General features: G+C 38.8%; 2 protein-coding genes across 6 annotated transcripts; both read left to right on the plus strand.

Moving 5' to 3' along the window:
- The first annotated feature begins 10,507 nt into the window (after positions 1-10,507).
- On the plus strand, positions 10,508-26,734 carry slc17a8 (solute carrier family 17 member 8). 2 transcript variants are annotated; one of them, XM_067419731.1, is made up of 12 exons: positions 10,508-10,612; positions 15,364-15,619; positions 16,604-16,722; positions 18,137-18,251; positions 18,423-18,510; positions 19,794-19,880; positions 20,390-20,532; positions 20,626-20,775; positions 20,889-21,021; positions 22,309-22,419; positions 22,661-22,788; positions 24,909-26,734. In XM_067419731.1, exons 2-12 carry the CDS (start codon positions 15,503-15,505, stop codon positions 25,251-25,253), a joined length of 1,536 nt encoding a protein of 511 aa, XP_067275832.1. In that variant the 5' UTR covers positions 10,508-10,612; positions 15,364-15,502; the 3' UTR covers positions 25,254-26,734. The 2 variants fall into 2 exon arrangements, with proteins under 2 accessions (XP_067275832.1, XP_067275831.1); XM_067419730.1 differs by lacking the exon at positions 10,508-10,612 and adding an exon at positions 11,710-12,240.
- A 4,594-nt stretch (positions 26,735-31,328) lies between these two features.
- Positions 31,329-55,413, plus strand: nr1h4 (nuclear receptor subfamily 1, group H, member 4). Of its 4 annotated transcripts, XM_067420321.1 has the most exons (11): positions 31,374-31,485; positions 33,734-33,793; positions 33,923-34,097; positions 37,301-37,678; positions 41,402-41,542; positions 41,984-42,120; positions 43,491-43,589; positions 43,820-43,919; positions 44,119-44,265; positions 50,093-50,206; positions 54,796-55,413. In XM_067420321.1, exons 3-11 carry the CDS (start codon positions 34,001-34,003, stop codon positions 55,032-55,034), a joined length of 1,452 nt encoding a protein of 483 aa, XP_067276422.1. In that variant the 5' UTR covers positions 31,374-31,485; positions 33,734-33,793; positions 33,923-34,000; the 3' UTR covers positions 55,035-55,413. The 4 variants fall into 4 exon arrangements, with proteins under 4 accessions (XP_067276419.1, XP_067276420.1, XP_067276422.1 ...); XM_067420318.1 differs by lacking the exon at positions 33,734-33,793 and having other exon boundaries at positions 31,329-31,485; XM_067420319.1 differs by lacking the exon at positions 33,734-33,793 and having other exon boundaries at positions 31,347-31,485; positions 33,926-34,097.
- Positions 55,414-69,596: the final 14,183 nt, after the last annotated feature.

The following is a 69,596-nucleotide window of genomic DNA, read 5'->3' on the forward strand; positions in this document are numbered from 1 at the left end:
TTTTAAAAGTTACAACAGGCAAATGTCACCCATTCGGTGGAATGGCCCTTGCAGCAAATTCATATTTCTTGCTAGCATGCTAGAAATATATGCTAACTACTTAAAGTGCAAATAACAACATTGGTATTTTTTAAGGATGTGTATGAATTCTACTGATCATAGTGAGCCGGGATTTTTTTTTTTTAAAAAACCTTTTCAATAAAACATTGTTCATAAACTAATTTAATAAAAGGCTAGCCTTACTAATTAAATATCTATAGGCATAATATATATATATTTGAAGACACCCTATCTAATGCTTTCAAATGTTTATATACATTTTCATACATTTTGTTTATATGCAAGAATAGTCTCTTGTGTGTGTGTGTGTGGGGGGGGGGTTGTCACGTGAAAAAAAAAAGTTCATTATGCGGCATCTGTTCTTATATCGATTAATCACCATTGTGGTCTGAACTTTAGAAGATAATATAATACATGCAACTCATTGAAGTGTCTGCATTTTTTTTAAATTACGAACTCTGAAAGAAAAAAGAAACACTAGCGCCATCTAGTGGACAAGATTTGCACATCATAAACTTTTTTATTTTATTCTGCTGGTTCCTGGAGATAAGGATCTCAAAATCTGACACTGAAGCCACAAACAACATATATAACCACGAGCGCTTAAATAATAATTTCCAAGCCTAGAACAGTAAAGAAAGTGTATAGCCTAGAACAGTAAAGCTCTATGTATATTTCATCAGCTAACTTTTATGCTTTTTTGTCCTTAAATATGTTTTTTAAAGACCTTATAATAATGAACAGCCTGAAGAATCATATTAATGGATCTGTAAAATGAGTCACAAAAGCATACGTAAAGATAGTGTACTTTTGAGATATTTGCATAGTTCAAAATTATTATATATTTTTTCTTTTTGTGTAATGCATTAAACTGGAAACAAAAGAATATGAGTAACCAAACAGTTGGTGGGCCTCATTGACTTCCATTGTATAAAGGAAAATGTTTTAACTCCTGTGAACCACCAGATGTCACTATGTTATTTAAAATCAAAGTGTCATGCAAGAGTATCACTAAAGGCAAATATTAATAAATAACATGCTAAATAATAAATAACTTTAGTAAAAGTATATCGGTCAGTGGCGTGGAACTTTTTTGCCATGTTAGGTTATTAAAAAAATCAACATTAAATAAAATTTCCTAAAACATTTCCTATGATGATTAGGATATTTTGCAAATATAAAAAGTACAAATGTCTTGGTTGTGTAAGTATTCAAAGAGAATACTTAGAGAAAGAAAATAATCTTTTTAAAATGATTTATCATTATGGGACAGTTGTGGCCTAATGGTTAGAGAGTCAGACTTAAGCTGAAGGTCATGGTTCTATTCTCAATACTGGCAAGAAATGACTGAGGTGCCCTTGAGAAAGACATCTAACCCCCAATTGCTCCCTGGGTGCCACAGCAAAAATGTGTGTGTATGGGTGTTCACTACTCACTAGTTCTACTCCACTACACTATTAATACCTGGATGGGTTAAATGCAGAAAACTAATTCAGAGTATGTTTTTCCATACTTGGCCTTCACTTCACTTTTATAATTTATTTGGTGTAATGGTATTAGGCCTAGACATCTAAAGACCTTCTCCACAAAGCTGTGGTATTTTCACACACCTGTTTAACCTCAGTCTATGACTACTAAAGGTCCCTGGGCGGTGGAAAACATATTGTCTGATACCTGTTCCCAAAAAGACATACCCCTCTGAGTACAATGATTACAGACCTGTAGCACTCACCTCACATGTTATGAAGACATTTGAGAGACAGGTCCTCTCGTCTATAAAGATTATCATGTCTACTCACATGGATCCTCTACAGCGCATATTAGCCCTATATGACTGTAGATGATGTCCTTATTTACATGTTACAGAGGACCTACACACACTTGGACACCCCTGATGCATCTGTGAGGTTTACATTTTTTGATTTCTCAAGCACCTTCAATACAATCCAGCCTCGTCTGCTATGTGAGAAGATGAGGAGAATGCAGGTGGAGCCTTTATTGGTCCTGTGGTCATGGATTACCTATCATGCAGACCACAATATGTCCGTCCTGTCTCCATTCCTGTTTACCATCTACACCGTGAACTTCCAGTATAATTCTGGCAGCTGCTTCCTCCAGAAGTTTTCCGACAATACGGCAGTTGTCGGATTACTTAAGGGAGGTGAGGAAGAGGAGTACAGGAGAACAATTAAGGACTTTGTGGCTTGGAGTGAACTCAACCTTCTACACCTTAACATCTTAAAAACCAAGGAGATGATTGTGGATTTTAGGAGAAAGAGGACACGTGGAGGAAGTGGAGATGATTTTGAGCCATAGATACCTTGGAGTACAGAGGGACAACAAACTGGACTGGAAGAGCCACATGGAGATGGTGTACAAAAAAGGTCAAAGCCAAAAAAAAATTGTAGATTTTTGTTGGTTTAACTTAAAAAAGTAAGTAACCTGGTTGCCTTAAAATTTTGTGTTTATGAACTTAAAAATTTGAGTTGATACAATGAAGGAAATTTGTTCAATAAATAGAAACGCAAAATATTTTGGTATCTGAACCACGTAAAAAAGGTGATAAATCATGAAAATAGCACTATTTGGCATGTTTCACTGCATCATCAGAAATAAAACACACACAATTACCCAATATGCTTACAAAATCTTTTAATAATATTTTAATAAAGGTTGTCGAATCTCCAAAAATGTTCATTGTATTAACTCAAAATTTAAATTTCAATGAACTCAAAATTTTAAGGCAACCAGGCAACCAGGCAAACTTTTTTTCTAAATAATTTTTTACAGTGAACAGTATTTTTTAAGGAGACTCAGGTCTTTTAACATCTTGCGTCTACTACTACACACGGTCAGTGGTGGCCAGTGCATTGTTCTTTGCCGTGGTGTGCTGGGGAAAGGGTGCACGGCACGTACGGGAGATCGAAACAGACTCAATGAGCTTATCAAGAAAGCTGGCTCCATTGCAGGGACTGAATTCGATACTGTACAGGTCGTGGCGGAGCGAATAATACTCTCTAAGCTGAGATCGATAATTGCTAACTCCTCGCATCCACTACACACTCTTGGAGTGCCTAACACCAGCACATTCGGTCATAGACTGATTGCACTAAAATGTCTGAGCGTAGCAGGAAATCCTTTTTCGGCTGCTATTTAATGTGCTATGAATATAATAGGATTGATTATTGGAATGACATATATAGGGTATATTAGTGTTCATTTTTAATGCATGTAAAATGTATTTTTGTCTCATTGGGATGAAAGACAATAATTCCCAGAATGCTTCGCTGCCCTGTGAGGTCACTCCCAAAGCCACCGCTACTGAATCACTGATCACTTTCCCACCACCGCGTTCATCTTCATAAAATCAGTTCAGTTAGAGAACAGACACTACAATTAAAAACTGAAGGTGTCTGTTCAACATATTGTGATTTAGCCGCTGAGTGAGTGTCACAAACACAGCAGGTGTAAGAGCTGAGGTAAACACGCTCGCGCTCACGGCAGTAGTTCTCAGCGCATGTTCAGTCTGACGCGGTTTCAGTTCATGCCTTTGGAATCTTAACTTTCATAGGAATTAACTTGAGAAGTTAAAACACTCACTTTGCTCCGCCGGCCGCACCGTTTACATGAATGCCTGCAGCTGAGAGCTGAGCTGAGTGTGATATGGGTTGCTAGGCAACATGGGGGAGGCTGCATGATTTTGGGATGTTCCGCTTCTCGGTTGCTGAGTCTCGGCTGCGCCGCTGTTCCGTCTTGCATTGCGGCCATGGAATGGCTTGGACTTCTGCACCGACCCCGGTGTGTCCACAGTAGTGCCCGGTAAACTTTGTTTGCCTCCTGCGTGGTGCTGTGGCGATCCCCATCGTCTGAATCGTCATGAAGACCCATCATGTGGTCCTGAGCTGTCATGCCTCGACGACGTCATCAGGACACTGCCGAATTGGGAATATGTAGCAATAGAGCCTCTAGCACTGGGAGAAATGTAATACATTGAGTGGACCACAGTGTGCTGCGGAGCTTACAGACCTCCACCATCAGCTCTGTTTTCTGTTCACCATCAGCTCTGTTTTCTGTTCACCATCAGCTTTGTTTTCTGTTCACCATCAGCTCTGCTTTCTGTTCACCATCAGCTCTGTTTTCTGTTCACCATCAGCTCTGTTTTCTGTTCACCATCAGCTCTGTTTTCTGATCACCATCAGCTTTGTTTTCTGTTCACCATCAGCTCTGTTTTCTGTTCACCATCAGCTCTGTTTTCTGATCACCATCAGCTTTGTTTTCTGTTCACCATCAGCTCTGTTTCTGTTCACCATCAGCTCTGTTTTCTGATCACCATCAGCTCTGTTTTCTGTTCACCATCAGCTCTGTTTTCTGTTCACCATCAGCTCTGTTTCTGTTCACCATCAGCTGTTTTCTGATCACCATCAGCTCTGTTTTCTGTTCACCATCAGCTCTGTTTTCTGTTCACCTTCAGCTCTGTTTTCTGTTCACCATCAGCTCTGTTTTCTGTTCACCATCAGCTCTGTTTTCTGTTCACCATCAGCTCTGTTTTCTGATCACCATCAGCTCTGTTTTCTGATCACCATCAGCTCTGTTTTCTGTTCACCATCAGCTCTGTTTTCTGATCACCATCAGCTCTGTTTTCTGTTCACCATCAGCTCTGTTTCTGTTCACCATCAGCTCTGTTTTCTGATCACCATCAGCTCTGTTTTCTGTTCACCATCAGCTCTGTTTTCTGATCACCATCAGCTCTGTTTTCTGTTCACCATCAGCTCTGTTTTCTGATCACCATCAGCTCTGTTTTCTGTTCACCATCAGCTCTGTTTCTGTTCACCATCAGCTCTGTTTTCTGATCACCATCAGCTCTGTTTTCTGTTCACCATCAGCTCTGTTTTCTGATCACCATCAGCTCTGTTTTCTGATCACCATCAGCTCTGTTTTCTGATCACCATCAGCTCTGTTTTCTGTTCACCATCAGCTCTGTTTTCTGATCACCATCAGCTCTGTTTTCTGTTCACCATCAGCTCTGTTTCTGTTCACCATCAGCTCTGTTTTCTGATCACCATCAGCTCTGTTTTCTGTTCACCATCAGCTCTGTTTTCTGTTCACCATCAGCTCTGTTTTCTGTTCACCATCAGCTCTGTTCCCTTTCGGGGAACTCGAGCTGCGTCGAAACGCTGTGAGAACGCCTCTGCGTTAATGCGTCGTGAAGCGCCTGTAGAACCATTCCATCGGAAAAAAGATTGATCGTCGCCGACGTGATGACGTCGCCGACGTGATGACGTCATCAACCGGAGACTATAAAAGGTCCGCGATCACAAACAGGAACTAGCTTCTGAGCCTTCAGCAAGCGATCTGTGTGAACCTGTCTGTCTATTTGGTGTTTTTGTCTGTCTATACCCAGAGATTTTCCACCCTTTTGTTAAATATTGCAGTATATATATTAACAAACAAAGAGAAAATAAAATAGATAGAGTAAAATGGCGAGTGAAAGCAGCTTTAAGAGGTGTGTTCATCCCTGCCCACGCTACATCACGAGCGGGGATACACACTCTCTTTGTGTAGCCTGCTTGGGAGCGCAGCATGCCCAGGCAGCCCTCGAGGGGGCTGCTTGCGAGCACTGTGAGCGTATGCCACTGAGAACGCTGCGCTCCCGCCGGGCACTCTTCGAGGAGGGTGCCTCGGCTCGTGTTCCCCGCGGCTCTGGTCCCGCTGCTGCCGAGGCAGAGCGGTGGCTTCAGTCGTGGGGTTCACACATGGACTTTACAGAGGGGTTTGAGACGGGCCCAGCCTTATCTCAGCCCTCACCTGTATCGTCCAGTGTCTCGTCTCGGGGTTTGGAAGCCCGCTCTGCGGTCTCTTCCTCCCTGGGCGGGGCACCGGTGCTCCAACTATCCAGCTCTGAGGAGGTGGACGTTGAGAGCATCGCGACTGAAGACTCGCCACTTCAGTCACCCGCTAGTGAGTTGAGGTTCTCACGAGAGCTGTGGCCAGGTTAAATATAAAAATAAGAAATGACTGGCTGGCTGAAATATCTGAATCCCATCGAAATCAGAGAGAACGAAATTAGATGAGCGATTCCTGCCCTCTCGTGCAAAGCATCAACGTCCTGCCATTCTTCCCTGACCTGCACACCGAGGTGTCTAGGTCATGGAGGAAACAAGCGGTATCATATAGAGTGTTCAGCCCACATACATCTGCATATAGTAATATATTTGGGCTGAGACACTATGGTTATGGGGCGATGCCGAAGATCGAAGAGACGCTTGCGAGCTATCTCTCGCCTTCAGCTGCATCGTCCCTGGCATTTCCCCTCCGAAGGAAATCAGTGCTTACCTCAGCACACGGTACCCGTCTTCCTTCGGTGCCCACAGGGGGCCGCGCTGCTAACCCCGCCGCAATGTCAGGGCGCAGAGGGTCTCCGCGGGCCACCTGAGGGTGGTCCGCTCCCCCTTCGGGGGGCTCCCGAGCAGTCAAGTCAGTCGTTCCCTGCCGGTCCGCCGCTTCAGGGCACTGTGCTTGTTGCTCAAAATACACCAGAGGCCAGCCTCGAGAGGCTGGTTCCCTTAGTAGATTTTCTAGACGAGTGGAAACGTCTATCAAATATATCTCAGTGGGTCCTGCAGATAATAGAAAAGGGGTACGCCATTCAGTTCAGAAGTCGGCCACCTCCTTTCTGCGGTGTCCTACCTACAGAGGTGGGCCCGGAGCAGGCTCTGGTAATGGCACAGGAAGTAGAGACACGCCTGCAAAAAGGGGCTATAGAGAGGGTTCCCCCTCCCAGCAGGGAGTCTGGCTTTTACAGCCGTTACTTCATCGTGCCGAAGAAGGATGGGGGCTTACGCCCGATATTAGATCTGCGGCTATTGAATCGCTCGGTGGCCAAGCTCAAATTCAAGATGCTTACACTCAGACAGATTGTAGCGCAGGTCAAATCGGAGGATTGGTTTGTCACCATAGACCTCAAAGATGCGTATTTTCATGTCTCCATCCTTCCACATCACAGGAAGTTCCTGAGGTTTGCCTTCGGGGGAGAGGCATACCAATATCGTGTACTTCCCTTCGGTCTAGCACTGTCACCCCGCACGTTCACCAAGTGTGTGGATGCAGCTCTGGCGCCGCTGCGTCTACAGGGCATCCGCATACTGAACTATATCGACGACTGGCTGATTCTAGCGAATACAGAGCAGATGGCGGTTCAGCATCGAGATGCTGTTCTCGCCCATATGTCGAAGCTGGGGTTGAGGCTGAACGCCAAGAAGAGTGTGCTTTCTCCGGCTCAGAGAACCACTTTTCTAGGTGTGAACTGGGACTCGGTAATTATGCGGGCGCAATTATCGCCAACACGCATAGCATCGATCCTGGCAGCCGCCAAAGAACAGAAGCTAGGCCGAGCCGTCACTGTGAAACGGTTCCAGAAACTGTTAGGTCTCATGGCAGCAGCGTCCAACGTGATACCTTTTGGCCTACTGTACATGAGGCCACTGCAGTGGTGGTGGTTTAAAACAAAAGGGTTCTCCCCGAGGGGAAATCCGCTCCGCACGATCAAAGTCACGCGGCGATGCCTACGTGCTCTGGTCATGTGGAAAAGCCCGGGGTTTTTATCTCAGGGTCCCGTGTTGGGGGCTCATGTTCGTCGCGTAACGCTAACGACAGATGCCTCTCTCACGGGCTGGGGGGGGCGACCATGAGTGGTCGCTCATCCCAGGGTCTATGGCAGGAACATCAGCGGCACTGGCACGTAAATCGGCTAGAGATGCTCGCAGTGTTTCTTGCATTGAAACAGTTCCTGCCCGACCTCAAGGGGCCACCATGTGCAGACAACACATCGGTGGTCGTCTATATAAATCACCAGGGGGGTCTGAGGTCCCGTCCGTTGGACAATTGGCACATCGGATCCTCCTGTGGGCCCAAGGGAAATTGCTGTCAGTCAGAGCAGTATATATCCCGGGGGTCCTGAATCAGGAAGCAGACAGCCTGTCGAGGCAGGGGCCGAGGCCCGGGGAATGGAGACTCCACCCAGAAGTGGTGGAGCTCCTATGGAAGGTATATGGGAGCTATTTGCTTCGGCGGAGAGTTCTCACTGCCCGCAGTGGTTTCTCTGACCCATCCAGCCCCGCTGGGGTTGGATGCCATGGTACAGGGGTGGCCGAGGCTACCTCTGTACGCCTTCCCCCCGATTGTCTTGCTTCCAGGAGTTCTGGAGAGGGTACGCCAGGACGGGGCCCAGGTACTCCTAGTGGCTCCGTACTGGCCGACCCGAGTATGGTTTTCGGACCTGATATCTTTCCTGGAAGGCTCTCCGATGGAGATTCCGACCAGGAGGGATCTTCTCTCTCAGGCGGGCGGGAGATTCCTGCACCCACGCCCAGAGATGTGGAAACTGTGGGCCTGGCCTCTGAGGGGGCTAGGCTCATAGAGGAAGGTCTCTCGGCCGAGGTCGTAGAGACCATCCTTCACTCCAGAGCTCCGTCCACGAGGAAACTGTACGCTCTGAAAGGGAAACTTTTCTCAGCATGGTGCAGAGAACGCCAGTGGGACCCAGTTAACTGCCCGGTTGGTACAGTGCTGGAGTTTCTGCAGGCAAGGTTCTCGGCAGGGTTGACCCCCTCCACAATAGAGGCGTACGTGGCGGCCTTGGGTGCCGTCCACGTCCCTTTGGGTGGAGTGTCTTGGGAAGACACCCTCTGATTACACGTTTCCTCCGTGGCACTTTAAGGTTGAGGCCTGTTATGCACTCGAGGGTCCCAGCATGGGACTTAGCCTGTGTTTTGCGGGGCTTGTCCGAGCCTCCGTTTGAACCCTTGTAGGAGGTGTCGGATAAGTTCCTCACCTCAGGACTATATTCCTTTTGGCTATTTCATCTCTCAAAAGAATAAGAGATATTCAGTCCCTGTCTGTAGGGCCCTCATGTCTAGAGTTTGCGCCGGGGATTGCTCATCCCAGGCCGGGTTATGTCCCCAAGGTTCCTACGAGCCCACGGGGCCCCTTTACTCTTCAAGCATTCTGTCCTCCTCCTTTCACGACGTCAGACCAGGAAGATTAATCTGCTGTGCCCTGTTAGAGCACTAGATACTATGTCCACAGAGCTGCCCTGTGGAGGAAAACTGATCAGCTGTTTGTCTGTTTCGGGCCCCCTAAGAAGGGGCCCCAGTATCTAAGCAGAGGATGAGCAAGTGAGTGGTCGAGGCCATCTCACTTGCTTATGAGGCGGCCGGGCAGCAGTCTCCACTGGCTGTCCGGACGCATTCAACCAGGGGTATGGCTGCTTCTTAAGCACTTTTGTCGGGGGCTTCCCTCCACGATATTTGTAAACGCGGCCGGATGGTCGTCTCCTTTAACTTTCGTCAGGTTCTATGAACTAGACCTGGCATCTACAGTTGGGGCACAGGTACTCTCGTAACCGTGTGCGCTTCGGCTTCACACATACGAGACACTTGGTCCTATGGCGATGTGGGTATAAGCGTTCTCACAGCGTTTCGACGCAGCTCGAGTTCCCCGAAAGGGAACGTCTCAGGTTACGTATGTAACCCTAGTTCCCTGAGGGAACGAGACGCTGCGTCGCTCTGCCATACTCCAGGCGTGTCCGTGATCACTTACTTCAGGCTTTATCAGAAGCTAGTTCCTGTTTGTGATCGCGGACCTTTTATAGTCTCCGGTTGATGACGTCATCACGTCGGCGACGTCATCACGTCGGCGACGAACGATCTTTTTTCCGATGGAATGGTTCTACAGGCGCTTCACGACGCATTAACGCAGAGGCGTTCTCACAGCGTTTCGACGCAGCGTCTCGTTCCCTCAGGGAACTAGGGTTACATACGTAACCTGAGACGTTTTCTGATCACCATCAGCTCTGTTTTCTGTTCACCATCAGCCCTGTTTTCTGTTCACCATCAGCTCTGTTTTCTGTTCACCATCAGCTCTGTTTTCTGTTCACCATCAGCTCTGTTTTCTGTTCACCATCAGCTCTGTTTTCTGATCACCATCAGCTCTGTTTCTGTTCAGTTGTCTGTGTTGGTTGATTTTTTTTTATTATTTTTAAAAATTATTCTATACTTTTACTTGTTATTCTTTTTTTTGTTTTGTTATTTGTTCCCTTTGCATTATAAATAAAATCTATTATTATTATTATTATTATTATTATTATTATTATTATTATTATTATTATTATTATTATTATTATTATTATTATTATTATTATTATCCCACTCCCCATGCGCAGGTTGAAAACATGTGGAAATAGCTCCCTCTGGTGGCTGTAGTCTTTAGCCCATAGAGCTTTAGGCCTCTGGCCAAAGATTTTACAGATGACGCAAATTGACATTTGCATCACCAGTTTATTTAGGGTTTTTTTTGCACACAAAAACTATTCTCGTCACTTCATAAAATTATTGTAGAATCACTATAGTGACATTGTAACGACGTCTTACCTTATGGGTCTTCTTGAGAGAGGAAATGTCATTGTGGCCAATGGAGCCCTCGGATTTCAACAAAAATATCTTAATTTGTTTTCCGAAGATGAACGGAGGTTTTATGGTTATGGAACGGCATGAGGGTGAGTAATTAATGGCATAATTTTCATTTTTGGGTGAACTATCCTAAGTACACGATTAGATAATACCAATTTAGGTCAACCAACCAATGCTTAATTTTGTTCAGTCTGTGGTGTAAAAGGTCGTATTAGCAAAACACATAAGGAAAACATGGTCAGGTCAAAGTGTCACATCAAACATAGTTGTTGGATATAATGTCACAGAGAGTTTTATTTTGCTATTCTCACTCACATAAATGAACTATACTGTCCTGAACCCACTAGTAAAAATTCTAAAGACTAGTGTCTGAATAATTTTTGGTTTGACTATACATACACAGTTAGCATATGCAGTATAAGTGGCAGGTTTTTTCTCCTCTATAAGTTTGCAGTATTAAAATTGCAGATGTTAGACCACAGTTCATTCCTTCAGACCAACACTTTAACATTGATGATTTTTATTTACATTTTATATAGGTAAAGAATTTTCATCTGCAAATTTTGAATACCCGTTAGTTTTGAGTGTAGCCTATGTATATAAAAAATAATAAGTTCCTGTTTCTCACAATTATTTATGACTTCAGGGCTTTTGCACTGAATGACAGACCTTTAGTGAGAGGTTTTATTTATGACGAATGGACTATTGAGGCACCTACAAGCATCAGTGAAACAGAGCCTGGGAGCCTAGCACAACACCACGCAGACTACCAATGAATTTTTTAGACCTCAATATCTGAATTTTTAAAGCACACTGCATTTTTGATGATTATTGCATATAAGAGGCTTTAACGGGAAAAAGGTGCAGCGCTTCACTTACTAAAGCAATAGAATTATGTTGCGAATGAATGTGCCATATCAGCCACAGCGCAATGGCACTCACAGTTTGAACCTTCATGTCAGTGTTTGGTTGTTGACGTTGATACGTTTGACCCATGAACCCTTGGCACGGTTTCTCGGGATAAGGGTTAGACTGGGACTGTTGGACACAGGGTCTTGTTACACCTGCTCATATCATACAACCTCGAGCCTGCGATCCTTGACTGCGCTATCAATATTTAATGAGTTCTGCTAGTCACTCTTTTCGACCTGCTTTTGTATAGCCAAGACCAAAAAGGGAGGGGTTGGAAAAGAGGCAGGTGTTCGGCATCTTCTGTCACTGTCTGTGCTGGGACCGAGGAGAATGCAGGAGTTTCCATTGTTGATGTATGTCAGCATGACTTTCACAATGCTGATACACTGAACCGAAGACACCTGGATTCATCCCGTTTCTCTTCTTGTGCCTTGTTTCTGGATGTTCTGTGCCTATCCGCATGACAAGGATTGTACCCAGACCATCAAAAATCAAAGTCCCTCCTCTTCTTTCTCTCTGTGTCCCTCCTTGTCGTCCCTGGCTCAGCATCTCTCCTCCTCCCCTCCAGCACACCTAGACCATCTCAGTCCAGCTCAGGAGAGGATGCGCACCAGCGCCTAGAGGATATCCTGCTCTTTTTTTCTGCAAGAGCAGAAGAGTGAGAAGACAAGTGTTTGCGGGACAGAAGTGCAAGGGAAGGAGAGATGCCACTGGGGGGGTTTGCGGGTCTAAAGGAGAAGCTCAGACCGGGGAAGGAGGAGTTGAAGAACAATGTGGGCGACTCTCTGGGGAACCTGCAGAAGTAAGTGTGATGGCAGTTGACTTAGAATCCAAGCGGTGAAAGAAAGATGTGAGAAGATTGCCTGTGTTGTATATATGGTATGCTTTTGGTATTTAATGAAACTGGAAGGGGTATTGCCCACATGAAAAAATACTATAGTATATTATAGCAAATAAAATTACTCTAATAAATACTTTAGTGTTTAGATACTACAGTAAATTGTAGTATATTATAGTATATACTACACTTTGTTAATGTATAGTACAGCATACTGTAATATTAACTATATTCAATTGTTAAACTATTGTAAATATTGAGGTAAACTACAATTTACTGTAGTATGTTTACTATATTAAGGTTCAAAAACATTATTTACTAGTCTAATTTTGCTATAATATAGTATTTTTTCATGAAATCAACTCCAAATGTTATATGTACAATAAAGTACATTATAGTGCGTATATGATGTAGATGTTGTGGTGAAGAATTTCGGTAGCATAATTTTGTGAACACCCCCCCCCCCAATAGTTTTAAATGTTAAAAATAGCTTGAATGTTACATTCATATTTTAAATATCACTATATCATCATGCACAAACCTAATATATTCACTTTGTACCTTGGTCAATAATTCAAAAAACATTATATTGCGTTATAGGTATATCCATACATATTTAATATCTACTTCATCTGAAGAGATTAAAAAGATTTCACGTAAGAGCGAGATATGTGTCTCTTTACATTTCTTGCACATTAGACAGCTTGATATGTGAGATAATGTAAATAATTTCCTGTTTCTGAGTAATATTGCCACGGGATCAAGCGTGATTTGGAAAACTTAATATATGGGTATACACTAAATTATTTAACAAGTCATGCAATATTTATTTTCATTCCTACTTAAAATTTGCTTAAATTGTCTGTTTTTAAACTGTACAGGAATTAAAGTAGAGTTGTATAACAGTTGCTTAAGAGCAAAAGCAACAAATATTATTATATATTAATATAATTAATTATATTTAGTAAAATAATCATTAAAATGATGTCCATGACAGAAACAAAGTGGTGGCTGTTTACCACAGGTTTTATTTGAGAGAATGCAGTGCTCAGAGCATCATGGCATACATAATTTAGATTTTTTTTATTTTTTTTTTGGTGGGAAAAAGAGAATAATGTTTAATAATATGACCTTCTTATATGAATAATAAGAATAATGACCTGTCTCTCTAATGTGTAATCTTCATAATAAATAAGCTGCTATTGTCTCTTGATGGCAATCCTATTCTTTGCACATTGTGGAGGTATATACATGCCTTTTCTCTCCACATCTGTGTTATTGATTATATTTTTGACTGTAATGTTTTATGGCAATGGCAAAAGATTTTTAAAAATCTATATAGGCTCCATTTGTGGTTTACTAAAATCAAAATGATAAGATTTATATACATTTTTAAACACGAAAAGATGTAAAAAATAAGTTTTTTTTTTGTAGTCTGAATAAGTGCATTGTCCACAATAGAAAATGAAACTGTGTGAAATCCGTTTCAAGAGTGTACCAGTCCAGGACTACACCTTAAAGTGGCTTTTGTGCAATAACAGCGTTCACAAACAGAAGAAGGCTCTTGAAATGATTCCTCTTGATCCTCCATTCACAATCTGCCAGTATCCAGCTTTTAGTGGGCTTCTTCCTCTGTGTATGGAATAACTCAGGTGTGCATTTCAAAATAGACAGATGAAAGTAATTCCTATGAGGTGGAGGATGAGAGGAAAGATGCAGGTTCAGTAATGGAACAGGTGCGTGCTGGCGAAAGGCACGAAGCACCAAACGCAATGTGACCTTTTCAATGCCGTTCTGGCAACCCTTTGCTGGCCCCCTCCACTGAGCAGAGAATTCACTTTGTCCATCCAGTACATCATAAATATGGGTAAAGCTACAGCAATCCAAAACGTGGTCCAGTACATAACGTCTAACACAGTATCACTGAATCATCATGCACAAAACCTATTCACTTAGAACCTTGGCCATTAATTCAAAAACATTATATAGCCCATATATATTTCATATCTAGCACATGAAGAGATTAAAACCTGATATCTTGTAGGCTGATAGGTCCTTAGCCCTCATCCTTACCTCAGACTTTGTAACAAATCCTTCCCTGGTGGGCCCTAAAATTACAGTACTTTTTTTGTCAAGAAAGCTTATTTCATTTCATTTTGATAATATATATTTATAAATTACTAGATTTTATCAATAAATAATAAATAAATGAATAACAATTTAAGCACATGACTGACATTCTTTCAATTCAAAATTTAAACTCACTATTCCATGCATAACCCTTTTATTGAGTGCAAAATATCTTACATTGGGTGTCTTTACTGACCTCTTGTGTGATAAAATTATATAACATGATATTTCATGACTCTTGCCTCTAGATGGCTTTATAGCTCTATATGGAGCAAATGAGCTGATCAGCTGGGTCCAAAAGTCATTTAATTGCATTCGGATACACATGTAGACATTATAAAATAATTGTTTGGTTTGAATTTTGAGCATTTTTAGGGTTTTCTATGTGTACTGAAGCATTTGTCGTTCAGTCCGTTTTGTGTGTGTGTGTGTGTCTGTGTGTGTGTATTCATGGTTCAAGTGCAACAAAAGTCTTAGGTCTTGGACCATGACGATAAACACTTTCGTGGTTTCGGGTCAAATCATTCTGCTTACAATCATATTATTCTCGAAGGCACAGGTGATTGGTTTAGTAACCAATGAGCTTGCGGTGCTCAATCTTCAAATACTTGATTAGCATTTGCTATAGCAGTTGCAGCACACTTTCAAAAACCCTCCACCTTCCCCAGCCCCACCTGTATAGATCTGCTACAGGTAATTCATGCATGTTGTACAGTATGCAGCATGTCTTACTTAATCACAGCAGTATTTTGTGTATGTATTTGCAGTAGCAAGTCCATTCTTGCTCTGCTGCAGCAATAACCAACAGCAGCAGCAGCAGCATAGCAGATCTATTCTGTCAAGACCAAACATAGTCATGAGTTGTCATGACAGAACAGGCCTGCCTAATTTGTGAGATGTGTACTTTTTTTGTCTTTACTGCAAGCCATTTCAAAACCATTTCTTATCCTTTGGTAGGAAGATCGATGGCACTAATGTGTCTGAAGAGGACAACATTGAGCTGACAGAAGATGGCCGGCCAGTGGCAGCTCCTAAACATAGCCCACCCCTTTTGGATTGTGGCTGCTTTGGCCTTCCCAAGCGTTACATCATCGCCATGCTCAGCGGACTTGGCTTTTGCATCTCGTTTGGCATCCGCTGCAACCTCGGTGTAGCCATTGTAGAAATGGTTAATAACAACACCGTCTACATTAATGGGACTGCCGTCATGCAGGTGAAAATAGGAAAATATGTAATGAAAATACTTAAATGGCATTCTCATACATCCCTTTATACATATACATTTATACATATTTATAATACTATCACATTTAACTTAAGAAATAGAGTCAATACAAATTATGTATAGTGTGTGTGTGTGTGTGTGTGTGTGTGTGTGTGTGTGTGTGTGTGTGTGTGTGTGTGTGTGTGTGTGTGTGTGTGTGTGTGTGTGTGTGTGTGTGTGTGTGTGTATTTGGGGACCTGGTAATCCCTACGTTATGGGGACAAAATGTCCCCACAAAGATGGCAATATCCGAAATTCTTGTCCTTGTGGGGACATTTTTAGGTCCCCATGAGGAAAACATCCTATAAATCACACTGAAGGAGTTTTTTTTGAGAAAGTAAAAATGCAGAATGTTTCCTGTGATGGGTAGGTTTAGGGGCAGGGGCAGTGTAGGGGGATAGGTTGTACAGTTTGTACAGTATGAAATCCATTACGCCCAATGCAAAGTCCCCATAAAACATGGAAACACGACATGTGCGTGCGTGCGTGCGTGCGTGCGTGTGTGTGTGTGTGTGTGTTTGGGGAATAAATCAACTCTCAACTTTGCACAATTTTATCATGCTTAATATTTTTCCCACATAGTAAATTGGTCATTACACATGAAAATATACGGCTTTAATATTTTTTTAAACCTATTTTGCCAGTTAAACAATACGTTTACTTCTTTAGCTATCAAGTTCAAAGGACCAATTTTGTTTCTGGCTTAAATTCTCATCAATGATTTTTCGGTAGTTAGCGGCCACAATTTCCTGTAATTTCCTGTCATAAGAGATATCGTGAAGAAGACATGACTCACAAACACATATTCACAAGGTCATTTTACTATGTATGTCTCGTAATAAATCACTTATACACAAAAATGTGGGACAAGTTTGTATTGTTTTCATTTTATTTTACGCTAATATAGTCTTTTCTCATGTTTGTGTCCTTCAGCCAGCTCAGTTTAATTGGGATCCAGAGACAGTGGGATTGATACATGGCTCTTTTTTCTGGGGCTACATTGTCACGCAAATCCCTGGAGGTTTCATCTCCAATAAGCTAGCAGCTAACAGGTGAGCCTCGTCTTGACGCACGGGCCTCCACGCCATGTTTGGAAGGAAAACGTACGTTCCAAATAGTATAATTCTTACATTACATTCAATGTTCAGAGGTGTTTAAAGACCCAAGGGACCACAGTGGTCAGGGCTTTGAGGGTTAAATTTGTGCCGTGTGTTGATTAGAGGGGCGATAGCGGTCTTGTAATAAAAGCCTCACAGGAAAAGAGGACACGTGGCTGACAGAGTTAATAATGAAAGATCCAGCAGCAGATCTCTCGCTGAAACACCAGCCACTAGAATATTACAAGTGTCACTTACACAGTGTTTTGGAAAGAAAAAAAAGAGGCAGATGGATGGATTAAATGGAGATAAAGGATAAATGGATGAACCAAAATGACTCTCTTGTGTGATCCAGTGATGTAGCTAAACTCAAGCATCATGCCCATTCAAACTAACGGGATTTTTGAGCAAAGTGGATTTTGAATTACAAAAGGTTTTTGATAATTAAATTGCACAAATATTCAAAGTAAAAAATAAAAATGTTAATTTGGTCAGTCCAATCGAGTTGCACTGTTCACAGATAATTTGCATATGCATATTGTGATTATCAGGATTTTAGCCCATGCCCCTGTGTATGCTAAATAAAAGCTGTACCACTAGACAAGTAGTTCAAAAATGTTTACCTTTGGCCATGTCTTTATAAAAATACATATATTCCTGAATAAAACAAAATATATTAAATTGCATTTTGATGATGTCTTGTGATATTGAAGTTGCTGTGAAACAGAAGTTATAAGTTGATAGTCTTTTCTTCCATATTGGGATGTATGTCCAAATGAGACATCTTGAACCAAACAAACAAACAAAAAATTGTAGTGCAGGATTGGTTTTGTATGGTATTGATTGGATCGTTGTATTTTGCTGTCAGATCATTGCTGTGATCTCATTTGAGAACGGAGAACTGGAACGTATTTTATTAAAAATGACAAGGGAGCATGACTTTAAGGAAAAAAATAATGTGCCCAGATGAATAATAAACACTGTAATATTACATAAAGCAAGAATTGTCCATTTTGATTTCATGGTGACTTTAAAAGTTCTGTCACAAAGTTCAAGTTACAAAAATTACTCTTTAGGTGTCACTAACTCACCACGTTATATGATGTCAAGGAGAAACACAATTATATTTGTTATAAAATAAATATTTTATGATTAATGTCTTTAAGAATTCCAAAACTGCTGTTAGATTTATTCGATTCAGTTATTCAGATAACATTATAGAATTAGCTACTCTGACTGTGCATGATTTTCCACAAAAATCGTATTTAATTCTACATTTATGGCTGCATATTTTTTGTCATTGCTTCATTTTGATTCAGTCCATACCTGAAAAACTAACATTACCGGATGTCTCTAAATTGTTTCCCAGGGTGTTTGGAGCAGCCATTTTCTTGACGTCATTGCTAAACATGTTTATTCCGTCAGCTGCCAGGGTTCACTACGGCTGTGTCTTGTTTGTACGAATCTTGCAAGGTCTGGTGGAGGTGAGTGGTCATCAGTGAAATATGTCTGAAAATATTGAATATTATCAATAAAATATTGACTTTTTTCTTATTATTTGTATATTAGGCTACATATTCATTGACAATTTAAATGGTCATTAGTTTCAGCCATTTTGTATAAAAAAGCATACTTACAGTGCATGATGTTAACAGGGTGTCACATATCCAGCCTGCCATGGGATGTGGAGCAAATGGGCTCCTCCATTGGAGAGAAGTCGTCTTGCTACTACCTCGTTCTGTGGTGAGTAGGTTTGTAACATAGGCTATTATTTATAGAAATGGTCAGGAGACACTTAAAGGGGGGGTGAAATGTTGTTTCATGCATACTGAGCTTTTTACACTGTTAAAGACTTGGATTCCATCCTAAACATAGACAAAGTTTCAAAAACTAAGTTGGACGTTTGCATAATAATCTGCATAAACCTGCAAATTTTCTCTGTTACTGTTCTAATGTCCATCACCTCCTTCCTTCAAATCCCACCAAAAACACAAAACCAGCCTAAGCTGTTTGGCTGGTCTTAGCTGGTTTAAACTGGATGTAACTTGCTTAAGCTGATATTCCAGTCTGGCCAAACTGGTTTTAGCTGGTTTGTCAGCTGGTCTCTTGCCTGACCATTCTGACAATTTAAAGAAGTGACCAAAACCCCTCTAAAACCAGGTTTGACCAGACTGGGAGAGCTTAGGCAGGGTTTAGCAGTTTTTTTTACTTTCCTTGTTTTTTTGTTGTTGTTTTTTTTTAAGAAAGGATGTGGCTGTTTTTGCATTAGAGCTAAACACTCAAGACTTCTCACAGTCCAGTTGACCAGTGTCAGAGCCAACTGAGGGTCTATATTCCAATGTTCATTACCCCTTAAACTGCATTCAAACAGCCATCTTCCACAATAAACAGGTGCCATGACAACCTCTGCTTCAAACAGCTCTTGACATGACCACTAAATGAAGATGGTCTGTACACAGCTTCACCTGTACGTGTAAGAGGCTTTCTCCTGATGACACAAATGAAGCAGCGTCCTCTTCTTTGTTGAAAAGCTCACTCGAGAATCCTCTCCTGCGCCAAACATCCAGTAACAAAATATACATTAAGACGCCTTTTCATTAAAATCGAATTTCCTTGCGCTGTCCTGTCCTTCAGGCAGAGGCACGTGTTGCACTGAGGTGTGAAGTAGATGCACATGCAACTGAGTCGACAAATCTGGACTTGAATGCCTTCTGGCATTTATTGCTACAAAGTCAGTTGAGTAAATAACAGGATCTTAATTTTTGGGCAAACTATTCCTTAAAAATGTCTTTAAATTAAATATTTAAAATGTAATAGAGAACAAATGAACAAAACCAAATCTGCTCTCTCATAACTGAACCAAACCACTTGGTTTTCCTCTGTCAGTTATGAGGTAACCCAATGGTTTCAAATGATTGAACTGTCATGCCAGGTGATTATTTATTACATTGATTAATGCCCTCCCTTTAATTTAACTTTCTTAATTACACGTGTATGTGTGTGTGTGTGTTTGTTCTGGTTGACAGGATCTTATGCAGGAGCTGTGATAGCCATGCCACTGGCTGGAATATTAGTGCAGTATGTGGGTTGGCCCTCTGTCTTCTATATATATGGTGAGTTAGGAAACGCCTTTGAAATGTATTGGTTAATTATAAACATTAATAAATAATAATTTATACACCAAAAATGAGTGATGACCAGTGATTTGGATTTATTTTTTTCAAGTCAGCTCTATTCCGGATAATCTTTCTAAATAGCTACATATTTATTCTTTTCTTCTAAACATTAATTATTTATTAACTGATTTAATAACGATTGATGAATAACGAATGATTTCATTAACTAATAAATGTTATATATATATATATATATATATATATATATATATATATATATATATATATATATATATATATATATATATATATATATAATACACTTCAGTTATATTATACTCAATAATATGGTATGAATACAGAGTGAAAAAATTACAATATGGACAAGGGTACACAGGCTCACTAAATATACCCCATTTAGTGGACAGTGTGATAATGTGACATTCAAAGATCAAGTGTGCTGTGTTAAAATGATCAGTGATATATGGTTCTGTGCTCATATTTAGGTGTGTTTGGTATTATATGGTATACCTTTTGGCTCTTGCTGGCGTATGATAGCCCAGCGATACATCCCACCATCAGTGAAGAAGAAAGAACATATATAGAGACCTCTATTGGGGAAGGAGCCAATTTAATGAGTTCTACAGAGGTAAGTCTTCTTTCATGCATTTGGTACAACAAACACATTGTTACACAGATATGGTGGTTTTCCTGTATATTTATTAATATATTCTCTTTGTAGAAATTTAAAACTCCTTGGCGTGAATTCTTTACATCTATGCCTGTCTACGCCATCATTGTGGCAAACTTCTGCCGCAGCTGGACCTTCTACCTCCTGCTCATTAGTCAGCCAGCGTACTTTGAAGAGGTCTTTGGGTTCCCCATCAGCAAAGTGAGTTGTTATGTGATTTATGTGTACAGAACCATCAGTGATTTAAAAAGTCATTCCTTTGAGTACAATTCTCTCTAGAAATAGGCTAATTAATTGATGTTGGACTGTTTCAGGTGGGCATTTTGTCAGCGGTCCCCCACATGGTGATGACGATCATTGTGCCCATAGGGGGCCAGCTGGCTGACTACCTGAGAAGTCATAAAATCCTCTCTACTACAACTGTACGCAAAATCATGAACTGTGGAGGTATGCTTAATTCTCCATGTAGACCCACCACAAACTCAGATCATTAGTTAGACCATCACTTACACATACACTTATGGTTCCATGAAGAACCTTTAACATCCATGGAACTTTTCCATTGCACAGAAGGTAATTTATTTTGATGGTCCTCTTATAGTAGTGTAGTATGTACATAACGTTGCACCTACATACTCTCATTACAGTCTTGGTAGAATTTTAGGGGTTAAGGGTTAGTAGAATGAGTTGACATATACTTGCAAAGTTACTTATAGGGCCAGATTTACTAAACAGGGCAAAATAATTGGATTAGAAAGTTTTCTGCATGATCTACCGATGACGCGCAAATTATTGAAATAATTAAAAGAATAATGACCAACAATAATTTAAAGAATAATGACCAACACAATCTACCAAGAGCAGCACAAATTAGCATCTGGTTTAAATCTTAAATGCATGAATGTTTTGCCAGTCATTATTATTAATAATAATAATAATAATAATTCATTACATTTATATAGCGCTTTTCTAGGCACTCAGAGCGCTTTACATATACAAGGGGGAATTTCCTCAAACCACCACCAGTGTGCAGCATCCACCTGGATGATGCGACGGCAGCCATATTGCGCCAGAACGCCCACCACACACCAGCTGATTGGTGGAGAGGAGGCATTAGGCCAATCATTATATTAGGAGGCCATGATGGACAGCAGCCAATGGGCAAATTTGGCCAGGATGGCGGGGTTACACCCCTACTTTTTATCGAAGGACATCCTGGATTTTTTAACGACCACAGAGTCGGGACCTCAGTTTAACGTCTCATCCGAAAGAATTGTTTATTAGACAAGATTATTACATATTCGGGTCTTTAGCGACCCGGATCTGGTATATCTAATACAGATTGATCTCTGCCGGTCACGATAATTTAAAAATCTCCTGGTATTAGACTAACATTTACAGAAGAATAAAATAAAACATATTTTGTTACCTTTTGGAGCTTGGAAGTGTTCAGTTTGAGCAGATGTTTTATATCATCACTGTCCTCAGAGCTAATTTCCCAGTACATTCAGCATCTGGCTCCTATTTGCAATATCAAACATATTCTGAAAAATATAATTTTTAACATCTTCAAAATCAATATTTTGATTGCTGACAGCTTCTTCACCAGATCCACCATGAAGTGACAGTGATGCTAATATTTGACTGCGTTCAGTACTTGCTCTGCTGTAAATCGCTGAGCCATGTCAAGTTTTGCTGATAATACTTTCTATTCTTTTGTTTCATCAACTACAGGTTTTGGCATGGAGGCCACGTTGCTGCTGGTGGTCGGGTTCTCACACACACGTGCAGTGGCCATCTCATTCCTCATCCTGGCAGTGGGCTTCAGTGGATTTGCGATATCAGGTGACACATGAGACAGGTGTCAGTCATCAGAGTGTCAATCAACATCTCCCTTTGCCCTTTTGCTTTGTTTGATTCTAACCTTTCCTTCAAAATATGGTAAAATAATATGTAAGTTTCTATGACGATCAGTTAAAGGATAAGGACAAAGTATAAAGAGCATGATGATACAACCTGCAATATTAGTTTCTAAAATTACACAGGAGAAAATCTAAATGAAATGCATTTCTGTTTTGCAACACAGGATTTAATGTAAACCATCTGGACATAGCTCCTCGCTATGCCAGTATTCTTATGGGCATCTCTAATGGAGTAGGCACCCTGTCTGGCATGGTTTGCCCCCTCATTGTTGGAGCACTCACTAAACACAAGGTATAGAAAACTATTACTTATTATACAGGTTTATTTATTTATTTATTTATTTTAACCTGATATAAGCGCGCAAAGTTTTCTTTTTCCATAAAGTAATTGTTTCTTATATTAGATAAGGGGAAATTTTGAGTGTGTGAATATTCCTGGGTATTTAATTCCAAGACATTTATATTTATAGCAGTATTGCTCAAATAGTCAGCCGGGGCCCACTAGAGGGCCCCAGCAATCTTCAATGGGGTCCTCAAGTAAAAAAGCATCTAAATGAATAATCATTATTGGCCTCACTTTATATTAGGTGGCCTTAAGTACTATGTACTTACATCAAAAAATAAGTACAATGTACTAACTGTGTTCAAATTGTATTGTAAAACACCTTTGCTGATATTGAGGTGGGATAAAGGTAAAGTTAGGGACAGGTGTGGTGATATGGGTCAGTTTAAGGGTAGGGTTAGGTGTAAGAGAAGTGCCAACTGTGAAATTACAAATGTAACTACAGAAATTAATTACAGACGTAATTACATGCAGACATTTTTTAAAATGTAAGTACAATGTAAAAACATGTATGAACACAATAAGTGCATTGTATCAAATGATTAATTACAATGTTAGGACATAGTAGTTAAGGCCACCTAATATAATGTGGGTCCAAAAATAAAAAATAAAGTGTTTTAATAATAACTTTATAATAATAAACATTTTGTTGTTTTGTTTTTTGAAGAACAGTTCTTGAAAATTGTGGTTATTTATTTTGAAATACATCTATACTCCAACTTTCTGTAAAATGGCAGAAATTATGGCAGAAATACCAGAAATAGCTAACATGTGGGGGCCTTTAAATATGTTGTTGGCCAATAAGTAGCCTTTGAATCAAAAATGTTGAGAACTGCTGATCTATAGTTTACTACAACTGTACAAAATGTTTTCACAAATAATCAAAAATGTATTGATTTTATTCAATTCTTTAATGTAAGAAAAGAAAAAAGGAATATTAAAGGGGTGATGAAATGAGAAATCAACTTTCCCTTGAGCTTTTGATATATAAAAGGTCATGGTTATATAAGAATATCCTGTAAGTTTAAGAGCTGAAAATTAATTGTTAGTCAAAGAAAAACGTTTATAGACACCAGGCCCAGCAAACAATCGTGTGCTTCATTCTGACGTCATCGCACTACGAAACACTGCCTATACAGAACGTGTAATTCAGTAACCCCGTCCACCGACTCATGGAGCTGCTCGGATCACTAGCCAGCAGAAATAGACATGTGGAAGAAGATATTGTGGAAGAACACAGTCGCTACATAGGCTTCCTTCAGATCATGAATGTGTGATACTTCATTTATTTTTAATGAAGTTCCAGCTCACGTGGGAAAAAACTGTGTTCGCTTCATTTCACTGCGGACTCGTTTGTAAACAAGCCTCAAGTGCTGGATTTGCAGACACAATGTTGTGCCTTCTATATTGGATCCGTCAGGAATGGTGCAACAAAATTATGTGAATAAAACATCTTTTTTTTATATGTTGTAATAGTAGTCCGGCTGTGTGTTTTCCAGATGGGCTACCAAAATGTACGCCCGTCGGCAGAAATTCTTTCTTGATCTGGTTGCGCGGGTGTGTGTGTGCGTGTGCGCGCGCGCGGTTCGATGTTTTAGTTATGTCAGTTATGATGTTTTTGAATGTAAAAACCACACAAACATCATTAGTTGACCTCAGACAACAGTATAAAAAAAGAAAAAGCCAGTTCATGATACCTTTAAAATGACAATTTTAGGAAAAATTATATCAACCTAACTACATTTAACCCAGCAAAGATATTTGTATTGATCAGATAAGTTTAAAAATAATTGAAGACTCTTCAATGTAACAACTGCACATTTTGACTTTTCTACGGTGTAGTGAAGTTATTATAAAGTAACCAGAAGGTTTTAGGTTTTATCCCCAAAAAGATGTGATTCATAATCTACAGAGCTAATAAGTTCAGTTATCAGCTTTATTTGTACTTTGGAACAAAACACTTAACTATAAATTAACATTTCAAATACAAATATGCATATTGCACATGCTTATGTTTGTTTTACACAAATATATGTTGCATAAACTGATTACACTTCTGTCTTCAACAGACTCGCCTGGAGTGGCAGCATGTGTTTGTGATTGCTTCCATGGTGCATTACACTGGCGTGATCTTCTATGCCATCTTTGCCTCTGGTGAGAAGCAGGACTGGGCCGATCCTGAGAGCACTAGTGATGAGAAATGCGGCATCATCGGGGAAGATGAGCTGGCCGATGAGACCGAACCCAGCAGCGACAGTGCCCTGGCGACCAAGCAGAAGACCTATGGAACAACAGAAAACTCTGCAGGCCGCAAGCAAGGCTGGAAGAAGAAGAAAGGCGTGACCATGCAAGCTGATGAAGATCACGGATCAAATCATTACGAAAATGGGGATTATCAAAACCAGTATCAATGACATTTTGGTTATCAAACGCCCAAGACTGCGTGGTGAGGTGTAGGAGTGTTTATTTAATTAACTGCAGAAATGACTCCAACCAGGGACTACAATATTTCACTTGACATTCGACACAACAGTATATTTGGGTTGTGAAGAAATATTTTGGATGGCTTCCTTTATGATTTCGAACCTGAAGGAACATGAGAATGATCTGTGAGTCTTCTACACTACCGTTCTAAAGTTTGTCAGTAGTATTTTTTGAAAGAAATGAATATTTATTCAGCAAGGATGCTTTAAATTGCTCAAAAGTGACAGTAAAGGCATTTATAATATTACAGAAGATTTCGGTTTCATATAAAGGCTGTTCTTTTTAACTTTCTTTTCACCAAAGAATCCTGAAAAGCGTATCACCGTTTCCACAGAGAACAAAGTAATGGCTGCTTTGCCATAACATGAATTAATTACATATTAAAATAAAATCGTTATTTTAAATGGGGGTTATGCGCAGCAAACTTCTTCTGTAAAACAGTAGTCTATATATAGCGGTCCCAAAAGGTGGATATTTAAGTGACACTTAAAAATGTTTAAATGCCATTGCATTAGATAATACATATCAAAACATGTGGCTATCAAATAATAAGACCTTTTCTCAACTGATTTAGCTGTTCTGAACTGTCCTAATTATATTCCTTTTTGTGAATCGTTTGTTTAAAAAGTGTGTTTGTGCTATATTTCGAAACAAGTAAGTGCCACTAGATGTGATATTTTTTACCTATGCAATGATATTCATACATTAAGTCTGGCTTAAGTGTCCAAACACTGTAACTGAACAAATAGATAAAAATGAACCATGCATTGTAAAGCTTTACAGTAAAATAGACCACGCCAGAATAAATTAAACTCAATTTTACATCATAGTTTTGTTCTAAAGTCTTTTTATATCTAACACACTAGAAGGCTGACAGCAAAAAATCATCAGTTTTTTATTTATTTATTATTTTATGTTTTCATTGTTGTCAGCTATGCAAAGAAAGCAGATGTATAGTGCATAAGCAGGTTACATTTTTTTTCTATGCCTCCATGGCTTTTCTTGCAGGCAGTTGTGCAGCCACCACAAACCTTTTTGCTGACATGTCTCAGAAGATATAGTTTCTTGTATTATCATGAAAGTTAATAATGGTTTAAAAAGGGATCTGTGTTTAGTGGAATGCCTTTGAAAAATGGAGTATGACCATTAATATCTCATAGTTCCGCGTATCGTTTACATATGCTAGGTGGGAGAGTTTATGTTTGGTTGAATATGTAGAAATTAACTGTTTTAGTACTGAAGAACTTATTCAATTGAATATGGATTTCATAAAAAGAAAACAATCCACCATGTGCCTGATTTTTTTTCTTTGCACAAAAAGACATTTCATTGCTTAAATGGATGTTAAGATTGTTTGAAATGTGCACTTTATCATTGCATCACTGTAACTGATGTCTCTTTGAATGTTTATTTGGAGGAGAATAAAAAATGCTTTCAATTGATCTTTTACTTGAATAAATTTACATGTGATAGGAAATAAGGCCTGTATTTTAATATGGCTCAGATAACATGCATAATTTGTTCTCTTTGGCACATACATTACTTTACAGCAGCGTTTGCTCTTTTGCTTAAATAGCATCTTACACTATTAATGAGTTGTGTGTGGAACAAAAGAAATCGAAGTACACGTATCCGAGACTTCTAACTCACGCCATTCTTTCTCAGAGAAAATAGATGCTTTTCAAACAGCTTGTTTATGCTGGGATTCCTAAATTGGCTCACTTTGTCTTTGTTGGGAGCTTACAGAACCTTCCTGGTTTCTGTCATGTGGGAGTAAACATCCTTCACATTATCGCTATTCTTAAACACATGTTCACACTCACAGCAGCATTTTACAGTGTACAACAAATTAGTCTGACCACCCAAGGCTTCGTAAACTACTTGGCAACAAACATTACAGATTTTTAAATAGTCTCTTACTTAGGGCATTAAAATGACACTTTAGCCCTATTCGGGCCATAATTGTGTCTCATGTGGCAGCCGTAAAAGTAAATTTGCATGCCACCTCATTGATAAAACTCGTGCATTCGTGAGGAGGAGCAAGTTTTGTGATTCTGCGCACCTGGGAACACTGGTCACGTGGTCAGTCGAATTATTGTCTGCCGTGAAAATGGCATATGCTTGGAATGATAAGAATAAAACATATTTAATTTAATCGTAGGACATTTTTAATTATTTAAATCCACTGCTCAAAAATAGGAAGATGCATTTTAAAAAAATGTGGAAATGAGCAGAATTTAGTACAATGCTGCAAATTTAACCTTAATCACTGCCTCAATAACGGCTCATTTAAAATGTTTAATTTCTTCTCTTTCTCTTTTGAGCAGTGATGAAAAATATTTTTGTAAATACTTCCCAGCATTTCAGTAATAAAAGTGTAGGCTAGATCTTTAAAATGCCTTTAAAATAATACCTAACTTTCCTGTAGCTCAAACAGTAGAGCATGGCGCTAGCAACACCAAGGTCATGGGTTTGATTCCCAGGGAAAGCAAGAATTGACAAAAATGTAAAATGTGTACTTTGAATGCAATGTAAGTCGCTTTGGATGAAAGCGTCTGCCAAATGCATAAATGTAAATGTAAACCTTTGACCCCACAAGAAACATTTACAGTCCGAATGCTTATGGCTATACATTCCCGCTGTCACTTCAAACTGGAATCTAATCTAAATCAATGACTCCACATTGTGTATCACAACTGTTCAGATTCGACGTGTGTCGCTTTCGTTTTCTGGAATGTCTACATTGGTTTCTACGGCAATTGGTAGGAATATGCCAAAAATGTATTCCAAGTAGGTCTGTGCAGGATTGTAATAGGAGTTACTAGATGAGTGGGCGAGGCTATAAACTGCGTTACCTGATTTGTGTGAGTGTTTAGGGGTCGGGTCGAGTAAACGGGATAATTTTCATTGCACTGTTTATAAACACCCATCAGTTTGAAAACACCCACAAGTTTAGAAACCACTAAACCACCACTTTTGTTCCGCAGAGACCCTATATTCGTTTATCCGTGCTGTCGTCTCCGCCAGTTTTAAAACATGTCTCCGTTCATCCTTTTCTGCTTACTGGAACTTTGCAACAACACAACCGTACTCAAAACCTCTGGTTTTTATGTGGCATGAGAAAGTCACATAAACCGAAATCCATTCAGAGTGTTCAGACTGAAACGGATTCCCAGAAATGTTATTCGAATAGGATTTCAAACCACATAGTGTAGCTCGAAACTAATTTTTAAAAATCTTTTTGGCTGTTCAAACTTGCTAAATCGGATTGGATTTCAATCAAATATGCACAAAAATCAGATTTGGACTGACAGTCTATACGTGGTGTCACAAAAAGCTGCAAAGCTTCATATAAAAAAAAAGAAAAGAAAAAAAATTATATATAGGCTACAGTATACATTTTATAATTGGTCCTGTTAAAGATTTAAAAAAATATTTAAAAAAAAATTACACCCTCTATTAAAAAAATTGTCACACTAATAAATAAACAAGTGTGCTGAAAAGAGCTTTCTCCCTTGATGGAGTTATTTTAGTATATTATTTATATACTGTTCTAGTTTTTATAAATATTGAAATATAATATTAAGAAGATTTATTTTTAATTTATTTATTTTGGTCTTGGTTTTATTTGTATTATTATTAAATTTAGTTTACTTACTGCATTTTTATTTTTATTGTGTATTTTATTTAAATATTTCATTTCAGCTTTATTTAACTAAATGTTTTTAATAATTGTTACACTAAATAAACCTCATCTGGTGGATAGCCATGTTTTATAAAAAAATAATAATTTTATGTTATTCGGTTTAAGGAAGAACATTACAGATAAACTTTTAATGTTACTGCCCATAAAATGTGCAATTAAAAGTGCCATCATAATCAAACATAAACCGTGTGTGTTTACTTTATTATCCTGCAGTACAGCTTAAAGATAGAATAGTACAGTGACACTTCAGCAATGTGTGTTTTCAGTCATTCAGTGTACCATCCTTTGATTTGCTTGGTTGACTCTACTATTACGTGTTAACAGGTCTTTTTTGGGTAAATCTTGGGAAAGTTCAAGGTTGTGGACCTTGTTATGGTGTGTAATGGCATTTTTTTGTGCCACAGTCCTTGACAGCTCATGTTTAACATGCTGATATGCAGCCTCCCGCTGGTTTGTATACTGTTTGATGCTCTTATCTCTACATCTACCTTTTATGATTTAATGTGTGGTTCTAAAACAGTAAGCACTTTTTATTTGAGATTAACTACCAGACGTCAAACATAAAGGGGCGTTAGGTGATATTGTTGAACCATAGCGGTTCTCTGAAACACAGATAGCACATTCTTGCATTTCAGACATTTTAGTTTGCTTTGGCTTGAGTTTATCAAACCACATACATAGAGAAAGATTAAGTGGTCACTATATACATTTGGACACCTCAATATGACAGCAAAAAGTATTTTTGTTGTGAAATTTCATTGCATTTGAATTTTCAAACCATTTCAATCTGTTCAAATGGATTTTTGTTCAAAAAATGGCTGTTTTGTGTGCCGTGTGACTCAGAAAATAGCTGAAGTGTTTGATGATAGCGCTAAGAGTTTTTTAATGGAGCCATGAGCGTGTCCTTCTCACAAGGCCATCCATACCTCCCCCGCCCGACTGCCAGCCTATGGCAAAGGTTTTGTTTATTTCAGAGTGCTGTCTGTTGACTCAGAAGGGACCTCTTTGGATGGAGCAACAGCCGGTAAATGATTAAGAGCTTGTTTTTAGATACATTTGCAATTATACCTAGACGCTGGACTTCATCACGTTTTGGTCAAATTACATCTCACAAGTGGGGTGTGACTCATGTAAATGTCATGGAACAGAGAAGAAATGATATACTCTTGGTTTTATATAGAACCTTTTAGCGGTTCCCATCGTGGGATAACTTTATGGACTTACTTTTAATGAATACATTTTTTTAACCTTAATTAAATTATATTAATTAAACTGCTTGTTTTTTTTTTTTGAGTGTATTTTGGTGATTGCTATTAAAACATTTTTCTTTATTTCGAGAAGGAATATGGGGGTTCTGCAAACAGATAAATAAAACATATTAATTTTTCATGTATTTTCACTATTAACTTAGCACTCAAGTAGGATTTTTAATTTTTTAATTTTTTATTATTTTATATTTTTAATTTTAGAAATAGTTTTTTTTCCTCCTTTAATAACATTATTATAAATATTTGATCATGTTTTGGTCATAAATCACAAATGTTTATTTATTTAGAGGACCCACCATAGCACAAAAAGTCCTAACATTTTAGAAATTATGGTTTTATAAGCATAATAAGGTTACTTAATTTTCTTTTTTTACTATATCAAACAAAATTATAAAGTATTTCTAAAAATTCCATGGAAGGGACGATTGAAAACATTCGAATAATCTCAAAGTTAGGAACACAAATGACGCAAATTTAAGCAGGCCAAATGTCCATTTCAGTGTATATTACGGAACTGTCTTTGAGAAGCACTCTATGAAAGAGATCTTCTGAAGCTTAATTCCAGCAACTGACACTGGTGTCAGCCTGCCATGTGTTGCCAAATGTGTCATCATGCCCGTTTAGAACATCACGAGCCAAGTTACAGTAGTTGCTTAATGAACAATTCGTCAGACCCTGAAGTAGACTACTGTTCTCTTCAGAACCAAACCATCAAAGATCAAGCTTATAATTTAAAGACAAGTATTGGATAACAAACATTTTAGTGATGAGCCAAAATAGAGCTGAAGTGTATCTATTGAAATGCTTTGAATTGCATGAGAGACTAGCATTATTCAGTAATAATTGTGTTTACATGAGTGGTGTGTGGGGGTGCATCACTGGGGAATGTGTTGGGAAGAAGGATGTTCTGTACTGGTTATCTCTCGCTATTAAGGAGGTAAGGCTGCATTTGTAGGCCTGTCAGCCAAAGTTTGGAGCTGATGGGAGAGGGAGGGACTGCTGCTAGTACTCATGAGGAGAAACAGAGAGATAGTTTAATTAATAACCACTGTCCCTTTTCCCTATGACCCCATCCACTCAGAGAACTGTCTAGTTACACAGAATCAGCTTGAAACCTCTTCCCAAACACTGATGGCTTTGAATATCAAAACGGGACCACAGAGCACACCGCGTCTGTCAAAGCAATAGGTAAGAAAATACAATTTTGGATATTTGTGACTAAAATAAATCAGCTATGATAGCTTATAACTTTGGGGTGGGGAGATTTACTGATTTGAAATTGCTCTATGTTATGGAGACCCTCCGTGTGTACGAGCATGTAAGCTCATGGGAAATTATAGACTGGATTAATTACATATAAAAATGGGAAACTGGTTGTTGTGACTGAAGTATCAATCAATATCGCTAATGGTTGAGGCCTGGTCTCATAGCTTGTGACACTGTGGACTTGTCCACATATCGTAAATCACAGCACTGTCACTTTTCTTAAAAGAACCAGTGTTTCATCTTGTATTATTTACAAGTAAGGTGCGTGTGAACAACTGCACTGATGATGGAACACAAAAGATTGTTGCTAGAATTGCTTTATACGGTTTCAAATGAGCATAAGCAGACATGCTAATATTGACATTTTAAGAACATTTAAGCACACAACGTTTTACTGCCTGGACCTTTTGTTCCAGGAAGTAAAAGTTCCTTTTGTTATTTTTATGGTTTATTAAAGTAATATCACTCTGAAGTAAAGTAACTAAAATCTAATTTCATAGTGCTAAAAGTGAGAAGGGACATAGTGATTAAAGGTTTTTATGTAACACTTTATTTTGATAGTCCACTTTAGACATTCTACTAACTATAAGTAACTTTGCAACTACGTCAACTAACTGTCATTAGAGTATTAGTAGACTGTCTGATTAATATTTACTAAAACTTTATTTTGTCGGTCCCCCAACAGACATTCTACTGACTCTAAGCAAATTGGCAGCTACAATTCAACTTATTCTTCTAACCCGAATCCTAAAACCTAACCATAACCTACCAGTCTACTGACAGTCTACTAATACTCTAATGAGAGTTAGCTGACATGTTGTAAATTTACCTATAGTTAGTAGAATGTCTAAAGTGGACTATCAAAATAAAGTGTAACCGGTTTGGTAAAACACTAAAGGTATAGTTTACCCAAAAAGGACAATTTGATGTTTATCTCCCCCAGGGCATTCAAGATACAGGTGACTTTGTTTGTAGAACACAAATGAAGATTTTTAACTCCAACTGTTGCGGTCTGTCAGTCGTATAATGCATGTAAATGGTAATACACGAGAGTATGAGAACTATGAGAGTAAAAAAACCATGCACATACAAATCCATATTAAACCCTGCGGCTCGTGACGACACACTGATGTCTTAAGACACTAAATGATCGGTTTGTGCAAGAGTATCTATACAATTTTTTTTACCTCTAATACACCACTTCAGCGCACGATCACTCTGGTCGGGGCAATCAGATCATGTATAGAGTCAGTGGGCGGGGCTTAACATAATGATGGCTGAGTTGTGCTTGTGTGCTTCTAGTAAACACAGAAACTGGCGAACGGTGGTCTTTCGAATCAGCTTTGACCACGACTCTGGAAGACTTGGAGTTAAGCTTTTTTCTGAGAAAAGAACAAAGAACGGCACTGAAGTCATTCTTAAGAAGGGAAGATGTGTTCGGAGTTCTGCCGACCGGATACGGCAAAAGTTTAATCTGACAACTAGCTCTGCTTCACCTTCATTGCTCTGGTTGATTGTAGCGCTACCCAATTGCGTGCACGCCGTGCAGAGGGAGTTTGAAAGTTTATACCGCCCCTCCGATTGAGCCCTGTCAATGGTGAGTTTCCAGACCAAACATCTTGATGTGAGTCTGGCTTGTCAGGCTGTGTGGAACTGGATTTTAAAGGGAATGGGAGATGAGACTCTAATTGGTTTATTACACGTTATGCACAAAACACACCTATGACTCATTAAGAGACTAAAACTCTTTTGGACCGTGCACCCAGCGCGACAACCGCTCTTTCTGTCGTTAAACTGGCAAAAGTTAATTCGGACACAACTTAAGTGCACCTGCGCCATACGCTTCGGACCATGCGTTCAGATCGTTAAAATAGGACCCTATGAAGTGTTAAAAAGTTGCCTGGTCTAACCTGGCCTGTAGAGAAAAATATTAATCTGAGATGACTAGATAAAATAATGTGCTGTGCTATCAAAACACAATGTTCACAATGATGACGATAGGTATTTCAGCGCAAGATTGTTCAGGCTTGCTAAATAAATTTACCAGAGCTAAAACTGGAGCTAAGGTCACTGCAGTCATTTGTAGCATTTCCCACAAAAAACATAAAAATTATAATAATGTCTTTTATATCTGAAATGTCTTTTAATAGTTAAACCATAATATTCACAGGACATTGTCCTCCTGAATGGTTTCGCAAGGGGATCTGAATGAAATTGCCGTATTATAAAGGTTAATCACTGTTTTTTGTCCTAAATCAAAGTGTAACAATTTATGTAGAGTGTTTTACTATATTGTGTAAATACTTTTATTTGCAATAAAATAAGTAAGAAATAATTTCCTCCATTTGTTATTGTCTAGAAGAAAGGATTAACCCCAATCATTTCCATCTGGACTGAGTGGTCTTTGGATGCCAAGACTCAACACACAGGCTTCTGAATGAATGAGTGGGTGGGCCATGACGTCAATGTGGTGGGACCTTTACAGATCCCACCCAGCGATGCGTTCCCCCTATCAGAGGGCTCACACTTTTTTGGTGAGTATATCGAAAATTCACACTGATTTCTTTCTTATGTTTGGCTAATCTTATATATTTTGCAATTGGTGATGAAATAAAACTATGAGTCAGAAACTACAAAACGAATTGAAGAAAATTTCTGCTATTAGCAGAAGTCAAAAAGTGAAACTGTCAATTTATTTTTGCCACCACATGTCTGTATGTTTTGTCCTAGATGACATTTATAAAATCAGTCCTACCTGTAATGAGACCGGGAACTGTGACTGTCAGGTTAATGAGCAACTAAAGCAACCTTTGTTCACACTAGCACTTCTGGGGTGTTCAAGTGTTCAGGAACAGTAATACTTTGTGAAAAGAGACACAAAGACATGCTGAGGAGTTGAAGTAACATAGTTGGATGGTTAGGGGAATCAATACAGCTAATGATCATCAGGACCCTTACTGGGTCACACTGAAATGGCCATGGTTCAGGAGAAGGCTTCAGGTCAGTACCATCTCATGATACTGACACAGTGCTCATAGTACGTGTTGTTGAAGAAGTGTAAATATAATACACACTTTTTAATGCCTTATTGAACAGACAGGTTGCAATAAGTTTGTTGTGAAATTTTCTTTTGTCACTGTTGGTAACTAAACTACATTTGGGCTTCTTTTTTTCATATTCTTTTAATAATGAAAACAAAATTGATGACCTCATGACTGAAGAGTTAGGCTTGAAACATTTAGGTATTCTAACTTTATTTCCAGCATCCTTGTGTTCTGAAAATGGTCAGACCACAATTCTAAAATGCAATATGTAACATAAAGTGCTTGTACAATTCTCAATGCTGCCACAAGAGGAGCTGTATTAGCATGTCTTCAATTGTCTTCTTTTATAATCAGCTTTCTCTTTAAAAAATGAATGAAAAACTACTGGCAGCTTATAACCTGGACATTATCCAGTAATTTTACAATACATTTCTGTTAGCCCTAACAGGTAAAACACCTGTACATTTTTTTAAATTAAATTTCTACAGTACATTATTCCCTATTTTTACTGTCATGCTAAGAAAATTAGTCAACATGTTTACAGCAACAAACCTAAATAATGACAAATGCGGTTAAAAGTTGCAATGTAACAGAAGTTGCAACAAATCTGTTCTTATGTGTTAAAAATGATCAACTGCTCTTAAACTGTGTAATGATCTGCAACTGCCCATTAGACAGGGCTCTTCGCTGTCTATTTTTAAATAGCATATTAAAATTCATATTTACTAGCCTGACAAGCCATACCCACATCAACATGTTTGGTCTGGAAACTCACCATAGACAGGGCTCAAACCGAGGGGCGGGATAAACGGTTGTCTTTCAAACTCCCTCTGCACGTGATAGGATAGCGCTACACCAACCAGAGCAAAGAAGTTGAAACGGAGCTTGTTGATAGATTAAACATTCGCCGGTCGGCAAAAACTCAGATCACTCAGACACACACATCTTCCGTTTTTAAAAATGACTTCAGTGCCGTTCTTTGTCCTTTTCTCAGAGAAAAGCTTAACTCCAAGTCTTCCAGAGTCGCGGTCAGAGCTGATTCGAAAGGCCGCCGTTCACCAGTTTCTGTGTTTACTAGAGCACGCAAACGCAACTCAGCCGTCGTCATTATGGCCCCACCCACCGACTCTATACACGATGTGATTGGCCCGGCAAGAGTTAGGGGAACACATCTTAGAAGGGTATTGCGAGTTGCTAGATGACATTCGCAGGCAGATTAGATTTGCTGCCGTTAGGGCGCATCTAGATTTCTAGGCTACATATTTACTCCTTGGCCTTTGACACCTGAAGTTGACATTTTGTTTCATTTTATTGTTTCTATGGTATTGCGGTTCATCCGGAATCTGTTATATTTGTATTTTATGTATTATGAGTTATGGATTTTTGCTGTACATCACTTTGGTCCACTTCAGTTGTTTTAAAGTGCTTTATAAAAAAAGTTTGATTGATTTATAATTATTGAAAATATTTTTTTTTTAGGGTGGGGTTATATCATCTATGCCAGTATGCCAGTTGTAGTTGATTGTAAAAAAAGAGGAGGAGCTTAAAAAGACTAAATGATTGGAGAAGTCTGTTGTTTCACTGGGAGATTAAAAATGAACCCTTTGGTGTGATCACACTGGTGTGATTAGAAGTTTCAATGCATCATACAGACTATATAAATTGACGAAATGTTTTATTCATATCAGATACACATTGTGTAAGTATTAGGTAGCGATAAGATTTATTTTATACTTTCTTTAACTCCATAGACAATCATGTATTTTGGGAGAAGTGGATTAATTGATGTGTTGTAAATCGGAGATATATGATTCTCTGAATTGTGGTGCAAACTAACATGGCGAAATCGATCAGCTAACATGATCATTATAAAGGTTTATAATATTAAGGTGATAAGTTCTAAAATCTAAAAGCCTTAACTCAGCTAGAGTATTTTGAACTTGCATGTGAAAGGGTTAACAATTACGAGCTTAAATAAAAAAGAATAATGCAATGTATGCAGTGATATATTGTTAAGAATGAGTTCTATAATTTTAATTTAGAAAATGGATAGGGATTTACAATATATGCTGACTACATATTTGAAATGAACTCTAGCACCCCCTGTAGTACAGACCCATACATTGTCTCAGCGTTTCCTTATGCGTTTGTGTACATGTGTAAAAAGATTTACTTGTTGTCTTGTTTATTAATAGAGCCAAAAAGTGAATTCAAGTGAATGCATTTAGACCTATTACCCACAAAAGTGCACTCAACTGTCCAATTATTTTAAAAAAACAAAAACAAACAAACAATCAAAACTGCTATCAAAAATGACCATATAAAATCTATAATCAAATCCCTCAGACAGTGAAATTGTGTAAAAGTCCTTGGTAAATAATTTCTTGTTTTAATTCTGGGTGTGTTTGACTTCTGTACATGTCACATAATCTATTGCTACTATTTGGATAGAGGCTGGTTATGTTCCTAGATAGTTTTTAATATTCACTTATCAGTTAGTGGAGGTTTTAATGGCTCTGAGGGAGTCTGCAAGGTAACAGTACCTCAGTGTGTTGTAGTTTCACTAATTGTCCTGTTGGCATAAGAACTATTAGCACTTGTGCTGGGCTAAATCAGCAAGGTTAACTTGATCTTTGTTTCTCCATGACATGTAAACTGACGAGCACTACTCACTCCTGCCATCTTCTCCTTAGATATTCTGGCAGAGCAGAACAGTCCTTTGCTACATGATCAGGAGGTCATGCCCTTCACCAGCTATCCCAGCATGCAGTACACCTCAGTGGAGCCCTCCATGTCATCACCATCATACTACTCCAATCAACACTGCTACTCACAGTACAGTGGGGAGGAATGGTATTCTACATCCAACGTGTTTGAGATGAGAAAAGGACCGCTGGATGGTGGCTTTGATAATGAGCTGGGCGAGTCTTGCCCTATAGTCCCGACTGTGTATAGAAGATCCAGAAACGCAACCCACTCCGGAAAGAGCAAAGGAGAAGAACTGTGTGTTGTCTGTGGAGATAAAGCATCAGGGTATCACTACAATGCGCTCACATGTGAAGGATGTAAAGGTGAAGTATTTTTTGCTGCCGTTTTCACTCACAAAGCATTATTTGGCATGCACAGGGCTAAGAACCAAGAACCGGTTCTTATTCAGATTTGGTTTAAAAAATGGTTCCATTTGGTTCTGTTAATAGTTCTCCCAAATCCATGAAACACAGCTACTGAATCAACAGTGCGAAGTAGACAGCTCAAACTGTCCGATTCCCAATCTAATCTTTTATACTGTTTTTTAAGAAGAGAATCAGGTATGTGCGTTGGAATATGAATGACTGTGGCCGAGTTTGACATCCCTGTTGTAAGCTGTATGTTTGATTAACTAACTTAACTTAACTATTCATTTTTATTACACTGCAAGCTGCATGTTTTTGATTTTCTAAAAAATAACTCATTTAAGTAATTAGTTCGGAAACCTGACTAGAATGACAGCGCCATATGGTTTTGCTTTACTAAAAGAATAGATTCCAGCATCAGATTAATACTTTCAGGAATCAGACTACACTTCCCCACACTGTAAATTTTTCAAATGAGCCTGAAGGACTTGATTAGCTGAAACAGGTGTAATTAATTGAGGTTGAAGCTAAACTCTGCAGGGCTGTGGCCCTCGAGGAACTGAGTTTGACACCACCAGCTTATGACTATAAAGGCTATACTGAGATCAGTTTAGTTTTTCATATGTAGATAAAGATACACATATATAGACATTCTCAGTAATAGTTTATATAAATATAAATCAATTAAATATGTTGAAATGTTAATGTTTGGTTTGTGATGTTGTACAATCTGCCTATTATTGGATTGCATCTTCTTTTTGTATTTTTTGTTTTTTACCATAATTTATTATTAAAGGTACACTATGCGATTTTTGGCTCTCTAGCTGTTATGAAAATATATGCCTTTTGCGGAAGAACAGTGTTTTGGTTGTGCTTCAGCTCTGCGTGACTGCGCGAATGATGATTCTTTTTCTCATAACTAAACAGGAGAGAGATATTATCCTACTGTTCATAAAACATTCACTACTAGGCTTTAGAGATATAACTACTTTAGAAATAGACACAGTACTTCCTTGAAAATAAATTCCAGCACATTGCAACAGTAACCCATAATGAAATGACCCTTCACCATAGATAATGCTTTACAATCCACACTGTGGCAATTTATGTGCTCAATAAAATTCTATACTCACCTGAGTAATAAAACGCCGTCTCCAAAATGCTTTAAAATTTCAAATCCCTCAGTTTCCACCATCTCTGAAAAGCCAAGCCAATTTTGTTTCTCATTTTATTACACGCTCTGACATTCTCTTTTTGCCACACTCTAAAAAAATGCTGGGTTAAAAACAACCCAAGTTGGGTTGAAAATGGACAAACCCGGAAATTGGGTTGTTTGAATAGGTCCATTTACAGTGTTCAAATTACCCAATATCTGGGTTTGTCCATTTCCAACTCAACTTGGGTTGCTTTTAACCCATCATTTTTTTAGAGTGCAGCAGGCTCTGCATTTTTTTTATTCCTGGGACGTTCGAGATTTAGCGCGCTCCATGTAAACCTTTTTCGCTGGTTTTGACAACTAACCTAGAAAGTACTCGAGCAACTTTCCTCTGTTTACGAATAGCACGCCCTCTCAAGTGATGTAGGCCTACATGTAACGGTAGTCACTGTGCAAGTAAACCTCACTCCTCTGTCCTCAAAAGATGAGGAAACCTGCGAAAACAATCCCGACTGGTAAAAACCCACTTATAGGCATAACATAGTAAATCAGGTTAAGACAAGAACACATTTGGCAAGAAAGATCTGTGATGTTTTGTTAATTTTGAACAAAAAATGTTTAATAGCGTACCTTTAACTCATCTGGCAATTCAATTGTATATGTAAGGGATAATGTACACCCAGCCGGTTGTTATCGTAGAATAAAAGCCGACAGAGTGATCAGGACCCCGACGCTAAGACTTTTTCTTAAAAAGTCCAGGCTAACGTTAATCCAAGCAGTAGTTGTAGTTGTGTTTGAAGTCCATAAAAAATGCAGCTGTCCGTCAAATAACGTGCTCCACACGACTCCGATGGGTTAATAGAGCCTTCTGATTTGAATTGATGCGTTTGTGTAAGAAAAATATCTATATTAAAAACGTTATAAAGGAAACCTGCCTTGAAGTCTTCCATTGTAACCCACGGCTGTTTAAGCCACAAGATGGCGACAGCGTTAAGCATAGAAATAGTACCGGTCAAGATAACTCGTAGTACCTGTATGAGCGGTTGTTATCTGGAAATAACGTACCGCTGGAATGCGCGATTGACCAATCAGAAGTATTTCACAGAGCCGTGTAATAATTCCAGATAACGACAGATTTGTCTGAAAGAAGAATGTCATATACACCTATGATAACTTGAGGGTGAGTAAATCATAGGCTTGGTTTCATTTTTGGGTGAACTAACCCTTTCAGCATTCATTTTCAACATTTAGCAAGGGCATATGGCAAATCTTCAGCAATTGATAAAGGCTTAAAGCAGTTTGGAACTGTTTTTCTTCGTGGAAGCTTTGCGTAAGAGCTAATAAAATATTTAATCTCAAGACAATATTTTGTGTCTAATAATTATTTATTTGAGACTAGTAGCCTTCAGAGTGATGCAAGACCCCTCTGCTTCACATCGGGGTGCTGATCACTCTGTCGGGGTTTATTCTGCGATAACAACCGGCTGGGTGTACATTATCCCTTACATAACATACCGCTGGAATGCGCGATTGACCAATCAGAATCAAGTATTTCACAGAACCATGTAATAAATATTATATATATCCCACCAGCCTGGCGTAACAACATTGCCTCAGCCAATGGTGTGAGTTTAGTGTGGGACTATCTGCAATATCATTTTATGCAAGAGGCCTAGAAATTGAACATTTAAACATGAACAAACATAGCTTTGCTATTTTTATTTTATTTGATATATAACATGTAGTACAGTTGCACCCATCGTTCTATGAACTCTTTGAACCGTCATAGATATTGCAGTGTGCCTGGTCTTACAGTGTAGCTATGGCTACATAACTTATGAAGTACGTAATAAATGACATGGAACCCCATGCGTCAATTTTAGCTCTTTGGAAAATCATTGGCTGAATGACTGCAAGTGTAATTCCACCTGTGCATGGACAATGCCCATAGGGCAGATTCTGGGCTATGTGTCCCGAGTTCCACAGGCATGGCTGGGTTTGCACCTTCACGTTCAGTTTGGATTGGGTTCCCTCTCAGCTTTCTGCTGAATAATGATGTAGGCAACCAGAGCCACACTGCGCCATGCAAAGTTAATGTGTGTCATTGTGGTCATGGGCTCATGCTGGAATAATTACCTGTTCCAAAAACAACTGCACATGTTTGTCTGCAGCCTAGAACTGAAAATCAAGCATCCCAGAGTATCGGTATTACAGTACTGAACGTAATGTCTTAAACATTACACCATATAAATTACACGCACTGGGCTGCAATGAACCTATTCTTTGATCTGTGTTTACAAAGTGACCTTCTTGTCTCTCCTAATAGTTTAGGCTTGTAGCGTAGCCAATATTGCTTCTAGTGTTTTTATTTTAGTTTTCAGAATAGCAGAATGTTATAGAGCAAATTGTTCAGCACCTACATGCTTTTGTATGTTTATCCTTGCCATCTGTGAGTCAGAAAACTGGGGAAATTGAACATTATTGAATATTTTACTTGGTTATTGATGCAAAGGTTTTTTCTCCAGGTTTCTTCAGAAGGAGTATCACAAAGAATGCTGTATATAAATGTAAGAGTGGAGGAAACTGTGAGATGGACATGTACATGCGCAGGAAATGCCAAGAGTGTCGACTCAGGAAGTGCAAAGAGATGGGCATGCTCGCAGAATGTGAGTAAGAGTACTGTAAATGTTGTAAAACACATTCCTGTTCAACAAATACATCAGCCTAAAAGTCACGCGCAATGTGAAATCAGATGAGGCACTTTGATTTCTGAATCAGTAGTTTTCAGTAAATATTATTAATTGGAACAGTCAAAAGCAGTGCCTCGTGTTCTGATATGAGATGGTTTGAGTTCAAATAATATTGGATAACTTGAGATAAAATATTATTAGTTTGTGAAAGAAAAGCTGCATTTGCTAAGCTTCTCGTGAATAGGATGGATGGAAATAGATGAAAATACTGAACTGTTTCCTAGAATCACTTGTTTTAATTAGCATACAACAAAGTCTCTATATAGTTTAAAAGATATTGTACATAAACCTTGATGAGAAACAGACTGATTGTATGGCAATTTTATTTATGTATCTATTTTGTTTTTGCATCCTCAGGCTTGTTAACCGAAATCCAGTGCAAATCCAAAAGGCTGAGGAAAAACACAAAAGCCTCCTCTGACGAAAGTATAGGGGATGATGTTGGTGATAGTAGAGATGCTAAACAGGTTGTATCTACCACAAAACCCTCCAAGGTAAGACCGCAGGTACTGTCTGATTGGGTTATTATAAGTGTTGGGGGTAACGCATTAAAAGTAACTTGAGTTATGTAATCAGATTACTTTTTTCAAGTAACTAGTAAAGCAATGCATTTAAATTTACAACAAAATGTCTGAGTTACTTTTTCGAATAAGTAACTCAAGTTATTTGTTTTTACAATTATTGACTGACAGCTCTCCTATCCAAATGTTGAAAAAAATCATAAGTCAGAGGGGTTGTGTGTGAATATGATGGTTATTGTAGTTCTAGACTAAATTTGAGCATTTACTAATCTCATTTGCACAAAATCAGACTTTTTAGAGTGCAGACAAACCTTTTTAGAGTTTTTTAGAGTGCAGACAAACCTGCACTCTAAAAAATGCTGGGTTAAAAACAACCCAAGTTGGGTTGAAAATGGACAAACCCAGAAATTGGGCTGTTTTAATGGGTCCATTCACTGGGTTTCAAACAACCCAATTTTTGGTTTTGTCCATTTTCAACCCAACTTGGGTTGTTTTAAATTTTTTAGAGTGTGCATGAATTAAATATATTAATTACACAAATATATTTTTGTATTTAATCTCACTTTATGAACCAATGTCTTTGCTGCTGACCTTCAATGATCCACTTCAAGAACTGTGCCCTGTACTGTACAGGCGTACATTTGCATTTCTTTCAGCCTGAGGCTTATTCATTTCACTTTTGGTGTGAAAGGGCCTTTACATTTGCCAAAAATATTACTTTTTGTTGTTATTAAAAAACAAACAAGCAAGCAGGTAAAAAAGTAACACAAAAGTAACGTAATGCATTACTTTCCATAAAAAAAGTAACTAAGCAATGCAATTAGTTACTTTTTTAGGGAGTAACGCAATATTATAATGCATTACTTACGTAACTTTCCCTAACACTGGTTATTATTATAATCAGTGGTGATTTTCTAGAAAAACCATGATGCAAAAATGTCACATTTTTGATTAGTTCAAGTTTAAGTTTTTGAAATACAGTTTTCTTGGTGCCATGCGTGTTATAGAATAACTTCTTAAGCATAATTGCAAACTAAAGTTAAGTGTGTTCTATGGCAACTTTTATTGAAGTGCTATAAAAGGTTAAAGGGCAACCTCAATGATTCTCTTCACCATGGTGACAAAATCTAATTTTTCTCACTCTTGCCCACATATACGGTTACTTCTGAAATATTTTATGATAAAGGGTTGTAAAATGGCTGTTCAGGATCAGAAGTTGGCTAGTTGTTAGTAGTTTCATTAGTTCATTAGTTCAGTAGTCCACGTAGCTGGATCACCCTGATACAAATGCAGAAAAAAAGGTTTATACATTTTTGATTTTTTGGCACATTTTCTCATTTCAGGAGAATATAGAACTGAGCCAAGACCAGCAGGCTTTAATAAGTTATATAGTTGACGCTCACAACAAACATCGCATCCCTCAGGATATGGCAAAAAAACTGGTATGTCTTCTAGTAATAATAAAAAAAACATCAACCTTATCTTCCTTTAGTTCACCTTCTTTTATCTTTCTATGATCCATTAAATGTACAAAGCAGTCAAATGCTACTGTTAAAATCAGTAAACAACTTTGCCTCTTCTTATCTCTGTTAAATCATTATGTAACCAAGGTTATTACAACCCCAATGTCATAAAACAGTGTTTTTTTTTGCATGCTGATATTTGTCCACAGCTACAAGAGCAATTTAACGCAGAAGAAAACTTCCTTCTACTGACCGAAATGGCAACTAGTCACGTTCAGGTGTTGGTTGAGTTCACAAAAAACATACCAGGTACTGTTATTTCACTTTCTCAAACAGCTATTTCTATAGTAGTTTCTATACCAATTCTGAAAAAATAAAGCAACAAGATCACATAGTTCAAGTTAAAGGTCATGTGACATTTTTACATCGCACTGATGCCCTATGAAGAGGATGCAATAAACTCCAGCAGATCTAAGCAAACATACTCAGGTTATTGTTTTCTGAGCAGGTTTTCAGTCTCTGGATCATGAAGATCAGATCGCTTTATTGAAAGGTTCTGCCGTAGAGGCAATGTTCCTGCGTTCGGCCCAGGTCTTCACTAAGAAACTCCCCAACGGACACACTGAGGTGCTGGAGGACAGGATCAGAAGGAGCGGTAAGCTCATTATTTAAATTGCAGCATGATTTACAGCATGATTCATGAACAGCTTCTATGGAGTGTTCAAATGAAACGTGACTCTGTAGGACTGGGTTTCAAACTAGTATGCCACATACTTGTTGAGTCCCTCAAAGCCCAAAGCAAAGTCCATTAAGTTCACTGGGCACGTTAAATTAATAATGTATCCGTCCGCCCTAAATAACGTCAGGAAATTTGCCATCTTGATAATCGTGTGGTGTATATTACACGTGTAAAAGGACACTAAAGTCCAACTGGTTTCAGTTTCACAGAAGTCTATAGGCACTGGATGACTGCCAGGAACAGCACAAAGAGGAAAGCCCTGATACAGCATGTGCCTTATGTCGTATAATCATATCATTGAATTTTGAAGAACACTTGTTTGTGTCCTAGTAGGATGCACAATCAATAAAAAAAGCATCTTAATGTCGCTCCACATTTACTCCTCGCTGAATCACCTTTATTTCAAAGGTTGCTGCTTTCAGCCTCTCCGAATCTGAAAAGCTGTAACGAACCGTCCAGTTAGTGATATTTCTGAACAGACAGATGAATGCAGAGTGGCGTAGACTGTTTGAGTCCTCCCGCATGGGCTCGGGAATATTTGCGCAAAGCAAAAGGCCAGCGGGGGAGAAATAGACGCACTGTCTAAAGAGACTATTGTTCTCTATCTAAACATCGAGAGGCCTATTGTCCCACTCTCTGGCTCTCAGCGCCTCTGACATTTCTCTGGCGTGAAGCTGCCGTGATGCATCAGGGTTTTTTTTTTTTTTTTTGCTCTCTCCTTTTTTTGGAAAGTTATGACAAAGGTTATCCTTTCATCTTAAGGGAAATGAATGAAACCGTGAAAGTAGTCTGCGTGCTGTGATCATTTCATCTCTCCAGGGTGACGACTGTTTGTATATACTGAGTTTCTGAACAGTCCGTTACACTCCAGCACTGTTTTTCTTTCATATTAACATTTTGGTGAGCTGAATAGTTAAGTCATGTTTTAAATGTCCCAGCTGCATCAGTGAGTCTTCGGTGTGTCAGCTCCCACTGAGGGTTTCCCTGATTGGTCAGTCTGTAAACCAAACCCTTATGGCTCTTCACACTGAATGCTTTACATCAGAAAAGAGCTCTCAGCTTGCATAGCCAGCAAAGAATGATAATTATATCGATGATAATGATAAAGACAAAGACCTCGCACAAAACAGGAAAGCCCTTCAAATAAAGGCTTCAAATGAACTGCTGTTACAGAGAATCCCGCTGAATGTGGAAACGCACAGCTGCGGGGATCCGAGGCCAGATTCAGATCAGCTCTGACCTAACAGACAATACAAAGCAACAAGGTCACGGCCCTGAAAGTCTCCTCCAAAGCAGACAGCAAATAGACAGAAAAAACATTTTCTTAAAGGGATAGTTCACTCAAAAATTTAAATTCTGTCATAATTTACTCACCATCATGTTGCTCCAAACCTGTATGGGTTTCTTTCTTCTGCTGAACACAAAATAAGATATTTTAAAGAATGTTGGTAACCAGACCAAAGTCTGGAAGTCAATGGGTGTTGCAACTGTCTGGTTACCACACATTCTTTAAAATATTAATAATAATAATTTATTACATTTAGTGCTTTTATAGGTAGGCTACTCAAAGTGCTTTTACATATAAAAGGAGGGAATCTCCTCAACCAGAGATATAATTTTTGTTGAAAACTTACTATCAAAACATATGAATATTTCTTTTAAAGGGTTAGTTCACCTCAAATTTTTCATAAATTAGTTTACTCACACTCCTGCCGTTCCAACCCCGTAAGACTTTCTATCCCTCCATTGACAGCTACGCAACTACCATTTTGAAGCTTCGAAAATTCATAGACTGTAAAACTAATCCATGGTTTACTTTAGTTCAATATTTCTGAAGAGACACAATCACTTTATATGATGAACAGATTTTATTTAGACTATTATTCACATAAACATTCCTCTTCTTCTGAGATTTGAGGGCAAATATGCATCAGAGGCGTATTGCTGCCCTCCTTAGTTTATCTGAAGAACTCCGCTTAATATTCTTATATCCTTGTCTGGCTATCACCAGACCTAGCTCAATTTAAAATTGAACATTGGTCTGGGGAGTCTGCTCTGTGTCCTACTGGATCAACTGGCATTATTTGAATGACTCTAAAATGCAATTGGAAAGTCCTTCAACCAATCAGACCACCAGACCACAAGAGACTTGATCAACAGGCAATGACTTTGTTTCTCTGTCTGTTATTTTGTTAAACCCGCCAAAGTGCACCAGGTGGATAAGCCAGTCTTTGATTGGTTCCGGCAAAAGTGTAACAGCAGCAGTAGAAATTAATGTACAGGTTTCCAGACTGAGTTGCTGGGCGAAATCAAATCGCCAGCAGATCAGGCTGGGTTTACCCAGTCTACTTATGTCCTATATAGCCCAGTAACTCCAGTTCGATGCAAAAAGCTGATAACTTTTGTTGTCTCATAGTCCTTAATAAGAATTGATTTCAATAAATAGTTTGTAACTCCAGATTTCAACAGCCCCGAATAAATTAGATTCTTCTCTATGATGGATGATGACATTCTATTGATACACGCCACAATTTTTGCTTTCTTCTAGTGATAACCATACGTCCCCTGATTATTGTTTAAATGTAAAAAGCCCAATTAAACCAAAAAATGTGGACTAAACTGCTACATTCATATGGATTAGTTTTACAATGTCTTTATGGACTTTCTGAAGCGTCAAAGTAGGGAGGGACAGAAACTGCTTAGATTTAGATTCTAGATATCTTAATTTATATTACGAAGGCCCCGTTCACACGGAGACACGTTTAGCTGTATACCTATACATTTTGTACCGTATCAGCGTTTCGTCCACACGGATCCGCCGTTTTGGAAGCATGAATCTGATATTATTTTAAAAACCGGGTCCCAAAGTGAATACATTGAAAACGGCAATCTTCCATTTTCATGTGTACAGCGAATCCGTATATTTTCTGAAACGGTGATGTCATCACACTACGTCCAGCGCGGTGAAAGAGTTGAGGGATACAACTACAGGCACTTGGCATGGGCACATCAATATCGCGTCATTTAATTACCGTATCTGCATTATTGTAAGGGTATGTTTTGGGTTAGGGTAGGTGTAGGCATTAATAAAACACATCTGTTAAGTAGCAAATATATTTATTGTTATTTTATTGTGAGATTTTGCCTCACCTCCGATCACTGCTATAACCCTTCTAGCCACAACTCTTCTTCTCCGTTTTTAGTGTATTTCTGTGGGAGAATTACAGCGCCACACACTGGCCCGGCATGCAAACTACATAGTTTTTAGTTGGTTTCGGTAATCCCGTGTGGACGCAGATATTTCTTGAAACGAGGAAAAAAAAAGATCGGATTGGGAAAGCTCTGGCTTTGTATGGACAGGGCCGGAGATGAACAAAAGTCTAATGGATCTGGAATGGCCAAGGGCGAATTAACGACAGAATTTTCATTTTGGGGTGAATTATCCCTTTAAGAATGTATTTTGAATCTTTGTCTTATACCACAGAGGCAAATATTTTATCTTATAATATAGTAGTATAATTTAAACCAAATTTAAAACTCAAAATGTAATATTTGAAAACAATATTATTAAACTTGCTTCATGTATCATGTTTTAAGAATGTTTACATATTTTTAAAGAAAATGTGATTAAAAAGTGCATAAGATGAAACGTAATAGGCATGACTTTTTATATACAGGTCCTTCTAAAAAAAATAGCATATTGTGATACATTTTCCATAATGTAATGATAAAAATTAAACTTTCATATATTTTAGATTCATTGCACACCAACTGAAATATTTAAGGTCTTTTATTGTTTTAATACTGATGATTTTGGCATACAGCTCATGAAAATCCAAAATTCCTGTCTCAAAAAATTAGCATATCATGAAAAGGTTCTCTAAACGAGCTATTAACCTAATCATCTGAATCAACTAATTAACTCTAAACACCTGCAAAAGATTCCTGAGGCTTTTAAAAACTCCCTGCCTGGTTCATTACTCAAAACCGCAATCATGGGTAAGACTGCCGACCTGACTGCTGTCCAGAAGGCCATCATCGACACCCTCAAGCGAGAGGGTAAGAAGTCACCTCAGTGAAAAGTCTGTGGGAAGGAAAAAGTGTGGCAAAAAAACGCTGCACAACGAGAAGAGGTGACCGGACCCTGAGGAAGATTGTGGAGAAGGACCGATTCCAGACCTTGGGGGACCTGCGGAAGCAGTGAACTGAGTCTGGAGTAGAAACATCCAGAGCCACCGTGCACAGGCGTGTGCAGGAAATGGGCTACAGGTGCCGCATTCCCCAGGTCAAGCCACTTTTGGGCTACAGAGAAGCAGCACTGGACTGTTGCTCAGTGGTCCAAAGTACTTTTTTCGGATGAAAGCAAATGTTGCATGTCATTCGGAAATCAAGGTGCCAGAGTCTGGAGAAAGACTGGGGAGAAGGAAATGCCAAAATGCCTGAAGTCCAGTGTCAAGTACCCACAGTCAGTGATGCCATGTCAGCTGCTGGTGTTGGTCCACTGTGTTTTATCAAGGGCAGGGTCAATGCAGCTAGCTATCAGGGGATTTTGGAGCACTTCATGCTTCCATCTGCTGAAAAGCTTTATGGAGATGAAGATTTGGTTCTTCAGCACGACCTGGCACCTGCTCACAGTGCCAAAACCACTGGTAAATGGTTTACTGACCATGGTATTACTGTGCTCAATTGGCCTGCCAACTCTCCTGATCTGAACCCCATAGAGAATCTGTGGGATATTGTGAAGAGAAAGTTGAGAGACGCAAGACCCAACACTCTGGATGAGCTTAAGGCCGCTATCGAAGCATCCTGGGCCTGCATAACACCTCAGCAGTGCCACAGGCTGATCGCCTCCATGCCACGCCGCATTGAAGCAGTCATTTCTGCAAAAAGATTCCCGACCAAGTATTGAGTGCATAACTGAACATAATTATTTGAAAGTTGACTTTTTTTTGTATTAAAAACACTTTTCTTTTATTGGTCGGATGAAATATGCTAATTTTTTAGATAGGAATTTGGGGTTTTCATGAGCTGTATGCCAAAATCATCAGTATTAAAACAATAAAAGACCTGAAATATTTCAGTTGGTGTGCAATGAATCTAAAATATATGAAAGTTTAATTTGTATCATTACATTATGGAAAATAATAAACTTTATCACAATATGCTAATAATATGAGAGGTCCTTTTTGAGAAGGACCTGTATATGTTTGGGTGGATTCTGTCTAAGTCTAAGAGGAAATTGTGATTCAGTAAACCCATAGGAGACTCACTGTTGCATTTAAATATGGACAACACTGCCACCCTGAGGCCCCGGAGTGAAACAGGCCATTTATAGAACATTTCATACAATTAATTTTGTTCACTCAAAAAGACAGTTTTACTACTGAATACTTAACAGTTTGACTTAGATTTATTTATTGAAGCTCAAACAAATACAACATTTATGGAGGTACGTTTACAGTGCCATGTCTGAGTGTAGTGTGTACTTAATGTGATCTTTAGTCCAGGAAAAAAGGCATGACCTTCATTTAACTTTAGATCATATCCAGTATGCAAATATGTGCATTGGGTTGAGCAGGTTATTTTTAAACGCAGTTATAGCTTCTAAGAAATATGTTTTGGAGTGGTTACAGGTGGCGGATGTAATACATTGACTGCTGTATTAATGTTGACTTTCAATAGTGATTTAGAAAATAATTGCAAAGCTTGGTGTATATCTTCATGAATAGCTTTATTTCCTCAGGAATATCTGAAGAGTTTATGACACCCATGTTTAACTTCTATAAAAGCATTGGGGAGCTGCAGATGATGCAAGAGGAACATGCTTTACTTACTGCTATCACAATCCTCTCACCAGGTGAGCTGATATCGGTCATTTAATGTTCTAAATAAAAATGAATTAACTTATTTGTTTAGTTTCCTTTACTATTTGTTAATGCATAAGCACCATGTTATGGAAAAGTTACGTTTTTGCACACCTACCAAAAAAAGAAAGAAAAAGAAGTAAATTCACAGTAAGCAATTTCAGAGAATTAGATTTATTAGCTATTGAAAGTGGATCGGACTGTGCACCACAACACACTTGTAGCCAATCAGAAGTAGGGGCCGTATACATCCATGATGGGGGAGACTAATGCCGAGTTCACAATGCCAAAATTTTAGCCCTGATTTTGACTCGCCAACAGGTTTTGCAAAATCGCAACCCATTCTCACTCCCAAGGCGTCACAATCCGAAGCATGATCAAGTGCCTTCTGCGTGACAATGAAGACGCAAAAGGTACCCCTAGGTGTCATTTTTCAACGCGCTAGGTGTTCCATTCATTTCAATGAGAAACCTTTGGCATCATACACAGATGCACTGGGTATGGGAATGTTATCGTCATAGTGAAATTTTATTGGTTTATGATTTCACCATTATGACATGTTGGAGTGTGATTTTCAATTTAATTAGCAAGCACAATTTTATTTACATGTATTTTATTTGCGCTATTAAGAAATGTTTTACATGTAACCCAACCCCACCCCATCCCTAAACCTACCAATTTGTGTGAACATGATATAAAACACAGGATATAACATACGACTGCATCCATGAGTTATTCAAAAAGTTAAATAATCCAAGTTTTCCGAGGCCAAACGATCGATTTGTATGAAGAAAATCCCCAAAAGCGATCAGCATCTCCATCCACAGAAGATCATAAACACATCAAATTTCAAATATTGCCGCCTGTTACGTCAGATTTCATAGTGAAATTCCATTGGCTCTCGTATGTCTTGTGACCAATTGCGTCATTATGTCAGCATTGATTGTAAATTGTCATTGGCTCTCGTATGTCTTGTGACCAATTGCGTCATTACGTCAGCATTGATTGTAAATTGTCATTGGCTCTCGTGTGTCTTGTGACCGATTGCGTCATGCTCAAAAGTCATTTGAATCATTTGAATGAGATATAAATGAGTTCGTTCACGGGGCAGCGGGATCATCATTTCAGTGATTAAAACATCAAGATCAACTCTGTTCTTCACATGAAGACATCGTATGACTTCAGAAGACTTGGAATGCAACACTGTTTTGGTCAGTTTTTGCAATAAATACCTGTGACTGTACATTTATTTGCCTGTTATGTGTTTTATATTGTTTAGATGTGGGTAGGTTTAGGTTAGTAGTTGGGTTAGTTCCTCCAAAATATAAAAGTGGCCTTTAAATATTAATAAAATCATGTCTGCTTTTACAAACGCAAATAATTATATGCGTCTGTGTATGACGCCAAAGGTTTCTCATTGAAATGAATGGAGCACCCAGCACGTCGAAAAATGGCGCCTAGGGGCACCTTTAGCGTCTTCGATGTGACGAGGAAGGCACTTGACCATGCTTTGGATTTTGACGCCTTGGGAGTGAGAACGGGTTGGAAATCGTCAACAAATGCCCGAAATCATAGGCAAATTGGTGCTCGTGCTCGTGCTTGTGCACGTGCTCGTGAGTGACAATCACGCAGTGTGAAGGATCAAAGACGCGATCAGAGAGAATCCCAGACGCTTGCGAGATATTTTGCATGCTAAATATATGGACAGCGATTCAAACTCCTGCTGTGTGAAATGTGTTTAAGAGAGTGAGCAAGAGGGAGATTTGAAGAAAGACTGTAGAACGAAAGATTCCTAAAAGATATCAGGTCTCCAGACTTTTTTTTTTTTTTACTGTAGCCCCTTACTGACACACTATTACAATTACGGAGCACAAGCATGAAAATTTGATTAATTAAATTAAATTTAAATTATTTAATTAATTTAATTAAATCAACAAAGTTATTCCCCAACTTTGACTGTATTATTAAAAAATGCCTTAGTAATAAATACAGGTCCATCTCAAAAAATTACCATATTGTGATAAAGTTCATTATTTTCCATAATGTAATGATAAAAAATATTTTAGATTCATTGCACACCAACTGAAATATTTCAGGTCTTTTATTGTTTTAATACTGATGATTTTGGCATACAGCTCATGAAAACCCATGAAAACCTAATCTCAAAAAATTAGCATATCATGAAAAGGTTCTCTAAACGAGCTATTAACCTAATCATCTGAATCAACTAATTAACTCTAAACACCTGCAAAAGATTCCTGAGGCTTTTAAAAACTCCCAGCCCGGTTCATTAATCAAAACCGCAATCATGGGTAAGACTGCCGACCTGACTGCTGTCCAGAAGGCCATCATTGACACCCTCAAGCGAGAGGGTAAGACACAGAAAGAAATTTCTGAACGAATAGGCTGTTTCCAGAGTGCTGTATCAAGGCACCTCAGTGAAAAGTCTGTGGGAAGGACAAAGTGTGGCAAAAAAACGCTGCACAACGAGAAGAGGTGACCGGACCCTGAGGAAGATTGTGGAGAAGGACCGATTCTAGACCTTGGGGGACCTGCGGAAGCAGTGGACTGAGTCTGGAGTAGAAACATCCAGAGCCACCGTGCACAGGCGTGTGCAGGAAATGGGCTACAGGTGCCGCATTCCCCAGGTCAAGCCACTTTGGGCTACAGAGAAGCAGCACTGGACTGTTGCCCAGTGGTCCAAAGTACTTTTTTCGAATGAAAGCAAATTTTTGATGTCATTCGGAAATAAAGGTGTCTGGAGGAAGACTGGGGAGAAGGAAATGCCAAAAGGCCTGAAGTCCAGTGTCAAGTACCCACAGTCAGTGATGGTCTGGGGTGCCATGTCAGCTGCTGGTGTTGGTCCACTGTGTTTTATCAAGGGCAGGGTCAATGCAGCTAGCTATCAGTAGATTTTGGAGCACTTCATGCTTCCATCTGCTGAAAAACTTTATGGAGATGAAGATTTGGTTTTTCAGCACGACCTTGCACCTGCTCACAGTGCCAAAACCACTGGTAAATGGTTTACTGACCATGATATTACTGTGCTCAATTGGCCTGCCAACTCTCATGACCTGAACCCCATAGAGAATCTTTGGGATATTGTAAAGAGAAAGTTGAGAGACGCAAGACCCAACACACTGGATGAGCTTAAGGCCGCTATCGAAGCATCCTGGGCCTCCATAACACCTCAGCAGTGCCACAGGCTGATCGCCTCCATGCCACGCCGCACTGAAGCAGTCATTTCTGCAAAAGGATTCCCGACCAAGTATTGAGTGCATAACTGAACATAATTATTTGAAAGTTGACTTTTTTGTATTAAAAACACTTTTCTTTTATTGGTCGGATGAAATATGCTATTTTTTTAGAAAGGAATTTTGGATTTTCATGAGCTGTATGCCAAAATCATCAGTATTACAACAATAAAAGACCTGAAATATTTCAGTTGGTGTGCAATGAATCTAAAATATATGAAAGTTTAATGTGTATCATTACATTATGGAAAATAATGAACTTTATCACAATATGCTAATTATTTTTAAAGGACCTGTAGACTTAACATACAGAAATTACAATCTGCGATTTTATTTTATGTTCACTTGGCTGCAAACTTACATTTGAGGGCAGCAGCCCCGGTGCCAAGTTCTTTAAAGTATTGGGTAGCACTGACTGACAATAAAGCACTGAGCATGAGCTGTGTAGATAAAATTTACTTTAAATATTATCATTCATTATGTCGTATTATTAATTCAAAAGCAAAACGAGTGAAGAAAACATTGTCCTGTCTATTATTGGTCCGAACTTATAAATGGTCCGGCCGTGAAACACATATGCATAGCGTAGTTTTGTTCTTCTTTCATTTCGTTTGCCAGTTATATTAGGCAACATTGTAAGAACAAAATTTGGTTGGGCAGGAAAAATGGTCGCAGTCTGGAGCCCCCAGAAAAGGACAGATTATTATCACTGTAAAAGAATGGTTATTATCCGGCAAGAGCTTTAGAACCCGTGTTAATATTAGAAAAGCTTACCAGTAAAGACCTAAGCAGGAAGGCCTGAAAACGAACACAGACTTCGCACTGTTTCTGCTCCATCTGCGAGTAACATTTTTAATGCTATATTTCATAGAATTCTCCTTGTCATTGTTTGTCTGGAGCATTTGGGCTGTCTTCTACTAACAACAAACTCTTGTTTATATACTGTACTTACTTGTATGTTCATTTTTTGTTCTTCCTTGTCTTTTGTTCTGCATTTTTGCTTTATTTTCCACAAAGCATTACTTGCTTTGCTTCAGCTATAATAAAGAGACATCTACTCTGGGGCAAAGAAGGCAGGGTTGTGCTTGTTTGGAGTGATTCCTATATCAACAGTGTTTCCCAGAAATTGCTTACTGCACCTTCAAACCATTTAAAACTCACTTTTGTTTCTTATGTAATCAATTTGTATTGTTCCAATAATAAGTTATGTGGTTACATGGTTATTGATTTATAAAGTCACAACAGGGAAGCTAACACATTTTTTTAACCTTCTGAAGGCCACAACAAAATGTGTTCCATTTGACTGAAACTGTTCTATCTAATCACAGACAGACCGTATGTAAAAGACCAGCAGGCAGTGGAGCGTCTGCAGGAGCCCATGTTGGAGGTGCTGAGGAAGGTCTGTAAGCTACAACACCCTCAGGAGCCCCAGCACTTTGCAAGGCTTCTCGGTCGCCTAACCGAGCTTCGCACCCTCAACCACCACCATGCCGAAATGCTAGAGTCATGGCGCATGAGTGACCACAAGTTTACCCCCCTCCTCTGTGAGATCTGGGACGTTCAGTGACAGAAAATGCACAACAAGCACAACAAAAATGGGTGGGTGAAGGAGAAATGATAAAGACTTTTACTAAGCTGCCAAAGAGAGGAGTTTACACACTTTTGAGAGAAGCTGACTGTTAAAGTATGAAATGTAAACGTTATACATTGCCAAATGTCAAATAAAACAGGAAGTAATAATGCTTTTCAGACATTATCAGCCCTTCAAGAAAAAATTTATGGACACATTTTGATATTGAAATGCCTTTGTAAATGTTTACCTGACCTTTGCTACTTGATTTGTTTGAAATCTGCTTCATCTGAGGATTATATGGCTTTTTACACTTTATGTCTGTTTGTGTATTGTGTAATTCAACTAAATATTTTAATAAAACGTAATAATGTGACACCGCGCCTTCCATCCATCCATCCATCCATCCATCCATCCATCCACCCATCCACCCATCCATCCATCCATCCATCCATCCATCCATCCCATTTTGGTCTGTATCTTTTTTTAAGTGTGCAAATAATCAAAATACTTTTTCATCATAGATTCATGAGCAAGTGAAAAAAAATTGAGGGGTAAGTGTTGATGTGATGATAGGCTACAAAATAAAGTTGATGATAAATACTATATGGCCAAACGTACATGGGCACATGAATGCACTCATTATGTGCTTTTTGAATGGTAATTTCAAAACTTTAATAATAGGGGATTAATCCTTCATTACATTTTCATACATTTACTACTGGGTAAGCTTTAGGTCCCACTTTAATAAGAACTAGTATCTAATAAATAAGTTCTAGTACCTAAAGAATAAGCACTAGCTAATTAATGAGTACTATTACCCAATGGAATACTATTGCCAAAAAAAGAAGGGTACAATGGTGCTAAAAGTATGGCAAGCTGGTTTAACATTTAAAGGTGCCCTAGAATGAAAAATTGAATTAACCTTGCCATAGTGAAATAATAAGAGTTCAATACATGGACATCACATACTGTAAGCCTCAAACCCCATTGCCTCCTACTTCTTATGCAAATCTCGTGAATCAAAAACATAAAAATAAATAGAAAAAAAATAGAAAAATAAGTGCTTCTCAACATAAACCCAACTGTGACGGAAGCGTTGGGGATCATTTATATGTGCACCCCCAACATTTGCATCTGTCCAAGCATGTTCATTGTCAGGCGGAACTGACAAAGCCGAATCTACTGATGGTAAACAAGACACTCGAAGATAGCAAAAATGGCAGCTCTCATGACACATGTCATGCTTAGGCTGTGCAGGACTTGTGAGGACTTTTCATATGTCAACAGTCATGGTTGAGGTTTATTATAATCGGATACCACAACAAATCGTTCGTTTGTTCGGCCCATTTCAAGCAAGCTTCACTCTGTATTCCTGCAAGCAGTAAGTAGTGATTTATCCACTTATTGACTGTTTCAACAATTTCTGATTAAATTGAAAGTTTCTTAGAGAGGCCGCATTGTCTAGATAACGCAAGATGCTAGTACAGTAACAACAGGAAACTCCAATTACCATACAAAACTAAATAGTGTGTCTAATGACAAAGGTTAATATTATTTTTATTACAAAATACAACATATAAGTTATAATGTAACATAAAAATATAAGTTATATATTTATATTTTTGAGAACTGAAGTAGGCCTATGATGTTTTTGCATGCTTGTATTAAGAGTACATCACAGTCACTGCGTACTCTACATTGTGACTAACGTTATATAAACATGCAATATCGTTGATGAAAAAAAGACAAGTCTGATTTGATTTGATTTAATGGTTTATTTAAAAGGGGACAGGGCCATTTCATAAAACACATGAACAAACATGGTTAAAAAAGCCAGAATTAGCCAAAAGGCTATTTTTCATCTGTAGTCCCCTGGCCAATATGTAAAAAAAACATTAAAATACGAACAAAAATAGACATTTACAAGTCTACGGCAAATTGACTACAATATAAATGACACTGTAAAATAACTTAAGGTACATTGTACCTGTTACAATAATCAGACACACAAAAAACTGTGGCTATAGTGTATCTAATATATAGTGCAGCACAATAGGCTCGACTTTTAATGTTGGCAGACATAATTGTTGATGAGCCAAATTTTCATTTTTTTGTAAAGGCCTTGTAAGTGTTGAGCTGTCTAACCTCCTCAGATATAGAATTCCATTCTGTAGCGCCCCTCACTGACCAGGCCGTGCGACTGAAAACGCTCCTGCGCAGAGGGATGACACAGTCCCCTCTGGCAGAGCCTCGAGTAACTGTTTCTTTGGCTGATGAACTCAGCCAGAGGAGCTGGTGCCAAATCATGTGTCACTTTGTATATGAGATTCAAATTTAAAAACTTATGAATACTGTTCAAGTTTAAAAGGCCGTGTTTATTTAAAATTGCAGTGATGATAGTGCCTTGGTTTTTTGTCCATGATTTTAATGGCTTGTTTGTATAATGTTTCCAGAGGTCTTTTTGCGCTCTGACTTTGCTTGAGACCAACTTGTAAAGCAGTAGTTGAAGTGACTGAAAATCATGGAATGTAAAAAAATTTCGGTTGACATGTCATTTCGAATTGAACGGAAATTTGCAAGATTAAACTTGATTATTTTACATAATTTTTCAATATGGGCTTTAAAGGAGAGATGTGAATCTATTACTAAGCCAAGATATTTATATTGATTTACGATTTGTAATTTTTCTCCAGCAACTATTATGTCAGGATTAAATGAAGCTCTATTGGTTTTACTGAGAAACATACCTACAGTTTTCGAAATATTTAGCTGCAGGCAGTTCTCCTGCAGCAAAGTTGTAACATGAGTCATTGCTTTAGTAAGTTTATCTGCAACAATGTCTTTAGTTGTTAATTAGTACAGATTGTGTACGATCAAGAAGATAGGATTCAAACCAGCTAACAGTGTCACAAGAAAATTTAAATTGTGGAAGCTTGTTAAGTAGAACTGAGTGGTTCACTGTATCAAAGGCTTTCTTGAGATCCAAGAATACCACCCCTACTACTCCGCCCTTATCAAGAGAAATTTTTATTTTCTCAATAAAAAGGCACGTAGCTGTTTCAGTGGAGTGTTTGGATCTAAAACCAAACTGCATGACGTGAAGTCTAAAATGTAGACTGAATGACACTTTTAGCAAAACATCTCAAATGGAGATTTAAATGACTGAAATCTGGCAACCACACAAACGCAAGCTCTTTTTTGCGCGTGGATGATCTGAAAACACCAATAAACAAGTAGGCTGCATTTTATCAATCTCCATTTGAGATGTTTTGCTTAAAGTGTCATTCAGTCGGTCTGTGTTCTGTCAGGACAGTCAGGACTTATGAGCTGCTTCGCTGAACTGCTGTGAGCTGTGAGCTGCTGAAATAAGCCAATCAGAGCATGGCTCAACATTAATATTCATGACCCTTCCAAATAAGGCAAAAATAGAGAATTACATATAGGGACAGTTTATAGGGGTGTAAATGGACCTGTACAAGTGTATCTGGACAATTTTTGCCCTTAAATAAGCCACATATCCTCTATGTAGATATCAGAGAACAATTTAACATATTGTTTCAACTCATTCTAGGGCACCTTTAATCTTTACAACAAACTAATATATTTTTCATTGTACTAGTACTTATTATTTAGATAATAGTATCTATTCCATTATGTACTAGTACTTAGCTACTAGTGCTTATTCTTTAGCCTTTTTAAAAGACACTAGTAGTTATTCATTAGACACGAGTACCTATTAAACAGTAGTACTATATAATAGTAGGGCTAGTGCAATACTATCATGATACTTGGGTGCCGATACGATATGTATTACAGTTTTTTAAGAATTGCAATGCTACAAATATTGTACATGATGTATAAGATTATTCATGTTTAAAAAAACAATTAATCATATATTTCTGAGCTTTATTTCAGAAGCATTATACAGTAATACATTCTCTTGAATTAGGGAACCAATACCAAATAATTTTTTAACAGTTGTTTGTCAGCAGCACCAATGCAAATTTGAATGTTGGGACAAAGGTCAAAGGTTTATCAAAGGTTTAATAGACAGACCAACTGGAATAAGATCGTGTGGGTGTTTGCATTGAGTTTGCATTGCATTGCATTGACTCAATCTTTCACACATTAACCGTGCAGCTCTACTGTCTTATCTCTCTCTCAGCATTTGAAGTAGTGCAATGCCATTTCAGTGCATTTAGTCTCACATTGCTATCACACATCTACTTGAAAGGGATATTACGTCACTTAACACTCATAGGTAATGAAACATTTCACCCTCTCATGGAAGAAAAGCAGGTAACTCCTACCTCGTCTACAAGCAAGGGCTAAATTAAAGCAATTTAATTTGAATTAATATTGATTCTGTGGAAACGCTTTAGATTACGGCCCGGAAATGTCCTCACCGTTTACTCGTCTTTTACCCTCATGCAATCCAAGATGTATACGACTTTATTTCCTCAGATGAACACAGATAAATAAATAATCACTGCTAATTAAAACTCATTTGGGTTTCTAACAGTTAAGGCATCAAACAGCACATAAAGCAATAAGTACAGTACACACTTTATTATCTCACTGTGTCTTCAGTCCTGTGCTGGGTCATTGTCATGGTATGTCTTATGTCATCTGTTTCCTGTCGTGTTCCTGCTCCTTGTTTTTAGTTTATGTTAAGTCTGATTTTCCTGATTTTCTGTGTTTATTTTTTATTATTTACAATAAATACTCATTGCATTTGAGTCCTAATCCCAAAAAAGGTACAAAAAGTTTCAAATTCTATTTTTATCTAGATGGCACAAAAACGTCTCAGGTTACGACTGTAACCCATGTTCCCTGAGAAAGGGAAAGAGACACTGCGTCTATAACACTTTGGGTAACGCCCCTAGCATAGCGTCTCTGAAGCATAAATGAAATCTAGTCCAATCCTGATTGAATACAGACAACTGAACACAGTTTGGATGAAGACCCACCACCTGCTTTGGCGCCCTGCCTCAACAGTCCCGGGCGCGGGGCTGAACCACGGGGCTCGCGAGCCTGACGACTTCACAAAATAGTTTTTGGACAAACAACACCAAATAGACAAACAATTCATACATAGAACGCCTCGCTGAAAAGCGAAAAAGCTATCTGTGTTATGTGCCGGCATCCCTTTGTACCTTCCGGGTATGCCGTCAAATACTACGTCATGACGCAACAACAATCAGGATTGGACTAGATTTCATGCATTGCATTCTTAAATGCAGATAAATATAATTTTTTGTTATATTAAGGAATTATAAACACTCTCCCTTGTTAACAATAGACTAGTTAATCACTATCACTATCGGAATAAGTACTAGTATGAATCATAGACCGTAAAAAATATGGACGACTCGACATCATCTGTTTCCGCTTGCCAGATTTGAAGCTTTCAGGCGGCCTGCACGGCGCTGACATCTTGGGACAGAGTCTGCGCAGTAGAGATTTCGGGACCGGAGTTGCGCAGTAGAGAGCAGGCAGTAAAGCAGGAAGTACAGTCGCGATATCAAAAGCCCACCCCTCACAGATGCAGAACAATTAATTATGTTGGTGTGAAATAAACAGTTATGGAAATGTAGAAATTAAAGCAAAAGCTCCAATCTGCTCCCAAAAATTCAGAAAAAAGTCCGTAAGTGCCTTAGTGACAACTTCACTCAGAGAAGACGTCAATCTCAGCTGTCAATCATGATGCCCCACACCCCGTTTTTATAGCACCAAATAACTAACTAAAACTAAACTAATTTTAAAAACGAACACTTGAAATGAAATCATTGTGATGATAACTGCCTGGACAGGTTTACTCACATGTGACTTACATAAACAAATTTTGGTACACTTTGAGATGTTGCTTTTTAAAGCAAACCGATCCAGGAACTAACAACAAATAAGTAATAAATAAGTAACAAATGTGTTCCTGTTTCAGGAAAAACAAAAGCAAACAATCTACAGGTCTGAAAACACCCTGAAGTGTCTTTAACTATCCACTAGTAAGTTAATCATTCAGTTTTTTTTCCATTGTACTTAAAAATACAGCCATTTAATTACAGCTGTAATTAATTTATCTAATTAATCTATAATTTGACCCTTCCCTTACACCTTTACCCAACCTTAAATCTAACTATATAACCAAAACTTTTTCTGACTTTACCAGTCATTGCACTAATGGCTATTAGCTGTGAGAAGACAGTAGGTGTTTCTCAATGTCAAGGAAGGATCCAAGGAAGCCAGAATTCCGAGGATGCTACATCAACGATATCCGTCGAAGGACTGTTCCAATGTCGAGGAAGTTCTTCATTCGAAAAATATGCCATATACAGGAAAGGATGCATATGTGTAGCCTTTGCGCTCTTCGCGCTCTCAAATCACCCACACTCACCAAAAAATAACGTTACAAATAAAGTTATTGATGGCCAACGGACATGTCATTTAACTAAGCTTGGTTGCCGTCACCAGCATTTCTTTTATAAATAACTAGTTAAGTTGTACAAATTTATTTAACGTTAATATTATACCATTCACAGCATTATTAATAGCTATCTTGTCTTTTTTAACATGGACCAAGGAACAAACGTAGGCGTTCATACTGAAATCGGACCTTTTCACTAACGGAATGACGCAATGACGTGCACTTGCTAGCCTGTTCTATTTACTTGTTCTCCGAATACTAAAGAGGAGCCTCGCCTAGCCTCTGAAGGAAGTGACTTGGAAGGATCAGTCCTCCCAAGGAAGCATCCATGACATTGAGAAACACCTAGAGTCAGGGAATATATTTGGACAAAACAGCAACCATAAATCTAAAGAAACGACGTTGCTTGTCATATTTTCCTAACAAGCAACCACATTTTTTTAAATAAGCCCAAAAAAACGCGACCCGCAACTCAAGATTTTTTACCACGACGGCCAAAAAAATAAGCTTGGCAACTATGGATGTTGTCGAATCAAACCAACGTGGGACTACAGTGATTGGATGTTGTGCAGGCAGCGCGCATGCTCTCTGCATGCATACAGGTGCACATTTTTTTCACAGATGCAGATACTCTGACTGTGGAGATCCACTTTTGCGACACGACTGAAGCAACACGACACGACACGACACGACTGACTCTGATCTTGAGACGCTTCCCCTCATTTGTGCATTCAAATCGGTTCAAATGCAGCGCTGCCTTGCCGGAATGCTATGCGGGTGTGTTAAAGTTGCTCGATGTCACCCATAGGAATAAAGTAGAGCGCGGCGCAACAAAAGTGTTGCACGGACAAGTGGATCTGCACCTTGAGAGCGGCGCAGCTGTGTGACATTTTTTCCCCCTAGGTTTTCATCTGACTCGAGTCCAAGTCACATGACTCGAGCCCACACCTCTGGAAAATACAGTTTGAAAATATTACCCTTATGAAGTTACTGAATCATAGTCTTGCTGATCTAAGAGTTTCAGAAAATAATTTGATCAAAGGCCAAGTCTTTTCCAAAATGCCAATTTCCTTGTTGACTTGTGAATGTTTTACTCATAGCATATTAAAGGAAACCCAAGATCATGAAGGGGTTTCTCCTTAAATTTTCATTTCCTTCTTCCTTGTACACTGATTAGCCATGACAACAAAACAACCCTCCTTATATCGTGTACGTCCTCCTTATGATGTCAACACAGATCTGATGCAACGAGGCATGGACTCCACAAGGTCAAAGTTATGTGCTATCTGGGACAAAAACTATAGCAGCAGATTCTTTAAGTCCTGCAAGTTTGTGGTGGAGCCTCCATGGATCAGATTCGTTCATAAAAATTACGCTAGGCAGTTGGTCGATAGATTTTAATTTGTGTTCATGTATGCATATATTCAAATAGCATAACTTTAGAAACATTTCTACCTTGTTTTTCGATATGAAAAGCCTGTGATCAGCCTTATTACTCTCAGTATGAATGTGCAAATGGATCCTTCAACTATAACCATATAACAGTGACAAAGATCAAAACACCATTACACTCTGTTAGACTATAGGAAGTATCTCTGGTGGAAGACAGTGACCGGATCTAAAACCAACAAAAGATGACGTGCAGATTATATCAGCAAAGAGTGGCTTTCTTTTGCATTGTATGACATTACAGGAAAATAGTTTTCCAGTCCGGTTCTGTTCACAGAGCAGCACAACTGTAAAAACTCTCATATATAAAAATAATTAAAAAGATATTGTGTTTGTGCAGCCAGTTGCCCTCTCCCCAGTTTAGGCCCCTGGGCTTCAACATTAATGTGCCTCTGCCCGCTTTTGGTAGTGCATAGGGGTCATCATGAGCACTCTGATAGGTAAGCGGCTACACAGTCTCATATGCCGGAAACTGTGATGTTTGACAATTTTTTTTTATCATAGACAGAGCAATTTTGGCTACAGTAGCTCTTCTGTGTTTGCTTCCCATGCGCATCAGTGAGCCTTGGCCGCTAATGATCCTGACAGCAATTGATCGTTTGCCCTTCCTTGCACCACTTTTGGTAGGTACTAAACAATGCATACTGAGAACACCCCTCAAGAATTGGCATTTTTGAGATGATCTGACCCAGTCGTATTTGTCCCTTGTCAAAGTCATTCAGATCTTTTCACTTGCCCATTTTTCCTGCTTCCAACACATGAAATTTAAAAACTGACTGTTCACTTGTTGCCTTATATATAATAATATAGATTTTATAACACATTTTCATTCCAAAGAATCTTAAAGTGTAACAAAGGAAAAAAAAGAAAAAAGAAGTAAAAATATAGAATAATACAAACAATTAACCAACACATAAGAGTTAAAAGCTTTTCTTAACAGAAAACAGAGCTGATGGTGGAAGTCTCTGTAAAGCCTAGTTCACACTGGCCGATTTTTGCCCCGATTTTGAGTCGCCGACAGGTTTTATGAAATCGCCGACAAATGCCCGAGATCACAGGCAAATCGGTGCTCATGCACGCGAGTGACAATCACGCAGTGTGAATAATCAAAGACGCGATCAGAGAGAATCGCCGTCGTGAGATATTTGGCATGCTAAATATCTAGACCTGTCGGCGATTGAAACTCCTGCTGTGTAAACAGGGTTCTGACTGAAAATTACATCGGCGATGACCGACAGCCAATGAGAGAGTGAGATACAGGGCAGCAGGACGTTCAAGGGGGAGTTATAGAGCAGAATATCAGTATTTTAATAGATAAATTTACAATTCTATCAAACAGAAACAAAGCCCAAACATTTGCACATCCAGCCACAGCAGCAACACATTACAAAATTGTTTATTTACCTCAAACTGTCTTTGCAGAACACAATCCTGGCTCCCCCTGTCTCTCCAACAATTTCTTCCGCCATAATCTTTTTTTCTTTTTCTCCACAAATCAGCGCACATACAGTTTGAAGCAAACGTTGTGCAGTTTATCATTTTAAATAACAATTCAAAGTCTCGCGCGAGAACTCCGGTCTGACGCACGTGTGATCTCGCTTTGTTTACTCGGCACATCGCACGTGTAGTTGGGAAACGTAGTTTGCGCACCGGAGAGAGAGAGAGTTGACGGCGATTCTTCCTCTCGTTCAGTCATGTAGTGTGAACTCCTCTGTCGTCAAACCATCGTGCAGTGTGAACACAGCAGTGACTGAATGATACCCCAGATAGTCATGCAGTGTGAATAGAGCAGTGACCCGACGAGTTTGAAAATCGTGCAGTCTGAACTAGGCTTAAGCTACACTGTACACCGTGATCCACTCCATGTTTTACATTTCTCCCAGCACTAGAGGCTCTATTGCCACATTCCCAATTCGGCAGTGTCCTGATGACGTTGTCGAGGCATGACATCTGAAGACCAGATGGAGGGGATCGCTGCAGCACCATGCAGGACGCAAACAAAGTTTTCCGGGCACTTCTGTGGACACTCCGGGGTCGAAACAGAAGTCCAAGCCGTTCCACGGCCGCAATGCAAAACAGAACAGCAGCGCAGCCGAGACGTGGAACATATCAACATCATCCTGGTCACTGAAGACACTAGCCCGGCAACCTCAACCACCATGCAGTTCAAGCCCGAGGGAGACCACCAGTGAGCAGCCGACACCAGAAGAGAGAGTAGCCGCAGCGAGCAACTTGAAATGTCCTTCAAACCAGAAACAACCGCAACAATTCAAAGAAAAACAGCAGAGAAGCGGTGAAAAACGGTGAACGGCGAACAACGTCCTCTCAGTGGCTGCCAGCAATCAGCAACAGTCCCAGTTGTAGCTCTGACTTAAAGACTAGTCACAAACATAATAAAATAAAATAAAATAAAATAAAATCTATATCTAATAGTACAGTTAACATGATTTGTGGGTGGAAAAGCCAACGCTATCTCACGACCAATTCGTACTAATTTTACGAGGTGGCTAATTCGTACTAATTGATACGACCTCACTCGTACGAATTCGTACGATTTGTCTAAACCCACGTGATGGGTAGGTTTAGGGGCGGGGTCAGGGGTAGGTCATTCGTATGAATTCATACGAATTTGGTAACTCGTAAAATATGTACGAATTAGCAAAAATCGTATGAATTCGTACGAGTGAGGTCGTATCAATTAGTACGAATTAGCCACCTCGTAAAATTAGTACGAATTGCCGTGAGATCGGGTTGGAAAAGCAGTGAACAGACAACGCCAGCGTCCGCTCCCCCACGTTGCCTATATCCCCTACCTTGACAGGTGCCATTGTAATGTGATACTAAATGTTATTCACCTCACCTTTCAGTGTTTTAATGTGGTTGATTAGTGCATGCTGTGCATATATACAGTTACATTTAAGTTCTTTGCACACTGTTGGGTTCAGGTCTGGACTTTGTTTACTGTAGGTCAATAGTTATTTCACACAGAAACCATTTCATTATGCTTATTGTGTGATGGTGCATTGTTAACCTAAACTAATTCCATTAGGTGGAACTACGGATTTCTCTAGAATTTCACTGCATCTGGAACACAGTGCCTCACTTTTTCCACATTTTATGTTAGGTCAATAGTTCTTTCACACGGAAACAATTTTCTTAAACTTATTGTGTGAAGGTGCATTGTAACTCTAAACTAATGCCAAAGGAGGAACTACAGAGTTCTCTATTATGTCACTGTTTACAAGTGCATCCAGAAAGTATTCACAGTGCCTCACTTTTTTCCACATTTTGTTATATTACAGCCTTATTCCAAAATGGATTGAATTCATAATTTGTTTTGAATAAATCTACAAACAATACCCCATTTTGAAAATGTAAGAGAAGTTTGTTTGAAATCTTAGCAAATGTGTATATATATATATATATATATATATATATATATATATATATATATATATATATATATATATATATATATATATATATATATATATATATATATATATATTAGGGGTGTAACGGTTCACAAAATTCACGGTTCGGTTCGATACGATACACTGGTGTCACGGTTCGGTTCGGTACGGTTCGGTATGTTTTAGATACAGCAAAAAGAAAAAATTGGCAGAAATTACCTTTTTTTATTATTTTTTTATTAAAACTAACAAAGTATGATTTTTTGTTGTTGTATGATTTTACCCATCTTCTATGTAGTTACAGGAATAAGACATTAGCTCTTTACATTAGCGTGCGGTGCGTGTTGCGTTGCGTGTGCGTTGCAGGAGCCCCACACCCTGTAGTGCTTTACATATGCTGCGTTTGCAGTCCGCAACTGATCCGCTGTTGCATATCACAAACACAGCATTTATTCATTATTTTTATTTAAAATCCAAAAGTTTTTACTGAACATGCCTCGTCAGAATTCCAATTTTCTTTGTTTACTCTTTAATAGAAGTCAGGTTACGTAGCCTACTACATTTAAACATCATTTTATTAAATTCATTTATTTATATTTATATACTTTAGATTTAGCTCACACAAGTGGCAAAACATTTAAACATAGTTTATAGCCTTAAATCACAAACATTTTAAATTAGAAACTTACAATAGTCTATTCAAAAACAGCCGACTCTCGTTATCTTTCGTTTTTACACCCTTTTAAAAGAAATCCTGCAGGTCAAAAAGAACTTTGCACATTATGGCACATTTTTTTAAACCTAAATGCCAGGTATGGTGTCGTTTTGTTGCTTTACTTGAGAAAAACTTTGAAAGTTGACTTTGAAACAAGAGTATATTTTAAATGAGACGCATCTGTGGTGAAATTACTAGATTTTCGCGTCAGTACATGTTTATTTTAATGCGAACAATGTTCTACCACTTTAATGCAGCAACGCAGCGCAGCAAAAAATAGACTCGGTACGAAAACGATCCGTGCACTGCTGCAGACGCAACGCTCCTGGAACGGACTGACAGACAGCATCCGCGTGCAGTTTGAAAGCTGTCATCCCATGGGTACGGGAAAAAATACGCACCGCACACGTAGCCTACTGCAGACGGAGTATGTGTGAAACGGGCGTTAGGTCTCATATCCGCGGCTATAAATGGACCACTCGCCGCGGTGTCTTTTGCCATTTGAATAAGTTGGAAATGTCTGTCTAAATGCTGCGGGGATAGTTTGTGGGATAGTTTGTGGCTGTTTCTCCTTTTTATCGTCTTGTTGTCGGCGTAAAGACAACAAGATCGTCTTGTTGTCGGCTTTGATTGACATGACATGAATTATTCCCGCTATCCATCACTCTTGCCAACACCATCATAGCTTACCAAGAATCCAAAGTTCAGCCAAACTCCAGACCTGTTGGTTATTGGAGGATCTTCTATTTCTGGTTTGTTAAACGCAATTGCCATTTTGCCACGAGCATTCGGCGCGTAGCCTACTGAGTAAGCGAGCACCTGACTGAGCAGTCTAAAACATATTTGGTGTTTTTTTTTTTCTTTCACTTCGGCGGTGTCAGGGCTGTTATGTCGTTTTGGTTATTGGGCTACCTTGTTGAACGCATATTATTATATTTCACACACTTTTTTTATTTTCCAAATCTAATTAATTAGTCCAAGAACCGTTCGGTACATAATGCGTACCGCGTACCGAACCGAAAGCCTCGTACCGAACGGTTCAATACGAATACGCGTATCGTTACACCCCTAATATATATATATATATATATATATATATATATATATAAAACCCACATACATATGTATTCACAGCCTTTGCTCAATACTTCGCTGAAGCACTTTTGGCACCAATTACAGCCTCAAGTCTTTGAGTGCGATGCTACAAGTGACATAGTGTGATGCTACAAGCTTGGCATGCTTATTTTTGGGAAGTTTTTTCCATTCTTCTTTGCGGGACCTCTCAAGCTTTATCAGGTTGGGTGGGGAGCATCGGTGCCTATCCATTTTCAGATCTCTCCAGAGATGTTCAATCGTGTTCAAGTCTGGATTCTGTCCTGTAGCCACTCCTTTGTTATCTTTGCTGTGTGCTTTCAGGTCATTGTTCTGGTGGAAGATGAACCTTCACCTCAGTCTGAGGTCCAGAACACACTGGAGCAGGTTTTCATCAAGGATGTCTCTGTACATTGCTTCATTCATCTTTTCCTTGATTCTGACTAGTCTCCCAGTTCCTGTCGCTGAAAAACATCCCCACAGCATGATGCTGCCACCACTATGCTTCACTGTAGGGATGATAATGGCCAGGTGATGCTTGCCATTAGTCCAAAGAGTTTAGTCTTTGTTTAATCAGACCAGAGTATTTTGTTTCTCATGGTCTGAGACTCCTTCAGGTGCCTGGCAAACTCCAGGTTGTCTCTCATGTGCCTTTTCCTGAGGAGTAGTGCTGGGCGATATATTGAATATTAGGGATAATATCGCTATAATTTGGACAACAATGTAAAATTTGAAAATATCGTGAATATCAACTATTTCAAAATCAACATGCATACTTTCCCAAAGAACGTTACCAGATAACGCAGAGGTATGCTTCCACCGTTCACTAAACATTGGAAGCAGAAGAGTTAAATGATCTATATCTAATAGTACAGTTAACATGATTTGTGGGTGGAAAAGCGGTGAACAGACAATGCCAGCGTCCTCTCCCCCACGTTGCCTATATCCCATACCTTGACAGGTGCCATTGTAATGATATATTAAATGTTATTCACTTCACCTTTCAGTGTTTTAAACACTAAACACTAAACACTGGAAGCAGAAGAGTTAAATACGCACACCGCATAGCAAAGAAAGAAACAAACATGCGCGCATGAGAGAAATAATAGCGCAGCGCGGGATGTGCTCGCGCTACTGGACTCTGACCTGAAGCACATGTGCACGCCTTTCAGACAACATACGATCGTGTGCAGTTCTTTTAGTAGATTATTGGGTTTCAATGGTCAAACAAATGTAAAAATGCACGTCCTAGTGAGTATTCAGGGAAACACAGCAGTGTATGTCTTTAGTGAACGTACACAGAGTGTAGCGAGAAATCGTGTATTACGATGAATGTGGTCCGTGGAAGTCTTAAAGGGCCAAGTATGGGGGTAATTTTGTTGCATTATTCCAAACAAATAGATTGTTATCCACAAATAAATGTAAAGAGATTCACAAAAATTAAATAAATTCACAAATAAATA

This window comes from Pseudorasbora parva, chromosome 16 (assembly GCF_024679245.1).
Source record: "Pseudorasbora parva isolate DD20220531a chromosome 16, ASM2467924v1, whole genome shotgun sequence".
Lineage (NCBI taxonomy): Eukaryota > Metazoa > Chordata > Actinopteri > Cypriniformes > Gobionidae > Pseudorasbora > Pseudorasbora parva.

Excerpts from the sequence above, each read along its gene's own strand:
- slc17a8 (XM_067419730.1), top strand. The coding sequence starts at position 12,143 with ATGCCACTGGGGGGGTTTGCGGGTCTAAAGGAGAAGCTCAGACCGGGG. Across the intron at positions 16,723-18,136 it reads AATAAGCTAGCAGCTAACAG|GGTGTTTGGAGCAGCCATTT; the intron begins GTGAGCCTCGTC and ends ATTGTTTCCCAG. Across the intron at positions 20,533-20,625 it reads ATTTAATGAGTTCTACAGAG|AAATTTAAAACTCCTTGGCG; the intron begins GTAAGTCTTCTT and ends TTCTCTTTGTAG.
- nr1h4 (XM_067420318.1), top strand. The coding sequence starts at position 34,001 with ATGAATGAGTGGGTGGGCCATGACGTCAATGTGGTGGGACCTTTACAG. Across the intron at positions 43,590-43,819 it reads AGGATATGGCAAAAAAACTG|CTACAAGAGCAATTTAACGC; the intron begins GTATGTCTTCTA and ends ATTTGTCCACAG. Across the intron at positions 43,920-44,118 it reads GTTCACAAAAAACATACCAG|GTTTTCAGTCTCTGGATCAT; the intron begins GTACTGTTATTT and ends TTTTCTGAGCAG.